Source organism: Rissa tridactyla, chromosome 2, assembly GCF_028500815.1.
Source record: "Rissa tridactyla isolate bRisTri1 chromosome 2, bRisTri1.patW.cur.20221130, whole genome shotgun sequence".
Taxonomy (NCBI): domain Eukaryota; kingdom Metazoa; phylum Chordata; class Aves; order Charadriiformes; family Laridae; genus Rissa; species Rissa tridactyla.
The window spans coordinates 82,816,724-82,888,812 of NC_071467.1; the positions used below are offsets into that span (position 1 = coordinate 82,816,724).

Consider the following 72,089-nt stretch of genomic DNA (forward strand, 5'->3'; position numbering starts at 1 on the left):
GTCTAAACAGACTTCATACACACCCTTTATCACTCTATAGGGATGAGTGCTTTAGATTGAGTTCCCTATTTGAAACCCTACGGTTATTTGGACAGAGAAAATGTCATTTCACCAGATGGTGCATGACAAACTTGGTTCTGATATATTTTGCAGCCCCAGAGCAGAAGATGGGAAAAGTAGCAGAATGGAACTCAGTCCAGCATAAATGGCCTTTGTTTGAAGGTTTATAACTTAACTCAAAGTCTTTGTTGTTTGAAAAAAATAGCAGCATGCGACAGGCTAGCCAAACTCCCATTGTTAAATACAAATGTCTCACAAGGGGCATAGGATTTCCAAAAATTAAATTTTGACATATACTGGTCCAATATTCAAAAGAAAATTACAGAAAAATAGCTCGATCCCCCATATGCCCTCCAAATGTGGGCACTGGGGCCAGAAAACACTCCAGCAGTCACATTGCACAACAGCCCCCTATTTCCTATTTTATAATATTTGCAAAGGCTCTGTGTTTTTTAATATATTTTTGGCCTCTATTTGTAGGGCTGCTGACTGCTAACAACATGAGGAGTCACACCCAACTGTTCTCTTGCTTAGCATCAGAATGTGTATTGCTCAGTGTGGTGCATTTGGGCAACCTTCACAGCACACTCTTAGCACACCTGAAAATACTTCAACTGGCAGAAAGATGTATTCTTGTCCCCTTTCTGTGCTGCTTGTTTATGACATTATTTAGAAATCTAAACTTGGAAGCTTGCTTTTTGCATTTAATTTTTTTATATTTGCTGTATTATTGCAGGATTGTTATCTACTGTAGTAAAGGAGTACTTTTCTTGTTGTTCTGTATTTCTTTAACCTGATTTTGTTCCTGGCTCTATCTGGAACAGAGCTTGGTTTCAGAAATTCCTCAGGAGACTTTGTTGCAGTAACCTTTTCTTGCTCATACAGATAGGCTGCAGGTGTCTGTACTGTCACTTCACCATCACTGACATGCCGGCAGACACATCCAGCCTATTTTGATATTTCTCTGACAGGCAGGAGTAAAATCCTGCAAAATAAAAGCAGCTTTTTTACTTGTCTAAAGCAAATAGATTATCGTTTTAAAAAATAGTGGGGCTTTTTTCCTCAAAAATGTATCATCACTGACACCACCAAAATGAAGAGAGTACAGAAAGCCACTTAATGAATACTGAGGTTACAAACTGTGTCTGATTTTTTATCTTTTTTTCTTTTTTCTTTTTTTTTCTTTTTCCCCGGTAAATGCATATGCAGTACATACAAGCTATGATACTTTTAGCTTGCTGGTAATAATCCATACATGCTTTGCTGGCTGATCCAATTTATTTCTAGGACTTTCTCTTCTCAACTATTCCTAGTATTCATCCCCTGTGAATTTTGTGCTTAAAAAAAATTTTTTTCCATGTAACTTCATGAACACATTTTTCTCCGTAGCTCTCACCTTAGGCATTTGTTAATAGATAAATAGAAAAGCAACTTTTCTATACATCCTTGAATATTTCCCTATACCCCATTTACCTTCTTTTGCAGATAGATCATAGGATAAATTGTGCCTTTGAATTCCTAAATCCGGTATTCTGCAAATTAGCCTCATCATTCATGATCCTTTTCAATACATCTGAGAAAATATTTTTTGTGCTCTGTCTCTCCATGGGATCCTAAAGGACTTAAACCACATTTATCACTACCTCTAAATACAAGCTGGATGTATAAAGTTAGACTTCTCTGAAGTCCTAAGCCTTCATAGGCTTTCAGAAATAGAAAATTGAAGGCAAAACCCCCAGAAAACAGAGCCATCTGTGAAAATATAGTCACATAGACAGTCTAATAAAAATCATACTTTTTAAATAATGTTACACAGACATCGACGCGTTTCATCTTGTTAGCTGGTATATTAGTAGGGAAACAAAAAGACAGAAGCATTCTTGGTGAAAAAGTTTTTCTGTTTGGAGGAAACGGGAATAAAGACTACTACTAAGAGTTAAGGAGGCCTATATTTTGCCCAAAGGCTGATCTTATTCTTGCTGTACTGTGGGAGTCCCCAGAGCAGGCAAAATACCTTAATAGACATTGAAAATCTCTGTGTATGCCAGGTTGCAGATGATCTTCTGTGTCCCCAGACAGGTGCTGCACAGAATCACACCATGATGTCTAAGTGCCTGTGCCTAAGCCTATGGCAATTTTGTGGAATCGGATAAAGCACAATGAGAAAAGCAACTTGAACCTGAGCAGTCATTCAATTATCTACTCCCACAGCACACTGTGATCTTTTCATAGTACTGTGTAAGTCCTGAAAATACAATGGAATTTTTAAGCATATGTTTATTATCCTTGCAGAGGAAAGGTGCAACAAATGAGTGTGGGAGGGAAGGCTTGTATCAAACAAGGTTCCTTTCCTCTAATAAGTAGCCGCAGTCAGGCAAAAGGAGCTAAAATTGCATGAGGGTTCAAAAGGTGAATCAAAACCAACCAAACAACCAAGACAAACAATCCAAACAAAAACAAAACACACACAAAAAACAGGGATTGTGGGGAGAAAGGATTATTAAATCACTGACATGTGGACAGGATTCAGGGAGTCTCAGGCACGAATCACTAGAGACCAGCAAAGTGTAGTGGACAAATATCACTAGATGTTTGCCCTGTTTCTTCTTCTTCCATAAGGTGCTCATTCTTCACAAGAGTCATAAACAGGATAACAGGCTGGATGGACCTCTTTTCTAACCTAAGTTGCTAGAGAATTATGAAAAGAAAGGTATAGGACACAAATGGCTGTTTGGATGGCAAAATGAGATTATTTTTTAATGAATGAAATCAGTGATAAATTAATGAATGGAATTATGGATGTGTAGCCATATTCTCTCACAGACATGTACTGCAAGTCTCCGCCTTGTGTAATTCAGGCTGATTCCTGGTTTATGGATGAAGCTTTGGTGTAAGTGCTGCCATTTAGCTTTGAAACTACAGTCCATACTCTAGATTTTTTCCCCCTTTTTTTTTCCCTTACAGCTTCAAACAGGAGAAATGAAGCACTACATTGCTTTAAGGTATCTTACATACCATAATACAGGCAAATTAAAACACAGTTTTGTTTTTGATGGTAGACATATTTGGCAGCAAAAAGATCAGGTTATTTTCAAAGAGAATCCAGAATGTTTTGTAATTTTATTTTATTTTCCAAATTTGAATACATCAGTATTCATAAGCATTTTTGCCTCCAGTATTTGTAAAACATCTGTTTGCCTTGAGTCCAAGTAATACAAGAAGACAGGATTTGGAAAGACCATCCAGAGCATAACATTTTCCCCAGAATTCTACATTCACGGAAAGACATTGCTTAATAGTTTAGACACATTTTTCTCTTTGAAATATTGTTTTTTTTTTTAAACTGAAGCAATTTGCTGCAAGAGGAAATGTGGATTTAGGATTTCAGAAAACCTTAACTAACCAACTAGCTACTTAAATCACAGAGTAATGTTCCCGAGAATCAGGATGATACTATTCCCATCAGGACTGAGTGCAGTCATCCCCCTTTTAGTGTTGCCTGTGCTACCTGCATACCCATTCACACAGTGCAGTAACAATTTTACAGTTTCCCCAATCACATAGAATGGTATGGGAATCTGAAAAAATATTAACAGTTCAGACTGTCCTTGAGATTTGGTACAACTGTTAACTCTGCACGTAACTGTTGCCTGGGGAGAGTATTTCCAGGAGCACTATCTTAAAAATAGTTCCAATAATTTGTATCATTACAATGGCTCCTAAAAACTGATGGTTAGTTGGACGTTCAGCTAAAATGTTTTCAACGGCAAGAGGAGATCCAAATCTCTCAAGAACCTCATTCAGGAGGCCAGAGTATAGGTAAAGATCCACCAATACATCCTTTATTTGCCCTTGCTATGATGAAGCTAACAGAGGACTTCACAGGGCCAGAACGACACTTTCCAGCTTCAGAAAGAACTGCTTTTAAAAGGTGGTGTTTTTAAAAGGTGATGTGAGTGTTCTTGCCAGGCAGTGAGTAGCTTTCCTCTGCCTACATTTGCACCTCTACCTTCTGCTTATCAGATCTCACAAATGATAAATACAGTCATATAAAAATGATAACAACTGAAAGCTCTGCCCTGAGCTGAGGTATATTGCTTTCCTTTTTTTTATTTCCTTAAAAACAGTCCTCCCTCTTTCATAATCTTGTCAGCAATTTTTAGCTCATAAAAACTAACTCCTGCACAGAAGGCTTAGCGTGTGGGAAGTTAGCTGTGAAGGGAATGAAGGAGAGATACAGGTGACTCACTTATAGAGATACAACAGAAGAAAAGTAGTACCGAAAGATCCAGCAAGCATGGGAGATACTGCTGTAAAAAGAAATGCAAAAGCTTAATCAAATGGGGAAAAAAAACAAAACTGGGTTAGTGAAAAACCCTTCTTCAAATACGTCTTTTTGTGATGAAAACTTCCTAGTGTACCTACTTATTTACATGTATCTCACAACATCTTTGGGGGTGGCTTATGTTGTTGATCAATCATCAATGTACATAAATTTATATTCCCATATTAAATATGGTAAAATGGATCAAATATCTAAAACATTGGGGTAAAATTTTATAGATTTTTAGCAAACTAGAGTCATTGTAACCTCCATCACTTTAAAGGGAAACCAGCAAAAGACTTTTTTTTTTTTCCTTTTTCTCCATTAAGAAAAGAAAAAAAATAAATGCACTAATATGTGCCAAGGACAAATTATTCTTGTCTGATGAGTGGTCTGCTCAGGAGCCCCTGTTTGTATCTGCTCAATCCTCCTGCCATGACTTCCACTTCTCTTGAAACTCTTTGTAGGAACATTTGTTTGTGCAGTCATGCACTGAGTGATACTGGAGAAACAGTAACTGAACCAGCTGCAAAATAACACCTATTTGCAGCAATATTTTTCAACTGTATGAATTCCCTGAGCTGCTCCATCATATCAATAGTCATGCTGACACAGGACAGGGCTGTTTAAGCTAACACTATAGGAGAAACGTGCATGGAACCATTGTTTTAAGACCCTAATTCCTTCCTGTTTATGGTTCTAGAGTGACTTTATGCAGTCAACTGACCTAGTCAGATTGTCCTGTACAATCAATAGCAGGGTCACTACAGACAATTTATGATACTACTAGTGGTGCTGTCTGCAAGATTCTGTTAAGCCTTGTTGGGTTATTTTATTCCTTTTGCATCATATTGTATTTCTCCTATGCTTATTCCTCTCACGTTTCATTGCAATAAGCTTTAAAAAGTTCAGTTTGGATTGTAACCGGTCTGATTCTAAAATGTTCTCTTTTTATCCCTTGAGATATCTGTTCGTTAAAAAAAAAAAAAAAAAAAAAAAAAAAAGTCCTGCCTACCCAGGATTTGCAAAGAAATAAATAGAGATTGTCATTTATAAGGAATTTGTTAATGTAGCAGAAAAAAAATCACTTGGAAACCTAAATTGCATAGAAACCCCTGAATCACAATTGAGCAACACACAGATCTGGGATACCATTTATTACAGGAGGCAAACCCGTAGTCAGATAAAAATTGCAATAAAAGTAAAAATTCATGGAATACAATTTATTTTCAATGATTACAGAAGGCTGTTCTCAACTGTGCAAACAGTAGTTCATAGGTCAGGGATCATCAGGGAGCATTTTAGCCAGCTCAATTGCCTAAACATAGTGCCACTGAAGATATTAATAGCTATTGTCTGCACGCGTATTCTACAAACAGCTCACTCTCCACAAGGATGTGGGTCTTCTCTTGGCTGTATCTGCCAGTCCTCTTAGGATCTTTCAGATAACCTAGAGCACCTAAGATGGCACTAGATGTCTGTGTCTGGGCAAGAGAACTGCTTCGCCCATGTTCATAAAGCATATCAAAGGTATGCTTTCCAGGAGATGATAACATCTAATCACACTGACCGGATTCTCATTCTGCAGGAGCAGCAGCGTACACAGCAGCTGTGTTTACAGCAAATGCAGTCCTCATCATGTCTGCCTTAAATACACTATACATTCTCAGAAACCTCCCATGTTTTAGCTTAGTGGCTATTTTTCTGAGCTTGACTATGGTCTCCTCAGGAAGCTCTACAGCACCAGTTGGAGAAGGAATTTTCAGGAGCAGGACACTACCAGATGGCTGTTCTTTGTCTGTCTGCATCTTCCCTTCCTACACTCACAGAAGTACGTCCCAGTAGTCACCAAAATGTTTAAGGAAATAACCTTTAACCAGTGTGAGCAAAGAAATGTAGAGTGTGGGATAGGGGAGGAAGCAGCAAGTATCTGATGAGACAAATGGGAAAAGACACCTGAAAAGGAAAGGCTTAATGGAGAGTTGGGAGAGCTAGTGGATGCTTAGTAAGGCAAAATCCGAGACCACCAGCTGAATCTAGGGCTGAGAGGCGGCTGGAGGATTGGAGGGAAATTAAATGGCTTGACAGTCCAGTCAGAAGTGCTGAGAGCAAGATTAGCAACTATGCTAATGCTTAGGATAGTAATATGGTCATCCTACCTACCTACCTACTGAGTGTATTAATGAATAAATAATTATTCTATTCTTTAAATTGTGTGCATCCTGCTGGCAGAATCTCTTTCGCAGTATGTCAGTCACCTGAACAAAAGTGACCCAGTGAGGGAAGATCATTCTTCTCCCTCTGTGTTTCCATCATACTTTCTTTCTTACAGGTTCCCATGTAGGTCAGCAGCCTTTTGGAGATTTTCTGGTTTGCAGGAGATGTTACAAAGACCTTTCTGCATTCACAGGGAGTCTTTTTCATTGTGTTATCTCTGATGCCTTGCTTGAATGCCTTGCTCTTCTGAGCCTTTTCCTGTTCTCTACCGTGTTGTTAAGTCAGTGCTGGTTGTGTTTCCCACACATTTAATCTCCTCTTCTAATGGATGTCCTACCTCTTGCTCTGGAAACTTCTCTGGATAAATATTTGTCAGTTTTTCTCAGAAGAAAGTTCTCCCTCCTTCGGATATTTACACCTGACTCTCTGTGCAGCTACCAGGACAGCACAAAGAAGCAATCTTTTCAACAAAGAGAAGATAGTACACATCATAAACCACAACGAAACAAAGCAATTCTTTTCTAATACACTGGTTAAGGATTGAATGAATCCTTAGCTTTCTGTTGTGGCAACTCTAACCTGAAGTAATTTCTTTCCACACCTCCATGTTTGCATATATGGGTCCACTTCTATGTTATTGATCCAATACAGCCTCTTGCAAAAGGCTTGTGTAAACTCTGCACCATTAAGCTTTCTATATCAAGGGATGGTTAACAGCTAATGGCATCGAAAATGAATATTTGCTTCCATAAAGACCTTCTGGTACCTTATTTTTTTGTTTCCTTTAGAGACCATTATATTTTGAAACAGCTGTTCATTCAATATGACACTTTGTGTATGTTTTATTGTTCCTGGTCATTGCAAAGTATGTGTGCATAAAAAGAGTTTATTTTTCTTGTGTTCATTTGCCTCTACTACCTCATAATCATAACCGAGCATAATCATAACAGAAGCAATACCATATATAAACAGCATAGTTAGTAGGTAAAATTTTTAAATGTCCCATATAGTTTCAGTTGCTTCTTAGAGTAAAATGATGAAAAAAAGATTAAGATGCTTTAGTTGGCCATGGAAAAACTATGTGAGTGTTCACATTTACTTTGAACACCTTTGGTGTTCTGCATTTATGATTCTCACACTGCAGGGCCCAACTCACCTTAGGGCTTCATTTCCATGGCAAACAACACTGTCGCGCATGCAAGACCCTTCCACTTGTGCAAACCCTCCTTAGCAGTACTGTGGACATACGTCATGTTAGCTGTGCTTTCTCTGCCTTCCTGAGCAGAGATGTCCATCCATTTCATAACATTCCTCATATACTAAAAAGATTTCTAAAAAGAAAAAAAGATGCTTCACAGGCACAGAATCAGGTCCCAGTATGCTGAGATGTTTGTTAGTTGAAGAGGTTTGTTAGCTCGCTGCTGCTGGATCTGATGGAATCAAGGCAAACTGATGCTTCAAATGTGAGGAGATAAAAAAGAAAAAGTCTGGGGAAGCTTATCAAATATTTTTTCAATCCACAAATCTGTACCAAGATTTTTTACTGGAAGAAAGCCATGGTATCACTGGCAATCTGTAACGACCTGGGTCTCAGAACTGGCCTGCATGTGAAACACAAAAGGAAGGATCTTTAAAAGCCAAAACTCTGGGTTCTGGGACAGCTTTGTTACTAGGAGTTAAGGACAAAAATGGGCTGAAGGGACCCTCCTACCAAATTACTATGTTGCTACTGAATTATTTTCCACAGCCAACATCTCCTTTCAATATCAGGCAAATCCTTGCTGCTGGACAGAGGCCAGCTCTGTGAATGAATTGCTGGCTCTAGTTACAGTTTTCCAAACCTGAAAGTTAGAGTAGAAAAGTGAGGGTGGAGATATGGGCCATTGTGTGTGGACATAGATTGGGTGCTGTTCTATGTGAAGAGAAGCATCACAAGTAACTTTGTGAACCATGTCTCTGGCTGAGTAAGGGTATCCCCAAGTTTTAATTGCATTCTAACACTGAAATGGTAGAAGTGGAGTGGTTAGCAGTTAAAATCCTTCCATCTCCAATCCTTAGAAAATTTTACTTCTGGCATTAATTACACACTCTAGCAGAGGACCAAAGATTTACCTTATACCATGAGTATGAAGCTCGGAGAGTTGTGCAGTTCTTTTTCTGCCTATTTCTGCTAACACTAGTTGGAGTAACCAACCACTAAATCTGCAGCTGCTGGTATAGATCAGCACAAACACATAGTCTCTTCTTAAGAGTGAGTTTTATCCATCCTGAAGATAGAGTTTGAATGTCTCACTAAGTGGAGGAAAAGTCAATTCCCTTTCCAGTTATCCCCACACTCCAGCATTTCCATAAAAATATAATGGCACCGGTAGCTGTACATGTAGTTCAATCTTCCTTAGAAAGAATAATCAAAGACTTCCCAGGGAGTCTGATTTAAGCATTTATTGCATGTCATCCACAGTGCTTTTGTTTTTTGCAATAAAACTTTCATTGGCATTAGTTGCAAACTTGGTAGTTACATAGTTACAACGCTGGAGACTGAAAAGTTCAGAACATTTTCTTTTTACGTGATTTATGCTTGTTGATCATTTCAATTTGCAGAGGCTGTCCATCATGAAAGTGATAAGGAGAGAAAATGCCAGTCATTTTAATAGAGCAAACTGCCTAAAAGAGAAAAGAAAATTAACATCTGTTTTTCTTGTCTGATCACAAGAGATAACCACAGACCATCACATTTCAAATTATCCTACCACATTATTATCACCTGCTTGCATCAAGATTGTTTGGGGACCCCTCTGAGTCCAAGAAGTCAGAGACGGTACTGTAATTTAACTTTTTTTTCATTCAGGAAGTAGCTCATGCTTGCCTTGAGTAAATAGTATCGTCCACTGTTTTTCAGCCTATATAAAATGCAATAAATCATATACTGTTTGTGAAAAAATAAAATAAAATCAAAGATTGTCTACTAAAAGGTTCAATAAACATTTTCATTGCCAGACTGATTGGATTTGTCTCTAAAAGTTTATTTTTATTTGCATACATTTTTTGTGTCTGAAGTTAGGAATGTATACATGGAGAGAAAGGAGGACTGGGGATTTTTGTGGTTTGGGATTTTGTTGTTGTTGTTGTTTGTGTTTTGTTTCTTTTGGGGTAATTTTATCAACCTGTTCATATTGATTTATAGACCATTACAAGATAATAAACTAAGATAAGAAACCCTGGTGTAACATAAATTTGATTTGCATATTTGTTATAATTATGTTGAATTGTGATAATTATAATGAATATTAGGCTAATTTCCCTTCTTGTTCTTTGTTTTCTAATCATATTTCTCTTCTGTGACTGTCATTACCAGTAAAGGCACAGCCAGTTCATCTGTTGAATTAGTATCTTTCCACTTCAGTAAAATTACAAAGCATGATAAATTACACAGGACCAAAATATTTTGAGCTATGATTTACAGCCCGTCATTTAAAATGTACATAGCAATAGGAAATAATCTATGATGATTAAACAGTCATAATCTAGATTTACGTAAGGGACTAGAGGATCATATTCATCCTCAGAGCCTAAATCCTCCTCACTATCCTCCTGAGCCTGGAAACATGGGTTAGAAATCTCACAAAAACAAGACTTCTCTTGAGACAGGGACAAAGGAAGAGTGGGAGAGAGGGAAAAGTTACAGGTAACTCTCCTGTGTGCGGTAAGAGTGGGTAAAGAAAACTTTCCTCACATTTCAGTGCTCCCGCTTACACTCATGATCAGAAAGAGGCACAGCAGAGTGAAAAAACGAGTACCTGTCTTCTGGGTTGAGCTTTCTGGGTATGCTCATGTGTTTCAGTCAAAAAAAAAAGTCTCTTATAGAAGCTCTGGCAATGCATAACTTCCAACATCAAGTATATTGACAAATAATTGATTTTGAGAATGCAGGATTGTACCAGTTGCAGGTGCCCAGGTGCTGGCAGCCGCAGTAGTAGTATGTGACACACCTGTGAGGACCAGCCAGGTCTGCCCTGTGCTGGACATAGCCGATTACAGCCAGCTCCAACCGCCCCACCACAGGGCACAGCTGAACCCATCAAGAAAATCATAGAATCATAGAATCATCTGCCATTTAATAATTCTTCCAAGTAAAGGAGTGGTAACAGTAGACAAGTTGGGCATTTAAATTGCCACTATTGAGCAGCTGAATTAACCCACTGCTTTCATGAAACGAACTGCTTCCATTGCTGTTCAGGTACATTGCAGATTGCTCCATCTCTTACACTCTTTTCAAGTGCTTTCTTTGTAACTGTAAGAGTTTATGATGCTCTGTCTTTTTTATGAGAGAACTTAAGATGAGAATCACAAGAGTGCTTGTGAAGCACAAGCTGGTACACAAGCACCAGCTGTTTCTGAATCCTGCGTCTGTTCCAGAACAGTTCTGCTTTACCTTGACAGCTGAATTTTTGTTTTGCTTTTTTGATGAATTCTGTGTATTCCTGAGAATTAACCTGTTATATATCCTGCTTACTAGCAAAAGAATTTCTTCTGACAGAATAAATGCAAAACATAAAGGATGGATAAACTTTTGTAAATTCCTGTCTGTTAGTGTAACTTTCCCTACTAATTTTAAAATTATATTAGATAGCCATATTAAACATTTCATACACACATACTACAGTTACACATATTCTATCTTCATCTGTCTTCCAGAATATCTAAATATTTGCACTTATACTTTGCATATGTATACTTATATATATGCACATATATATATTTTGACATAACATTAGCTGTTTCCAAGTCCATATAGAAATATCAATAAATCATTTAGAAAAAACAAAATGAAGATGGGATATTTTTTTTTGGTAATGTCTACACCCTCTTTGCCATTTTATGTTTTCATATCCAAAACATAGCCCCATAAAAGCTACTATGAAAAAAATTAAGTCTATCCTAGCCAAAACCAGTACAGCCACAAAATTTTCTTCTTAATGTAGTATACTCAGGTATGTAGAAGACTTTTTAGTTTTAAAAGAAAATGCAAAGCTTGATCATGTTTAACAGGAAGGACATAGTTTGGTGTTTTAAGAATTTCAAAACTTAATTCCAGCAGTTCTAGACGCCTGACTTTGAGGGCTCTGTTTTCATCCGCATATCCCTCTTTACACTGAAAAATCAGACACTTTGCAGAATGCTTAATGTACATATATAAACACCACCTGTCATCAGTGAAAATCATATTGTAAGTAGTATCACAAAAATGCTGACCAAACAGAAGCTCAGCTGCAACTATTAAAAATAAAAATGAGACTTGAGTGCTGGTTTTTGGTGGTGTGGGTTTTTTGGTTTTTTTTTTTTTCCAACAAACCCTACCTTTCAAATCTTTTGGTTGGAAAAAAAAAAGAAAAGAACATTAAGAAATAAAAAACAATATGCATGTGTCATTCTGTCTTCCAAGATCAGCTTTGATGTTCCAAGATCAACTTTGGTAAGGCACATTCCCTGGTTAGAATAATGCTTTTCTTATTCTTTGTTCATATACAATCTCATTTATTTCAGTAAGTTTTCCTTTGTAAAGTAAGAGTCAAAAATAATTACAGTGCGAATGAGGACTGGTTGGTTTCACCTGTTGTGAATTTAATGATGATCCATATCAGCATCTATAGTATAAGCTTTATTAATTGTTTGTAATTTGCAGTTCACTCATTCACACAAACTCTGCAGTGGCATTGTGATTAGTGTCTCCTGTCCATATCAAAACAGAAAAAATGGACTTGACTGTATGGAAAAAAATTTCTTGACAGCGTTTGCCTTGAAAAAGAATCTTGACTATTTGTCAAAAAGACACAGAAATATATTATTTTTTCATTATAAAATAAGTATGCCAACCTAAATTTGAGAAAATAAACATACATTCTCACTCTTCAAAATATTGAGATACTAGGATCTACTTTACGTCCACTTTTCATTAAATCTTTGTTAATGCTTCCTGGATTTTAGAACCTATTTAACAAGGTGGAACTGTATCTGAAGATTCTTAGTAAAATAATAATCCTTATTTTAAGGAAAAATAATTACAGTGTAAATTAAATCAGGGGCTTTATTTCTGTCTATGAAAAACACAAAGCAGGATTCTGTACTGAAATGGTTATATTTCTTATAAAATAGAATGTAGCAGTTTCTTGTGTGTGTCTGTGGTTGGAAATGAGAAACTGTCTGTAGAAAAACATTTTATGGACCTATAAATAATCAGAAGAAGAAAGAAACCAATCACACCTTAGTCATAGCGAGCGTAAAACATTCTTCCCAAAATGAAATTCACATATGTCAGTGTGCATCTAAATTGCATTTCAACAGCTGAGATAGATAGAAAACCTTAAAACAAGCTTTTATTATGGGAATACTGGACACAGTCCAACCCTGTGCTGCATTAACATGCTCAACGTTTAAAGTTATAATTAGTCTACAAACTGAATAAAAAAGATGCATTGCTTGTAAATGTGACAAAATTCCAATCCATGCTCTCACATTTAAAGAGCAGTATCCTTCCTGGGCTGATGAACAGGACAGATGAGGGGATGCCAGCTTGTGGCTCTTGGTCTACTTGCATTTCATGAGCTCTAAAATTGGCTACTTTACCACAGCTATGGCATGGGCCGACAACCACAGGCTGTACTGAGTTGTGAATGCTTTTTCAGTAAGAGGAAAAAAAAGAAATTAATATTATGGGGAAGCCTTGGAATCAGGCTGGTGGAACTATTCCTTGGTAAGCGCTGTAGCCCCTGGGTTTCTACCCCTTGCCTCTAAAAACTTTCCAGAGATATATTTTCCCAGGTCCTTCTCTAGAATATAAATTAAGTTTTTCTTAAATTATTTGTTCGATTTTGCTTGCAGTGAATGGCCAAGTAACCTTTCAGTATGTGAGGCTGTCAGGCTCCAGAACAAAAGAAAACCTCTAGGAAGGGACAATTGGGGAAGTTAAATGTATCCAAGTGGGATTCAGAGAAAACTCAAACCCAAAAATCTACACAGAGCAAAATACAAGTGTTGCTTGACTCTAACCTGATCTAAACCCAGTCTTTTCTTTGGAGATATCAGTTCAGACTCTGCTTCACTGAACTTCTGATGAAACAGCATGGTGTAGGAGGAAGGCTGTTGTCAAGGGTCTGGTTACAGTTCCTCAGTTTTCAGAGTGGATCTCCTGCTCCCCGAACCCTGGCAAAGGTTAAGGCTGATTAAAGTGTAGTATGTCAGATGGTGTCAGCAGAATCAGTATGAGTAGTAGAAATAATAAGTCATAAACATATAGCAAAAATCAGGAAAGCCACAGAGATTTTGGTTTAAAAACCTCTACCACATTAGTGCAACATTGCAAAAATCAAGTCTTGTATGAAACTTGATCAAGTCTGTAGGAGTTAAAACATTCCAACCACCATATTTGAGGTGCTGAACTAAAGAGCTATTTTGACTGCTTACAGAAAAAAATCAGAACTGTTTACTATTCATTGATTAAATTAGAGTTTAGATTAGCCAAATTATAAAAACAAACAAACAAACAACAAACAAAACAAACAAACAAACAAAACACAAAAAAACCCCCACCAAACACAAAACAGCCCAAAATTAAAACAACCAAGAAACATGGCATCTCACAGAGGGCTGATAAATAAAATGTTTTGGAATTCACCTTTAAGAGCAGGCTTTTCTCACAGCTGAAGTGGTTTTTGAACTACCTCTCGTTGTGGCCTAATGCCTTCCTGTGTAGGAACTAAAGAGCAAATAGTGATTAAAGGTGACAGAGATTTTTCAGTTCATTGTTTTGCTCAACAAAAGCTTATCATAGATAACAGGTTCAGTCCCATGCTGACAGTTATGCCCAAGATGGAACAAATGATCATTTCTAAAAATCAATAAAAGTAGAAATGTGGGCATTGACTAGACTACTAGACTAATATCGCAGGCTTGGCTTGCATTTCCTTTGGTATTTCCAGTCGATTTATTATTAGGTAATGACACGGTATTCTCCGCAATTCTCCTGAGCAATTTGACCATATCTCATCAATCAATCTGTCAATGCATTTTAGAAATTCTACATATTTTTCATATGCTTGCCCTTCACAACACAGTTACTAGAACATTCATTATCTTCCAATGGACATCTAAGGGCATCATTAGGGTCACTTCTGAAATCCTTCAAGATATTTGCTTTCAGATAATGAGTATTAAATGCCAGCAGACATTCAACACATAATAAAAATTCTGGGCTCTGGAAAGAATGAAGAGAGGATTATGCATTTTAGGGAATGATTCCTGTGAGCACCATTCATTTTGTTAACTTCTAACGAAAGAACATAGATATAGATGAAACTGTTTTGTGTGGACTTACATAATTTGATTGAAGTCATATTTCAAAATACATTGACTCTGTATGAGTCAAAATAGTAGTTCTCTTTGAAACACAGTAAGAAATTATGTATTTCAGTTTTTCTAAACTACTATTTGCAATTAAAGTTGCAGCCAACTTTTGACTGCATGCTCTATTTGTTTGTGTCTTTTTTTTTTAAGGGGACAGCTGTGTTAGTTTAGGCACAGTGCCAGACAAAGTTAATGGCTTCTTGGCTGCAGCTGATTCACATTCAAACAAGCAAGAACCTCACATCTGCCCATAACCAGTCTGCATAGCTGAGTCAGTACCTCCCAAAAATAAGCTCTATGTAAGACATCCTTTTCATGAATTATGAAATCCGGCTTGCAGCCGTCATGGATGCAGGCACAGTAGAGTAGACATGCTTCTGTCACTGCTCACACAAGTGTGGAAGCTATACTTTCCCTTCAGAATTGGCGTCATAGCAATACTGAGAGACACACAGCAAAAGAATGTTTTCATAAACACGTATTTCAGATGAAAAGGACTCAGAAAGTTAAGGACGTAAGACAACAATAAGCAATTAAGAACATTTTAACCTGAGATTGATCTCACATTATTTTATGAGCCCAGGGAAGCAGTTTGGTTTTTTTTGGTTTTTTTGGGGGTCTTTGGGGTTTTTTGGGGTTTTTTTTGTTTTTTTTTTAATTAACCAACACCAAGAATTCAGATAGGAATTATTGGAATTTAGTGGGAGCTTCCAAGAAGATCCTCAGGTGAAACAAGCAAGTAAGTAAACCTCTGAGATCCAAAGAAGGACCTAGATGAATATAATCCTAATGTGAGTCTTGGTACATCTAAGTGCTTTAGTTCATACCAGAAGTGCAACTTCTATATGAATCTTCCATTTGTTCCCACTTACTGCACTTTGGCTCATGTCACAGAGTTACCTCAGAGTGTGTAACTGGATGAAACTACACTGAAAGATGTGCTGCAGAGTCATGTTTAATAGGCTTACGATGGCAATGAGCATGCAGTCCATAAGAGGAAACTCCAGTTAGTCTAAAGCAAAGCTTCCCAGAATGGGCAAAGTGTGGACACTGGACACTTAGCACCAACTGCTTCATCCCTGGAAGTGTTCAAGGCCGGGCTGGATGAGGCTTTGAGCAGCCTGGTCTAGTGGGAGGTGTCCCTGCCCAGGGCAGGGAGGTTGGAACTAGATGATCTTAAGGTCCCTTCCAACCCGAACCATTCTATGATTCTGTGATTTATTAAATAACTAAAACCTTTCCTATGCTACTGTATGATTTAAAACGGACATAGTTTTTTGTTTTATCCTCTCAGAAATGCCTATTACAACTATCAAGCAATCAACAATAAAGTCAGCACCATTAGTAAAAAGGAGTTTGCAAAATTATTTCTACTCTCTGCTTCTCAGTTACATAGAAGGTGAATGCACCTTGTATATAGAGAGCTGGATGGTTCTATGGTACTTTTTATGAGACAGAATTACTACTGAAGTTCCTTCTATTGCTCTCATGACAGTGAACCTTTGGGTGTTACAATTTTATCTTTGTTGGCTTCTAACATCTGGCTGAATCTACTTTTTTCTATTGCTTCAATTATGTACTTTCTCTTTTCTTTTACTGTCACATTTACCCAATCAAATGATCAAAGTCATTGAGGCCAGCATTGATGTATCAAATATGAGTGACATAATATCAATTCATGTAACTCTTGAGCTAAAAGCTATCCACACCCTGTCTATGGTTACATTTGCAAAGCAATCATTTGTTGGCATTTCCCATCTTAATGTGCTAATCCTGTTGGTAACATGGTTAATACTAAATTTCCAGGGGCAGGAGGTGGGGGTATCTTACTAATGAATGAAATATGTCTTTCATTGCTAAATACAGATTCAGTGCTGAAAAGGCTCTGATAAACACCCACTAGTGTGGGTGTTTGCTACAGGCCACCTGATCAGGAACAGGAAGTTGATGAGGCCTTCCACAGACAGAGAAATGTAGCCTTGTGGTCACAGGCCCTGGTTCTCATGGGGGGCTTCAACCACCTTGATATTTGCTGGAAAGGCAAGACAGCCAGGCACGCACTGTCCAGGAGGTTTCTGCAGAGCATTTATGATAACATTTTGATACAGGTGGTGGAGAACCTGAGGAGAGGTGTCCTGCTGGACTAACAAACAAAGTTGGGGATAAGAAGGTTGGGGGCAGCCTTGGCTGCAGTGACCATGAAACGGTGTAGCTCAGTGTCCCATGTGGAAGAAGAAGGGCAGAAAGACTTCAGGACAGCTAACTTTGGGCTCTTCAAAGACCTGCTTGGAGGAATGCTATGAGTTAGGGCTCTAGAAGGTAGGGGGGTCCAAGAAAGCTCATTAATATTCAAGCACCACTTCCTCCAAGCTCAAGATCAGTCTATCCCTATGAATAAGAAATCAAGCAAAGGAGGCAGGAGACCTTCATGGATGAGCAAGGAGCTTCTGGAAAAACTCAAATGGAAGAAGGAAGTTTACAGAATTTGGAAACAGTGACTGGCCACTTGTGAGGAAAATGGAAACATTGTCAGAGTATGCAGAGATGCAACAAGGAAGACTAAGGCCCACTTGGAATTAAATCTGGAAAGAGATGTCAAGGACCACAAGAAGAGATTCTTCGCGTACATCAGTAGCAAAAGGAAGACTAGGGAAAATGTGTGCCTACTGCTGAATGAGATGGGTGGCCTGGTGACGGAGGATACAGGGAAGCCAGAGTTACTGAATGCCTTCTTTGCTTCAGCCTTTACTGCTAAAGCCAGCCCTCAGGAACCCCATACCCTGGAGGTAGGAGAAGCAGTCTGGAGAAACAAAGACTTTCCCTTGGTCGAGCAGGATTGGGTTAGAGATCAGTTAAGCAAACTTGACACCCACAAATTCATGGGCCCTGATGGGATGCACCCGTGAGTGCTGAGGGAGCTGGCAGATGTTATTGCGAAGCCACTCTCCATCATCTTTGAAAGGTCCTGGAGAACAGGAGAGGTGCCTCAGGACTGGAGGAAAGCAAATGTCACTCCAGTCTTAAAAAAGGGCAAGAAGGAGGACCTGGGAAACTACAGGCCAGTCAGCCTCACCTCCATCCCTTGAAAGGTGACATTCTGGATGTCATCTCTGATTATCAGGAATGGTCAACATGGAGTCACCACAGGGAAATTGTGCTTGAACAATCTGATAACCTTCTGTGATGTCATGACTGGCTGGGTGGATGATGGGAGAGCAGTGGATGTTGTCTACCTCAACTTTAGCAAGGCTTTTGATACTGTCTCCCATAACATTCTCATAGGTAAGCTTAGGAAGTGTGGGTTAGATGGGTGTACAGTGAGATGGACAGAGAACTGGCAGAGCTCAGAGGGTTGTGATCAGTGGCGCAGAGTCCAGTTGGAGGCCTGTAAGTAGTGGTGTTCCCCAGGGGTCAGTACTGGGTCCAGTCTTGTTCAACATATTCATCAGTGACCTGGATGAGGGGACGGAGTGTACCCTCAACAGTTTGCTGATGATAAAAAACTGTGAGGGGTGGCTGACATACCAGAAGGCCATGCTGCCATTCAGTGAGGCCTGGACAGGGCGGAGAGGAATGAAATGAAGTTCAACAAGGGCAAGTGTAAGGTCCTGCACCTGGGGAGGAATAATCCCACACACTGGTACAGGTTAGGGGCTGACCTGCTGGAAACTAGCTCTGCAGAAAGGGACCAGGGAGTCCTTTCTGTGGGTGTGTCCTTGTGGCCAAGGCAGCCAATGGTCTCCTGAGGTGCATTAAAAACTGTGTGGTGAGCAAGCCGAGGGAGGTTTTCCTTGCCCTCTGCTCTGCCCTAGTGAGACCACATCTAGAATACTGTGTCCAGTTCTGGGCTCCTCAGTTCAAGAAAGACAAGGAACTACTGGAGACAGTCCAGCAAAAGGGCTATGAAGATGATCAGGAGACTGCAGCACCTTTCTTATGAGGGAAGGCTGAGAGACCTGGGCCTGCTTAGCCTGGAGCAGAGAAGTGTGAGAGGGGATCTTATCAATGCTTACAAATATCTTAAGGGCGGGTGTCAAGAGGATGAGGCCAGACTGTTTTCAATGGTGCCCAGCGACAGGACAAGAGGCAACGAGCACAAACCGGAACACAGGAGTCCCATCTGAAAATGAGGAAAAACAACTTTACTTTGACAGAGCACCGGAACAGGCTGCCCGGAGAGGTTGTGGAGTCTCCTTCTCTGGAGATATTCAAAACCCACCTGGGCATGATCTTATGCAACCTGCTCTAGGTGAATCTGTTTTAGCAGGGGGGTTGGACTAGATGATCTCTAGAAGTCCCTTCCAACCCCCACCATTCTGTAATTCTGTGATACTGTAATATCTTACAGAAAAGTGAAGGCAAATCAGTTTTCATTTCACCTCGAAGTCCTGTTTTTTAGTTATCATAATCTCCAACACTCAATATTTTAGAGGAGACATGAATTTTATGCAGTGCCTGGGTATATCTCTCATAATTACCACTCTCTTTTTACTGAAGCACTCTTCCCATTGAGGCAGAAGAATGTGATAAAAAGCTCCATGAAACTTTGTTATCTTCAATAATGGCACCATTCTAGCATGCCCTGAGAGCTTTTTTTTCTTGGATGAAAAGTACAAAGACTATAGAATTACACCGAGGATAAATGTATTTTATCATTAACTCAAATACTCTCTTTAACAGGTCTGCTAAACATAATTTGAGCTTAGGGCTTTTTTTTTTTTTTCTGTTTATCTCAGCAGAAAAAAATCATTGGTTGAACTCATACCATCATTGGTATGAATTCATACCACTTATGTGTAACAAATACAAAAGAAACTATTTTGTACAAAGCAAAATGAACTATGACAAGATCAGTTCAAAATATAGATATTAGACATCATGGGAAAGCACATCAGTAAGAGGTTTTACTTAGCAAGCTAATTACCTGTTAAATTTATCTGCAACAATATGATGACAAGAAGGCCAGTGTTCAATTTTAAGAGTCCATACATAATACACTGACCTCATACACCACACAGGAATCTGGGGAAATTGATCTAAAACTTCTGGTGCTTGGTGAATTCATTTTCCCCTCTTAAAGAACATATAGATTCATTTAATGAACAGCATTTCATTGGAGAGAGAAACTCAGTTAGAGGTTACCTGGGAAACACACAATACCTAGTGAGTTCTTTTCCTGAAGTTTTACTATTTACAGCCCTCCACTCTTACTTTTTTTCATGAAAAAACTGCTGCACCAGTTAGTTGCTTCTGATTTCCAGTAATAACAGCCTGCGCGTGGTGGACTCTGACCTACTGAGCCTGATTGAAGTTGAAAGATGATTTAGAAAATAGCTCTCAGATTTGACGGTAAGGAAATACTCTTTCTTGCTTATAATTATACCTTATGGAAAAAGTATATATTTCTAAATTACCTGTAAAATAAAGCCTTATTAGAAGGGCCAGAACAGTCACTCTGTGCGTGCAGACAACCATATTTGATCTCTTCCTGAAGGTGAAGAACATCCACTTTCGCCACTGAGTTTTGTGATTACCCAATCAGTTTTTTTAAACATCACATCAGTCCCCCACTCAATTAATAAATGTAACATTTGATAACCTATAATTTCTATTTTAGAACAGCCTGCCTAAAAGAATTAAAAAGACATAAAACAACAGGATTCCCTAAAAAAAACTGTGTTGGTTTTGTGCTTTGAGAGGTGCAAACATTTCTGAAATTTGCAAAATTTTGTAGAAGCACAGCCTGTGTTTCAAAGACCATTACAATTACTAGCTTATAGAACACTGTGTCTATCACTGAATTTTTAAGGCCAACAACCACCCAGGTACATTTAGGCTTACAGGACATTTTCAAAATACAGACAGTATGTATCTGCGTCTTCAACCAGCCAGCCAGTCATATTTAAAACTGAGTTCTCATGATCATGCGAGTCTTAAGGAATCAGCATACTGGTAAGCACTGAAAACATTGATAGTGACAGTCACCACACATCAGGAAACTAAATAGCTCATTAGAGCAAGGCAGAAGAGGAGTGACATTAGCAGGGAATGACATGACGGGAGAGGATTCCTGTGCTGTGGAGAAGAGCACTAAATAAAATACAACAGATACCAGACACAGAAATGAGAGCGGCTATTTTAAAGTGAGCAAATCAGCAGTAAGGGAGAAACCAGCAGTATCTGCCAAGCTTGGGAGTGATTATTGACAGGGGCAGGGAGAAATGGGATGCCAAAGACTCACTGATGAGTGTACAAGCATCTATCTGCCAAAAGCTGGGAAACTGACAAGTCATTTAAAGAACTAGGAGGAAAAATGTCAGGACTGAAAGCTGTCAGGACTCTAGGAAGCATTTGAAAGGCTATTGACTCTTCATAGATCCTGCCTTTCTAAAAATAATCTCACTGCACAAAAAAATGTGAAAGAGTCTTCTCTTTCCAAAGAACTTAAAATTGTCACTTGTAACACAGACTGAGTATATGTGACTCTCTATGGGAATTATTCACCATATTGTTCCATTTGTATAAGCCATTATTTTGTTCTGTTACAGGATTTTGGCTAATACAGAGCTGTGTCTTTATAATCATTCTCTGGTTCATTTTGTACTTCACGATAAGAAAAATGCTATGAACTTGTACAATTTCCAAGATAAGGTATTTGGAAAAAAAAGCAAACTTATTTTGAGACATGCAGCACAGAGCAATATGGAGTTAGAAGCTGGTGTCAGCAGAGTGATACTGTTTTTTCGCAGATGTTTAGGGAACAGGAGACCTCTACCTTGATCCTGCCATATTTTGTCTTAATATATTCACCAATGGATGCACTTTATGTTCATTTTTATCTTTTTTATTGAGAGGAACCAGGGCGTAGGGTTTTTTTATTATGGTAGGCACTACACTGGCATAACGAGTTACAATTTTCCCCTTGAGAAAAAATTCACTTCAAATATTTATTTTCACATTTCTGTGTAATTTTTCTGTAGCTGAAAAAATAATTATGTATGTATTTTCTAGATTTTTTTAACTTCCTTTGTAAGTAATTTTGATCAAAAATTAAGGAAAAGAATGAAAACCAAATAACATGAGTAACTATTGTCGACATTCAAATATTTACATGAAAAAAACTACTATGGTTCAGGGATTTGTTAAACATTTATAGATACCTTTCAGAAAGAATTATAAGCTCTACCAGTTGTAAGAGCTAAATTTGAAAATGTTTCCCGAGGTAGTACAAGACTAAATAATATTTGCTCACCTCCAGTGATCACTCCACAAGTTCTCCTTTGTGAATGTTTCAACCTCCTCTTTACGTTCAGTGAAAGCCTTCCAGACGTTCTTCTCTCATTTGGTTCCACTGAAAATGTTGAACCATGAAGATGTAAAAAAGGGATGGTAAACTGTGTCCGTCTCTTAAAGAGGTGTAGATTAATAATTCCTCAGTGAAGTAAAGGCAGTTCTTCAGATTTCCATCAGCTGAGAAGTTGTTGCAGTTTTATCAGTTTGAACAGTAAGGAACCGAACCGCTGGCACTGATTAAATAAAAACCTGGTGTGTTCATGTACTCCTAATTTCTAGTTTTTGGAGTAAAATAACCACTTAAAATACTGGGCATCGATGATGAGTAGAATAAAACATAATCGTAGTTATTAAGCCCTGAAAATGTCGCCATTCCTCTGAAAATACAGAGCATTATTATTGGAAAATTAGTTGCTACAATCAATCCTTGTATGATTTTTCAATCTTGAGACTAATTATGACTGTCAAATACTAATAATATTTTACAAGGTATACTGTGGTATTACTTATTCATTTAATGCTATTTATGAAAAATATTATGGAAAATGATGCCTTTATTTTTTTTATCATGTGCATGGATTTCTGTAATAGATCTAAGAGGTCAGAATGCTTATCTTATACTAGATTTCAGATTTTGAAAATCCTCCTCACATATGTTTGAATTTTATATCACGTCTACTTAACTGGGGTACTCATGGAACAAAGTTCATCGTGCTTCAGATACCACTCTCTGACTCCAGTGTAATGAGATGTGCATGACTCTAAAGGACTATGCAGACACGACCCTGAATTTGGTGCAGAGAGATTCTTCTCTCCTTCATATTTACTAACAAAAGAATTTGTGTCCACTTTCCTTCATGATTTCTGTGTGATATACTTCATTTTGTATGTGGGAAAGATCATGGACAGGATCATCCTGAGTGAGCTCTCAAGGCAAGGGAAGGGCAGCCAGCATGGGTTTATGAAAGGGAGGTCCTGCCTGACCAACTTGATCTCTTTCTATGACCATGTGACCCGCTTTCTCGATGAGGGGAAGGCTGTGGATGTTGTCTACCTGGACTTTGGTAAGGCCTTCGACACCGTCCCCCATGGCATTCTCCTGGAGAAACTGGAGAATCATGGCATAGACAAGTGTACCCTCCGCTGGATTAAAAACTGGCTGGATGGCCGTGCCCAGCGAGTTGTGATTAATGGAGCAAAATCTGGTTGGCGGCCGGTCATCAGTGGTGTCCCTCAGGGCTCAGTTTTGGGGCCAGTCTTGTTCAATATCTTTATTGATGATCTAGACAAGGGGATTGAATGCACCCTCAGTAAGTTTGCGGATGACACCAAACTAGGTGGGAGTGTTGATCTGCTTGAGGGTCGGAAGGCTTTACAGAGGGATCTAGACAGGTTGGATCAATGGGCCAAGGCCAATGGGATGAGGTTTAATAAGGCCAAGTGCTGGGTCCTGCATTTCGGTCACAACAACCCCAGGGAACGCTACAGGCTTGGGGCTGAGTGGCTGGAAAGCTGAGCGGCAGAAAAGGACCTGGGAGTGTAGTGGACAGCCGGCTTAACATGAGCCAGCAGTGTGCCCAGGTGGCCAAGAAGGCCAACAGCATCCTGGCTTGTATCAGGAATAGCGTGGCCAGCAGGAGTAGGGAAGTCATCGTGCCTCTGTACTCAGCACTGGTGAGGCCTCACCTCGAGTACTGTGTTCAGTTTTGGGCCCCTCACTACAGGAAAGACATTGAAGTGCTGGAGCGTGTCCAGAGGAGAGCCACCAAGCTGGTGAGGGGTCTGGAGAACAAGTCCTGTGAGGAGAGGCTGAGGGAACTGGCCATGTTTAGCTTGGAGAAGAGGAGGCTGAGGGGAGACCTCATTGCCCTCTATAACTACCTGAAAGGAAACTGTAGAGAGGCAGGGGTTGGCCTCTTCTCCCAAGGGAATAATGACAGGACCAGAGGAAATGGTATGAAGCTGCGGCAAGGGAGATTTAGATCAGATATTAGGAAGAATTACTTTTCTGAAAGAGTGGTCAGGCACTGGAACAGCCTGCCCAGGGAGGTGGTGGAGTCACCATCCCTGGAGGTATTTAAGAAACGTGTAGACATGGCTCTTCAGGGCATGCTCTAGTGCCCAAGATTATTGGTTTGTGGTGGGATGTTGTGGGTGGGGTTGTGGGTGTGGAGTTTAGTAGGTGGGTGCTGCTTTTTTTTTGGTGTTTTTTTTTTTTTTTTTTATGTGGTTGGACTTGATGATCTCAGAGGTCCCTTCCAACCACTAAGATTCTGTGATTCTGTGATTCTGTGATTTATTTATAGTAAAGACAGTGTGACATACCTCAGCAACTATAATAGATTCTATATTAGGTGTTAAGGTAACACAGTGTTCTAGGCAACCTGACATCAACATTCAGAAAAGCTCTCAGAGCTCACATGTACACTCCCTCAGAATTACAGACAATACAGAAAAATTCTTGATGATTGAAATGCTATCCGGTTATCTTTAGAAATCTCCACAATGAGCATTCTTTATAGGTTCATAGTGTTCCCTTCAAATTGGCAGGTGGCATTTGTGTTGAAAAGTTGAAAATACTACTTTACTCTATCATTTCAAATAAAAATGTAAGAAAACTTGGAATGAGTGTGAGTCTGGGAGGAAGGATCACATTCCAGAGGGTTTAGAGCCATTTTGCTTTTAATTTATGTGAGGTTCACACAACATCCTGCAACTGAGAGAAAGGTTTGGTTCAAATGCTTCAAAATTCACAGGTCAAAGTTAGATATTTTCCATAAACACAAAGAAATAGTGTGCTATTAAGAATCATGAATATAATCAATTGTCTGTTTGCTTCACAGAAGATTGACAATGAATGAGTAGTGAAGCTTTTCACAACATGATCTGCACACAGTAATTGTACAGTTAGAGCATCAGATAATATAGTACAGGTCTGTTAATACACCTCCCAAAATACCTAATGCCTAAGAATAATGTTTCACGGGGATGTTAAGAAAAATAGTAGTAAGAAAATAGTAAATAAAGTAGTAAGAAAAGAGTAAATAAAGTAGTAAGAAAAGAATAAATATATGGTCAAGTATTTAAAACTGATCAATACTTGCTGAGAATTCTGTGCACAGGTATAGATCTTGTTTCATTTTCTGATAGATATTGGGCAGGTTCATATTTTAACTTTAGAGAAAAAGATATCTATTTAGGTCATGTTTGTTTAAATACTCACAGGACATGGAGCTTGCAATATCTGAGCATTAAAAACACTGTAAATTGATGCAAATTGTAACCTGCCTAAGACCAGCAAAGTTTCAGACATTAGTTCTTTTATGGTCTTTTTCTTTAGTACTTGTTTTATTATTCGTAAACACTGTTATAAAACAAATTTAATTCAAAAAAAACAGACAATAAACATGATTTTTAGCCAACTGAAACATTGCAGAATGCACCATTTCATCATTCATCCTACTCTCTGTGCTTGGTCATTAAATTGAAGTTCCTCAGAGATACTATCTTTTTTATCTTGCTAGACTGCTTGATATGCATTTCCATAGAGTTAATAGGTGTTTGTTTACCATGTTTGTCTGTGTTTATATGTAGAGGAGCTTATTTTTTTAGCCTGGCTTTTGTTCTGGATGTAAACTGCAGTTAATGCATGCTCTTAATTCATTCCTTAATTAAGCTCTGTCTTTTTAAACTGGATTAGGAGAATGAAAGTGAGTTAAGAGAAAGTTAGGAAAAGGACATAGGAAATGGGACTTTTTAATAGTTTCCAAACTGTTAGGCCTTTACCCAACCCAGTTGGAATCTTTGTTTCTGTTCAGCTATTCTGGCTCTGAATAGGACCAGTGGTCTTTATGATGGAAATACCATGGGAAGAGACTGACACGAGGAAATCCCCACAGTTCTTTTTGATCTGAGGACTCTGTGAAGAACAACACTGCACCACAACTCATAAAAATAAGTTAGATAACTATGGAATGAAGAGGTTAGGAAGACCCTGTTTTAAGACTAGGTATCAAATGGGCTTTTATCACAGAATCAAAGAGTGGTTGAGATAGGACGGGGGTTCTGGAGGTTATCTGGTCCAATCCCCCTTCCACCTAGAGGCGATTGCCCAGGACCATGACCAGATGGCATCTGAATATCTTCAAGGATGGAGACTCCACAACTTCCCCAGGCAACCTGTACCAGTGCTCAGTCACCCTCACAGTAAAAAAAGTGTTTCCTGATGCTCAGAGGGAACCTCCTGTGTTTCTGTTTGTGCCCACTGAAAGTGCCAATCACAAATATGAAACTGAAATCTGTGACTGGGATTTTATGAAGTCCCAATCACAAATATTCAAAAAGGTGCTCTCTTTTATCATGTCCTTTTCCTGAGTGATCTCTGGTCAGCATATAGAGATATACGAGTATATGTGTGTATATACATATGTGTGTGTATGTATATATGTACGCATGTGTGTATATATATGTAAGTATATGTTTATGATGTATGCGTATGCATGCTCAAATGTGTGTCTATAAATATATGTATATGTGTGTTATACCAAGGTCCACAGCACTGTGAGGTTCACGTAAAGGGGCAAACTGAATACCAAGATACTGGAATTAGGATTTGAAGGAGAATATTTTTATATAAATGCCTGGTGACCCAGACACAGGTTTCATGGCAATCCATTTCCAAGAATGCCAAGTCAGTCCAAATGTTTTTGATGATATTAGAGTCAGGTAGAAAAATTTAAGTCTAAAATTTTTTCAGGTGGATGGTAAGTAGATGAAGACTAAAATTCTGTATTCTTGTTAGCAACAATAAAGGACCTGGACATTTTCACAAAAAAAGGCCAGAAAAACTCATTGTTAAAATGCATCACTATTATTGCATTATATCATTTCTTTAAGCTATTTTAATGATAGTTTAATGAAAGTTTAATCACAGTATAAATATGTCATCATAACCAACTAAAAAAAAAAGTCTGTAAAAATTAGTGTGAAATATGCTAAGTGCTGTGCATTATTTTAAAGTTTACTTCAAGAAATAATCTATAAAATGTTTATGAATTCCATGAAAATATATAAAAGTGTACCTTGTGATGTAAATGACCATAAATTGAGACTGGCTGTTGAAAATATATGTATTTTAGCTTTATAACCCATATTTCCAAGAAGAAATAAAAAAAAAAAAAAAATCCATAACAAACATAATTTAGTTGCACTTTGTGAATAAACTTGTCACTATTTATTGCTCTAGTGGGATCCATATTCGTTAAAATGCAAACAAGAACCCATAACTGTAATCTATGCAAATGAGTAATAATATAGTATTCAAAAAAAAATTGAGAACTCACTGGTTTTCCTTCAAATATTTTTGCATTGCTGCTGCTGTAAGTAGCTATATTTAATGCTCAGAAACAAAACTGTTTTTCTTTTATGCTGTTAATAAGTTTGGTTTATGTCTTATTGTCTATACAATAAACACCCAATAAATTTCTGTGAAAAGTAGTCTCAGTAGGCACATTAAATGTGAGGCTATAACAGATCATTAACCTTATCTAATTTTGCCAACTATTTAATTCAGTCATTTTCTAAATTATTTTCTATGTGTGTTAATGTCAACGACATGAAAAGTGAAATTGAATCCAATTTTTATTTCACCTGAAGTAAATAAAAGTTCTTTCAATTTGCTGAAAACATCTACAGAACTTGGTTGGCAAGAGGTCTGACTGCTATATGAAAAACCTCATTTGGTTCACCATAACAAGGAATAAAGACACTGAAAAATACTGAGGTGTATTCAGCCTGTGAAGAATATACTAAATTTTACTTTTCTAATCTACCATTGATCCAACTCCATGACATTTTATAAGCATCAGATCACTGCATTAGGCTGTTTCACAATAATTGTAATTATGCAAATCATTTAAATGGACAAAAATAACATAAAAAGCAGATGGAAATATCAGAAATGAAAACCAACATTGGTATTTCTAAGCTTCTGAGCAGAATCTCAGGCATCTTTATTGGGCTTGAATTTCTCTGTGAAGTTCTGCAGTTCAAAGGTGCTTAGATTTCCCTTCTAAAGATTTGTCTGAAAGCATCAAACTCTTTGTCTTCTTCAATATCTATTTCTTTAATGAATCTTAACTCTTTAACTTGACAAAGCTTTCTATAGTGTAGAGAAGCTGAAACAACTGTGGGGTTTTTTTGTATCATTGCTTTAAATGTCACATTGAAAGTCAGCCATTTTAGAGTTTCTTACTGTACAGCAAAGCCTTGGGTACAACTGAGTCAAGGCCACTAAGTAGACATGAAATCCAAACTTACACTGAGCATGGTGACACGAACAGAAACAAAGATAACAGAAACGGAAGGTTTAACAAAAACGAATATTAAATAAAAACAAAATGAAAATGTAAAGGCTCGGTCTTGTTCCCAGTTGACAGTATAAATGGTACCATCTGTAAACATGTTTGTTTTTGTTTAAGATTGGTTAAATTGTTGGTTTCATAAGAAGTTTAATAATGTAATTTTTTCTGCAATCATTCCTTATCTAATAGCTATATAGGTGAAAACTGAAGATCTAGTCTTGTAAGATGTTTACATTTTCTGACTACTGTCTGAGTAATCCCAGGTGGTTTTATTTTTCAGTGCACCCTGAGCTGCAACGTGTTTTGCAGAGCCAGTGGGTAGCACTGTTGTTCAGATGGGGTTCTAGGCCCTGAAAATGTAGTCAACAAGGAACTCAGAAGGTGTTGGCTTTGTAAATGAGGATGTAGCATTTGCATTTAACCTAACTCAGCAATAACATAACTAGACTAAACCATATTGAAAACTGCAACAAGCACAAGGAAATGTGAAGAGAAGGGTTCATTGTTCATGGCAGACATGATACTGCTTCTGTTTGGATGGAAGAGAGTGGTTCTACATCTAGAAGCAGGGAGACTGGCTGGTGAGGGCAGGAGAGCATTGTGGTAAACAAAATATGGAAGGTCTTGACCTACCATCAAAGAACTGCAAGAGGACCAAAGAACCTGAAAATTGTGTTTGTTGATTATGAAATAATACATTAAGTAATTGGTCAATAATATGTCACTGTACTTTAAAGTGTCAGTCACTACAATGCTGGGATAGCTGTGCCCACTTCTCAAGAGCTGGTCCAAGAACAGACTAAAAATATCCTCAGCTGACGTGCAACAATGCTCAGGCAACAAGTGTGATCTGTGATCCACTTACCTCATCAGTCATGAAAGTCTGAAATTCATCATAGATCCATTTAGTTTGTGAAAAGTTACTCTCTTGAAAATCTGTGGCCATTTATTTGGGTTTCAATCTCTTTTTCTGCTGAACAGTATTATTTCTGAAGCAAGCTGGGCTATAGTCCTATAGCTGGGAACACACTTTACAGCAGAAGCACGAGGACTCCAGGTAGGATCATATTGAAACTGCTTTAGATTTGATGGCAATTTTCCAAACTTGAAATATTCAAAATCTCTATACTATATTGCACCAGTTACTTCCTAGTTTAGCCAATGTACTTTTATTCACAAGCCTGGCAAGTTCCACTTCTAATCTAGCCAGATGTTTTGCACCTACTGTTCCAAATGAAGAGCTCTTCCAAAGGTTGATTGTTCTACAGATGGTGAATTTCTGACAGCTATGTTAATTTTTTTTTCATGTATTTCTGTTTGTTCTCATGTCAGTACTGGGCTTTAATGTAAATAGTTAATGTTTTTCCTTTGTAAATCCACATTTGACAAATGCCAAAATCAAAAGATACATAAATACAAGATCCCCTTTTTATGTCAATTCCAGAAGACATACTTATGCAGACACTAAAATAACATTATAAAATTTTACTGAGAGGAAAATTATTAACTTTTAACTTTTCAAGTTAAAATTTGAGATGTGGATAAGGTCTTTTCACATAGAGAAAATAGAATCAATGTTAACTGAAAAAGAAAAAAAAAAAAGGCGGCATCTATCTTAGTGTCTTAGCGCCAGGTTGCCCTATCCAGCCAGGCTTTACTTCACAGCCTGTTTTAAAAACTCACATTTCTGTAAAAATCTCAAAAGACTAAAAAATTCAATGCACACTGTTAGGAGAAGGAACAAGATAGCTCACTGATGTGTCATACACAGGAGATAACATCAACATTTTCCCACTTATTCTCCATAGATGCACAATTTGACGTATGCTCAATGCAACAGAAAGCACTCATTTACTGTGCTGTTTTTGAAAAGATGTATAAGCTTTCTAGTTCTGTATATATCCCATATATGAGCGCTTTATCTTTCAGATTTTCCACCTCTTCCTTTTGTGACTGTCTGTTGTGGTTTCTCCTGTTACAATATCTGTGTGTTTTTGTGATCTTGTGTTCTTTGTGGTAGAATGCATGCTGTTCAGCAACTTCTAAGGCAAGCCACTTTCAATTCTCTGTGGCAGAGACTGTATGGCCTCTTCCATCCAAAGCCACATCTGACTCAGCACAGACACCAGGAAATCACTGGAGCAGTTGATACCCATCGTTCTTTCCTGTTATTCTAATTTGTCTGGGGAAAGGTGGTGAATTTTACTTGTCCTCTGAGAAGTTTAGGAGATGAACCGTGGAGCAAGAAGTGAGAGTCAGAGTCTCATTTAACTAATGAATAAAAATTTTTGAAACGACTCAAGTATATTGGTATATTGCTGTGATTTAGCCCTGGCCAACAGCTCAACCCCACACAGCCACTTGCTCACTCCCCCCACAGTAGGATAAGGGAGAAAATCAGAAGGGTCAAAGGGAGAAAACTTGTGGATTGAGATAAAGACAGTTTAATAGGGAACGCAAAAGCTGTGCACACAAGCAAAGCATGCCAAGGAGTTAATTCACTACTTCCCATCAGCAAGAAGGTGTTCAGCCATTTCCGGGAAAGCAGGGCTCCATCATGTGTAAAGGTTACTTTGGAAGAACAAAGTCATAACTACGAATGCCCTCCCTTCATCCTTCCTCCCCCACCATTTATTGCTGAGCATGACATCATATGGTGTGGGATGTCCCTTTGGTCAGTTGGGGTCAGCTGTCCCAGCTGTGTCCCCTCCCAACTCCATGTGCACTACCAGCCTACCTGCTGGTGGGGCAGCATGAGAAGCAGAAAAGGCCTTGAAGCTGTGTGAGCACTGCTCAGCAGCGGCTAAAACATCCCTATGTTATCAACACTGTTATGCAGCACAAATCTAAAATGTAGCACCATACAAGCCACTATGAAGAAAATTAACTCCATCTATCACAGCTAAAACCAGTACATATGGTTATACTGTTCCTTTCCCTTCCTTTCAGCATCACTCTCTTTTCTGCAGTGGATTACAAGAAATTGAATATTTTAAGTGCAGTTCCTACAATATCAGCGTGCAAGGCAAAAGCCTACACTCCTACTCATAGTCTTGATAAAAGTTTGATAAAGTATAAAAAAAGCAAAGCTCAGTGGACTATGTCTGTATTTTGAATTTATCCTGACAGAATTTGGGAATTCCTAATGAAAATACCAGAAGTTTTATGAAAGGTAGCATGAATGATGAGCTCTCCATTAGTTTCCTGGAAGGAAATTAAATATTTACCCCTTTAGAATACTACTATTATTTGGTCAAGCAGTAGAAAAACATGTTACTTAGCAAAAGCAAGACAAAGAGCAAACAGTCAAAAAATTATTTACAAATGATCATTCAGTCTAAACAATTCATGAAATAATTACAGATAATAAATGTCACCAAAGTGATCAAGATTCATTCCTCTGCAGATAACTCATGTCAGTACAGAGATTGTTTTCCTTCAACTTTTGAAGAAGACAAAACAAAAATGAAACTGGATATTCCCATATTTTCAAGGAGAAAAACGTGCAAGAAGAAACAGCAAAATGCTTTCACTTTTCATCACATCATGCCTAAATGCAGTCAGAAGTTTTTTGGGGCGATGCAGCATGAGGCTACTAGAATAAATGTGAATGCCCTCATCAAGTTCTTTGCTATTACAACTGGACTGCTTCTGGTATTTAATCAAGGCTGAATATGTCTGTTTTGAAGACCTATAGCTTATCTCTGTGAGCTCTTATCTGTGAGAATCCTCACCTGTATCTCACATTTGTGTACTCCAGAAATAAAGAACAGTTAAACTGTTCATCTATATAGATATACACTGTCATTTCCTACTCCCAAAACTAATTAAACAACTAATTAAACATATTTTCCTTGAAACAATGTGAAATTATGAGCAGAAGTAATCAGAAACTGCAGCATGCTCTATATGAAATGTTCCTCTGCAGTGGCAGTATGTATCCATGCACTCCGTAGGAGTCTCTATGGCTCATAATGAGATCATGCAGCAGCTCTACAATCAACTGGACATGTGAAGTCTTTCTCTTCTGTTTATTTTCAGAAAAAATCCAAACACCCTAACTTTGATACCTTTTTTCCTCAAGAATTTCATCAATTTCTAAAGTTAGTGGAAGGGGCTCAGAGGCGGAGTAAATTGTAGACACCAGGCTACGTCAGCGCAAACATAGGTGCAGGGTCTATATCTGAGATCAAGTAACACAAACTGCCTCCAAACCTTACTCTTTACTGTATAGCGTACAGCCCAGACATCAAATGCTTTCCAGCATTAACATCAACCTAATATGTATCCCTTTCCCTACATAGCAAATTGCCCATGAATCTGCTGGACCGTCCCCTTAAAGTACAAAAGATATCATACAAAGAGATTTATCCAAATTGTTGTTAAATAAAATGCTTAAGAGAAAAACAATCAGTACAGCCTCCTCAAACAGGAGTGAAACTGGCAAGAAAAGCATCTTCCTTCACTGTCTAAACACTGTGCTCAGGGAGGAGGAAACACTACTGCAGTGAAAGTGCTTTCTGTCACTGTTTTAACTTACTGCCACTGAAAACTACCACGGCCACAATTATTTCCTGAACTGACTCGAATACCTGAAAATTGTCATCAAAGGATGTTTCCGCTCTTGTTCAAGATTTGAATCTTGAACTGCAAGCAGTGTTAAAATAAACACTGTGTATTTTTTGCCCGTTGACTTTAGGGAAATTGAGTTTGAGTACCAGATTAATGTTCTTGGACATTCTTCTATATGGATGATTTAAGGCACAGTGAAAAGCAGGGGTTTCTTGAGGTTTTTGAAAGACACTGAGGCTGGTCAGGACAAATAGTTACAAAGCTACGGTTTTTTTCATTATACTTCCTATGGAAACAAAGCTGAAAAAAACCCTGTTAATTCTTTACTCACTTATTTCTTTTGTGTACCAAAATCACAGTCTTGTCAGATCTTAGAACCTGATCCTGAACCTTGTGATTCCAGTATTCTTCTTGAAGACCAACATTCTGGATGCTTCAAATTAGTAGGCTCCTGTCCTGGTTTAAGATAGACCAAAACCAATTTTCTTTTCAGTAATTCTACTTTTCAGTTAAGTGTCTTTTAAATAATGGCATTCCTGAATCCGGATCCAGAATCCAGTTCCCATCTGTCACTGAGTCCAGTCTGGGTCTTTCCCAGTGCTTGCCAGTGACGTGACTGTCATCCTTAGAACTCGATACTGGTTTTGTATCTATATTGTATATATTTAATTATTTTCTTATTCATATTATTATCTTTTCATTTTATTATTGATATTTCATTAAAGTAGCTTTAGTTTCTTTTCAACCCATAAGTCTCTGTCCCTTATTCTCTCTCCCTCTCTTCTAGGAAGGGAGAAAGAGGTTTCCAGAGAGCAGGTGTTGTTCATTTATTGGCCAGCCCAGCCTAAACCATGACAGCTCCCCTTTAATTTTCTCTTTCACTATGGCCACATAAGACAAAAAAAAGATAAAACTTTAGGAAACCAAATCTGTTTTGCTATTTTTCATTATATAATACAAATACTATCCTGCTTTCATGCCAAAGCTAGTTACTGACACTGTGTTTCTAGAGAAGCTCTCCAAACATTCAGAGACTTTATATATGGTGGGGGTACATCTTCTAACAGAAGGAGATGGTCCATTTCCAAAGACCTCTGCATGTTAAGAGAGTAAAAATGAGACCTGCGACTGTGAGAGATCAAGGGTTGGTGATTGTCTGGATTCTGAATGCATACAGAAGGGCACTCTCGCATTCAGTTTTTCTCACCTTGCTTGCAATGCTGGAATCCAGTTCCATATTCTGCAACTGTCTGACTGAAACATTTACCTGATGCTTGCATACAGTGTTAAAATAAACACTATGTATTTTTATGTTCTTGCTTCATTATGGGATTTAAAAAAAAAAAAGGTGAAAAAAAAAGTGAAGCTAGAAGGAAAAATTCAAATGCAAAATATATTTACAAGTAATTATCCCTGCTTTATTACTGATTTTACTTTTAAGGGTAAAATTTTTTCTGATAATATCTGGGAAACAAATAGACATGACAGTAAAATACAGACTAATACATTAATTCCACAGAGCAGGGCATGCTTTTTTCCATTTCTTTCTTTTATGGAAATGTGGGGGTTTTTTGTTTTCCTATACATTTTTTCACTAAAAGTATACTTCCCTATCTCCCTGAAGTATCCAGAAGGGATAATAAAATACATCATCTGAAACAAACCTGCCAGCTCAAGTTGAAAATATATATTTTATCAGTTTCTGTAACTCATTTGGTTGTTTAAAAAAAAAAAAAGAAAGATATTTTCTACATCTCTCCGGTACATCTTGGCAAACTACTCTCAATAAATTTAGTATTCAATCCACTGGTGTTTACAAAGAATAAATGAACAAATCTATATATATACACAATCTTGATATTATGTTTAACAATTTATCTTACAGAAAAAGAGGGCAAACAAAGACAGCCCCATTTTGCCAATTAGCTTCTCACAGACATTCTCACCATGGCTATATCTTGCCTGATTGTTCGGGAGTAATAAATTATTTCTTATACTTCCCTGATTAATTTATTTCTGAATTCACAATCTGTTTCCAAGATGGTAGTAATAATATTTTATTCAGTGTTATTTCAGCACTTGTGAGTTTTAGTAAACTTTTCTTCATATGCAGGTACACAAGGACTTATATTTGTGTAATACTCATAGGGATACAATACCTTTTCCTTCTGTGCAGATACTTGGGGAATAAAAAGGTCTATTTGTTTGTGAAAACAAACAGTGATAAGACATGTTTTGTCTAGAGCTTTCCCAGTTTTATATTTGAATATCAAATTATTATGGTGTCTCGCCAAACTGCAAGCTAGCAGCGAGTTGTTAATCTATTCAGTAGTGTGTCATGTATTGGCGAGTGGTATTAACTGTCTCCTAGAGAATCTGTGATTGTGTTTCCCCATTTCTTTACAGGTGTGGATATTCTGAATAATGACAGGGACCAATTTAAAATCAATTTACAAATTAAATTTAAAATATTCTCATATTCAGGACATAGAGCTGCCAATAAGGGGTGAGGGCTTCAGCCTCATTCATTCACAAAGGGAGTCTGCATTTTTGGCAGAGCCCATGTCATACTTTTCATAGAAAGATTGATAAGTTCTTGTCAGTAAAAATTAGACATTTCTTCAAGTGCTATAAAACCTTACATTATAAACCAGAAGACTTAGCCTATTATTCCTGAGAAATCTTTATTTACTTGGTATTCTTAAGAAGTAACCTGGTTTAAGTGGACAGAGTGAATAGTTCTGTAGAAGAGTTAGATGATTTTTTCCTTGCTGCGCCTGTTGTTGTTCTCAATGAGCTGGATTCCAAACCTTGGAAAATGTAAACTTTCCCATACAAGGAGGATGATTAAAACAAGGAAACTTTCCAGTGCTCTGAAGGGTGCAGTATAATAATACTGTGAATTTTAGTGAAAGTTAAAGTCACACTGTTCTTTGCGAGCTGTTTTAGCAAAATTCAAACTATTTTGAAAAAGTTAAAGAGAAAAAGATATCTGCCTGTTGTGGAGGTTGGTCTTCGGAAAACCATTTTCTTGGCTATTTTATTGTGGTTGCCATTATTGTTATTACCGCAGGAAATTCATTAGTGAAAAAAGATAGTTCTTGCTTTCACAAAGGGAATTTTATCTTGTTCAATTATTTGGAGAGCTTGTTGAACTTTTGGGGCTTTAATGATCCAAGAATCTAATTTTAGGACAGAGGTTGAAACCAGAAAATTAGAGCTCAATGAACTGTTTCAAACAAATGTGAGCTGATCTGAATAAGCCACAATTAATTCAGCTGAACCAAACTGTGATATCATGAATGCAAGTGTTCTGTCTTGTACTCCTACAGTATTCATGCCATATTCTAGCTAAGAGACAGTCAATCCCATCTCTCAGCTACACGATCACACAATAGACCACAACTCACAGTTCAGCATATTAAAGTAATATGAAATGAGTGCAAGTTCAAGCTGATATTCTGGATTGTGATTTGTGGCTGCTCAAGGTAGAAGTTTTGCCTCTTTGGCTAACACGGACAGCAGTGCATTGCAGAGGGTGGGAAGGTGGGGAAACGTAGCGCGTAGAAAGCCCTCGCAAGAATTGCCCGAGGTTGTGATTGAAAACCTTTAATGAAAGAACACGTTGACGTTTGCATTATCGTATCACAAGTGCACCCAAGAAAGTTTTATTGTCCTAAAGGCAGCCTGTTCATTTAGGAAGGAAAACAGCCCAGGAAAGTCAACAGAGTCAGTGTGGAATAATTGCTAAATTGGCCAAGAATACAAAAGTACAGCATTGTTCACACATTAAGGAAAGTCATAAAATCAAGAGGCTTCTGAGGTAGAATACAGCCGCAGCTGCCACATGAAGAATGCAACATCTGCGATTCCCTGTACAAGGTTGTTTGCAAAACTACATGAGGGATGGAACGGAACATGATTGTTCCGTGGCTTTCCCTGGTGACAAATAGCAGATATGGGAACGAGATGGTACTACAGAACGGATAAGCTGCCTACTTTCTTACTACATAACAGATAAGCAGCCTACTCATTACCCGAGCCAACATTTCATCAAATTTTGATGAAATGCTGTCCTTTGTGCAAACTTTGCTCATTACAATGCACCAAAACACACCTCCACCCCGGAGGCTACCTACCCTCAAGGTGCGACCGCTCCTCCTGAGTATACCAACCATAATAAGAGTATTTATGACTAAAGTCACTCAAACTCCACTGTGAAGATAAAAAAATAGTATAAAAATAGCCAGAGAGAGAGGGGATAGAAGGGAAGACACCATCGCGAACAAGTCGAGGAGAACTCCATCAGTGACTTCCGGGACCAGTCGACAGGCTGAGCCTTTCTTCCCCCCGGTAGGGACGCCTTTGGGTAAGACTTAGATTATACCAAGTGTTTCCTTGGGGAATTTAGAAATTTCTCTAGGGAACCTCTATCCTACATTTATAGCCAGGTTGTATTGTTTATAACTTTGTCGCGCTTTTTATATACTTAACAATATCTTTATTTGCACGTGCTTTGCAGACAGTGTATTTATCACCGGCAATCCTAAGAACCTATATATCTGTTGTTTAAATATACTGCACTGTTTAAGTAGCTAGTCATTTTGGTTTCTCATTGAACGTGACCAAAAACTCGAGAGTGGCCATGCTAGTTCATGAGCATGACTAGACTGAAGGTGCAGTCCCCTATTAGTGTATCCAAATCATAATAGTTTAATACATATTAAACATGATTGGACTGATAGTGGTGAATTGGGCATCGCTCAGAATTTAAACCTAGCTGCACCTAGCCTCCCACCTTGGTGAGGAGTGTTAGAATGCAAGCAGGTTTATCTTCTGCCAAAAGCGCTTGGCCCCTTTTCACGCAACAGTCAGGAACAGTGTTGGTACCTTTGCTGAGAAAGCAGCAGGTCTCTGTATGCAGTTCAGTCTACATTTGGAGCAGAAATTTGAAGATAACATAATCAAGATGTTTTCTAACATTTACTTACTTGTAAAATGTACTGTAGTCCCATTTACAAAAACTAGAAACCATAAATTAATATCTAAATATAATTATGTTAGTTATTAAGTAAATTTAAAGCAAACTAAGTGTCAAGAATTAAAGGTATTTCACAGATGAATCTCTCCCTCTTTCTTGTTCCCCTCCATGCATTGGTTATACAACAAGAAACTAACAAAGCCTACTTAAATTTCCACTAGTGATTTAAAACGTGTTCCTAATAACAGAAACTTAAAAAAAAAAAGCTAAATGTTTGCATTTTAACAGCTGTTCCTTCAGCTACAATCTGACATTTTGAAGAGTGCAATGAGAGCAATACTTGCAGATAGTCAGAAAATAGCACAGAAGATGTCTGTAGTGTAGTGGCAAGAAGGTTCAAATTAGATGTTTAGGAGATTTCCTTGTAAAATATGCTGATGTAAAATTCAATTTAAAAATTGAACTGTAAATATGCTCATATTCAGTATGTAGAGCTGCCAATAAGGGGAGAGGGCTTCAGCCTGATTCATTCTCAAAGGGAGTCTGTGTTGATAGTGGAATGATACTGGAGCCTATGTCACACTGCTACATGCAGCTGCATCTTCTGCGACTTCAATAGGTCTGGCTTTGGGCTTATGGTATTACGGCATACTGTCTATTGAATCCTTCCTATATGGGGATCTGAATACCCATGCACCAAGGAGGAACTGTCAGTAAAGTAAATGGTGGAAGTGTTCTTAGCACACTTAAATTGTGATAGGAATGTGATTCCTAATAAAGAAGAATGTAAACGTATCTCCATTAACCATGATCCCTTCCCTGTAAAGAATTGAATTCAGCCTTGAAAAGTTCAATAGAGCAAGTGCTAATCATTAAAATCAGAGCCACATGCATGAATTCTATCCTGTTTGCCAAACATGTTAAATTATGAAATAAAGACTGCTAATTCCATGCTTCTGGAAACACATTTACTGAGATGAATTCATGCATCTCCCATGATTTGATTATCAGTTATTATAAATTTTAACTGAAAACAATGCATTAAAATTTGGATAATTTTTAAAAAAGAAAATAGTCCTGTACATTAATACTTCCATTGAATGCAGCTTCATAAAGCACGTGCCCATAAATACAGAGAAATGTTCGTATATAAAGCATAGTTGGCCTCTTGACAGGCTGTAAGTATAGATTTAATGTTACTGCATTCTTAGGTTTATTTATCATTCCAAACGGTGTCAACATAGCCTGCAAACGAAGAATAGGCTTTGGCCTTTGCAAAAGGTTTTTCTGTGTCTGTTAAAGCTCTAAGACATGCAGTTCATCACCAGCTACTGGGAAAAATGTTGTTATGCTTTGCTCACACATTCTTGCCTGAGGAGCAGAGAAGCCTCTCAGACTGGTGTCAACAGAATGGCTTTCAAGTTAATTGAAGAGTATAGTCAATCTGCTTGGGATTTCTATCACTTAGAGCAAAGGGAAGAATTGTATTTAAACAAGCCTTTGTAGTGTTTATGCATGATGTGTTCCAAGTGCCATGTCAGGCCCTAGATGAAAAGTAAACAGAAAGGTAAACAAAAAGGCATTGCTTAGAAACACTGCAAAAAAAGTTCTTACAAAAAGCATTACCTGCAGTACCTTGACAATGCATCGCTGGGATAAAGCCCTTCAGAGTTCCAGTTCAGCAAATTTGGAAGTGCTCAGTTGACCTTGATGAAACTATTGTCATCCACAGACTTCTCCCTAGGTTGCTATATAAACAGACCCCAGTCAAGTCACTCATATGATTCAAAACTCTTACTGATCTCCATCAGTCTGAAGAAGTCATTGATCTTTAGCTTTTTTCGGGAATCTGGGACTGCTGATATATTATTTCTGAGGTTTTTTTTCATGTGCAGCAGACATTTTGAATGACAATGAGCAAGTCATCTGATCTGTGTAATTGTTGAGGTAGAGTGTACCTCTGCCTAAAATTGTCTTATAAGTAAATACCCTTTCACGTCTTTTTGAAGATCACATGTTGCACTCAGACATCCAAGAGTGTTTTGGTAAAATCTACCTAGAATGCAAAGCCTCTTAACCATTTTCTGGGGATGTATCTGTCCTCTTTTACCCTTCTTCTCTCCTATTTTACATAATCAAAACGATGAGTATGATGCTAAATATTGTAATTTGAAATATTAATTTTACAGCCTTCCAATTTTAAGGCTACTCTATTTTTCTTATACTAATGCATGATGTGAAAAAGTTAATTTTACTAGATCACAACTTAATTTTCTGAACTGCAATCAAAACTGCTTCTCTAGCTGTAGATATATTTACCATTTAATTCCTGTGTGATTCTTTAATAAGCAGGAATTTGGCTTTTATGAACTTTTATGACCCTTTTATGGGTATACACAGCCAGAGTTCACTTCAGTGACTTAGCCCGCTAAATAAAATTCTGTAAACTGACATCTTAAACCATCTTTGTGACAAAAATCAATGTATCTACTGTTCTACACATTTTTTTAATCTGAGGCATATATGCAAATAACTTAGCAGAATAATTTTCTTTTATTGTTATCAGCAAAAATATTTATTTCTCCCATAAAGTTTTAAATACTCACTGCATAATTGACTTGCCTTTTTTCTCCCATTCTGGTCCAGTGAATGCAGTATATCTGAATCCTAAGTGAAAAAAAAAGTTCATTTAAATAATCTACAGAGAAGCATGCTACCTTTTAGGTCTATTTAAACCGCTGGAAATAGCGTACAGCATTTCTGGACACTATTATGTGACATTTTTAAGATTTTGCATTTGCCAACACACATAAGAATGTGAGAAAAAATGTGTCTAAACTACAAACATAACTATGATGATTGCAGGTACAAATATAGTATCACAAATAAAATTATGAATATGGGTCGCACAAATATGAAAACAGGAATATGTATGTAAAATTGTAAATTAAAAAACTGACTCATACATGTGTCCCTGAATAGTTTTAAAATCTTGACATTGACATGGAAAGCATAGATGGCTAAAAAGGATTTACTATCTCTTCCCAAAACATGGTAGGTGACATCAACTGTCCACATTTTATTTGAGCTTCTGACAGTTGCAATACAAAGTCTGGATCACCGCTGTTATCTTTCCAAGGAAAAAAAGATTGCCTTCTGGCTGGTTTATACGCTATACTCAAGGCAATAAGCAATGGGCTATAACACGGATTGATAGAGAACATTTTATTGCACTTACCAATTGTCCTACAGTGCAGAAAGCTTTACACAACACAGAAGGATTTATATAACAATGAGTTTTGAAATACTGCTTTTATGTATCTGTAGGTACTCATATTTTTAATAAAATAAAATTATTATTAAAAAAAAGTGAACCTAAGAATAGAGGTGATATTTCTTATTTTGTGTGGTTATTCACAGCACCTAAGGCGATTGTAAGTGCACTTTCTTGCTTTTATCAAATTGAGAAGTGATATTGTCACAGTAAAACATACATCGTCCCCTTACCAGCATTTTTACACAGGCCTTGTTAACAAGTCGGTTTTACAGATTTTGCTAGCAATGCAGTCTCCTTAGAATGCCTTCAGAGCCAATGAGGAAGAAATTTAGAGCAACAAAGCCTTACAGACTGTTGTAAAACTTCCTCCATGTGCATGAACAAAGCTAAACAGAAGGAGAGAAGAAAACCTGTAACAGTTTACATGTGTATGATTGTAAGCTCATAAAATAAAAAGAAGCACACATCCTGTACTGACCTAGATGACAAACAATGCTAATGTCATTAGGACTGCATAGTGAATACGATGCATGGAATTCAAATGAATTTTACTGGATTTGTAAATAGCTCTTCATGGTACCTCTTTTCAAAATCTTATTTACCAGCTCCAAACAAAGGATACTTTTGCCAGACAAACAGGGATTATACTCACAGATGTGTAACATTACATGTACAAAAGACTTTATAGATTGCAGTCCATACATATTGGTCGCAGTTAGCTGAACTCTAGCATGTTGGTCTTTAATCAACAAAGCTTAGGTACTTGCAGTGCCTGAATAAATGAAGCTTAAATGCAATTATAATGTTGAGGTTATTAAAAAAAGGTTATGTGGGCATCACCATTCTTTACACCTTCCTGGCAGCTCAAGTCGCCAATAGAAAATAACATGACAAGCAAGGCTACTGTCAAACCAGCTAGGAAAACCGACACATCAATTCTTAGACACTGGATTCCATGGACAATGATGGATAATGATGAATGTGAATCAAAAGGAAACCAAGCTCCATTCATTCCAGTGCTCATGGACCTAGTTGTTTTGGAAATAATTTTCTTCTAAATATTTGAATTATGTCTTCAGCACAGGTCGCCCTGAGGTTGCAGAGGAAGATACGGTTTGAGCTTAAGTCAAGTTAAGATGTTTATAAGTATTGTATACAGGATTTGGAACCCAGGGCCTACTATGAGAAAGAGAAAATCACAGGAACTCCCTTGGTAAAGACTGAGCAATAGTCTCAGCCTTGAGAACCTTGAGAGACACTATAGACAGAGGTGAAGTTCACACAGAAACAATGAGCTCAGCTACTTCGGGCACGGTGAAGTATCACAGACAGGTTGCAGGATTGCATATAAAAATAAGTAAGATTGTCACTCTGCACCAGTATTATTCAGACAGTGGTAAATTTGAAAAATGGCCTTTTTGGAAATAAAGGCTACTGTTAGCATTTTAAAAATGCTAAAAAATTATAAAAATTCCTTCACAGCTCTTGCAAGTTTCCAAGCTTCATCAAAACCATCTATAGATAGTTCCACAAGGTGATGCCAATTCACCTTTTCTCGTGTTAAGATAAATGTAGCTGTCTAAACTGTCTTTAAAAACAGTGCAGTTTGTCTATTGAAATGCACGAAGCTAAACCTTAAATAACTAAAACCAATCAGCAACTTTATCAATTTGCTGCTGAATTTCATGTGTTTCCCTACTAATTCTTCTACCAAAAAAAAAAATAAAAATCTTTATGGCTTTAATTCAATTTCCTTCCTTGAAAAGGAAAGATTTTTCCTAATTTATGAAAACCCAGCATCAATATGCTGTTTATATTCTACCTTCACTGTTACAAACTTCTTAAATTGCCCTACTATCTTTACAGCATTTCTGATACCTTCTGTAGAATTCCAGTGTTTGAGTGCAGGAGAAAGGATTTTTTAAAGAACTGCCTGATATATGATAACTTTGTATACACTTCAGTCTTTGTCAGTATGTTTTGTGTTTTCTGTATCCTTCAGAATAAAAGTTATTGTATAAAGAGAAAAAATTCCTCATCCTAAATAAGCAGTTCAATAGTCCTTTGGTTATGGTGAAAAGGACACTTCAGAGGGATGTATTATTTCTCAAATATCCCTTGTGACTCCTGAAGCATGTATTATAAAAGATGGGAGTAAAATTCCATATATGGGGTTCTTTAAAATTTTTGATGCAATTCAATGTTAGATGAAATCATTTATAATCTAGGTAATATGATCTCTGTCCAAATGCATGGGGCTAATTCAAGACAGCTTCAATAAATTGTCTTTGCATCACACCTCCCAGTGTTTGGCTCTAGGGCAAGAGTTGGGAGACTAGCGGATAAAAGTATCATTGATTGTCCTGCATTTAGGTATGATAACTACATCCATCATGTGTTATAATGGTGACAGTTCCAATATGGTTCGATCAAACCTATTAATATTACATTGTGTCAAGGAACATTCTGCAAGAGCTACTATACTCTTAGGAGTTTTTTTCTGAAAAAAACCCATGGTAATATTAATTTCAGAAGAAGTGTCCATGTAGTTGCTCGCACTTTCTCTAAGAATCATTTAGTTCAATAAAACATATTTGGAATGTTGTAAATTAAGACTTTTTAATTTTTGGCATGTGCTTGCATTAAATACATTTCACTCACATAAAGGATCCACTGATTTTGCAGTCATTATCCAAACGCTACTTGTCCTTTGTCTAGCTGTATCTGTAAAGTAACTTGAAAGTTCCTCTGAACAAAGTGAGTGAAACTGGGTAATATTTGTCATTTTTTAATCGGAAAATTCTTTGCATTAAGAGATATTTTCCCTGTAGTCTCATCACTGACTGAAAAGAAAACATTAGAATAAGCAATATTAGGAACTGAGCAACAAAATCTTAAAGCAGTACTTAGATGCTTGTGGTGCTAGGAACACAGGACAACAAAAGCTTTGAAGGACACAAGTATACATTCACACCAGTGTCACAAGGTACAGTCCTTCTTAAAAATACATCTACTTACTTTGTGAAGATAAAAATAGTGTCTTCAGAAAACACACATTAGTGACTGTGGCACACGCATTGCAGAGAATTGTGCATTCTGGAGAATCGTACACACTGACTGCTGTGAGAGGAAGCCATTTGGTAGCATATCAGTACTAGCCAGGTCAAGGAGAAAAAAGCTGTTGCTTTTCATTAGGCAATGAAGCATCAGTATCTCTGCAGCGTACCTGGTACACAAGCATACTCATGAAATATGGCTGAATTAGGAGTATTTCAATGCTTATTGTGAACTTATAAAATATTTCTACAAGGCAGCCCCAGCCGGAGTTTGGAAATTTCAAAAAAGGAGAGAAAGACTTTATAAAATTTTAATGGTATGGTTGGTTGTTTTGGGGAGGAAGGAAGGAGAGTCAAGAAATAAGATCTAGTAAAATGCAGAACAGCAGCTAACATGCTCCTCTGAGATCTGGGAGATGCATGTATAGGCATCCGTAATTGTGTATTTACCAGGGTGTCAGAACTGATTCTGTCTTCAGGCTCCTCCTCCTGCGTGTTGCCTTCCTAGCTGCAACTCAAAGCTCTGTGACTTCTCACCACCTCGTCCAGCACCAAGAAGGTGTGAAAATCTACAGTAGCAGGTATGTGTACAGGTATGGGATTTTTTTGTTTTGTTTTGTATTTCTCTGCCTTACAGACTGTCCAGACATGACATGGAGTTGGGAGAGGGGAGACTACTGAGGAAGAGATCTGTTATCACCAAGTTAGAATCCAGGTCTGGGAGTTTGCTTAAGCCACGCTCATCTCACATTAACTGCCTCAGTCACCAGATTACTGGTTACTCTTAGCTGAGTCTATTGGCAGTTCTTGGGTGTGCTTCTCTTTTTTTACTTCTAGTAAGTAGTATTCTGAGTCAAATATTCATGACTAGCTTTTATTGCGGTAGAAAAATGTGGCATACAAACCCTGAAGGAAAGGAATGGGTGAAATGGCTAGAAAGATCTCTACAAGATTTGCCTGGCTGTGTCTCTTTAAAAAAGGCCCTGTTTATGGACTTGTTCCAGAGATAAGTCTGAAACTTATTTTTCTGTTGCACTGTCTACTTTAGAAAATGCTCCCATGGTGACTGAGTCTCTTAAAAGCTTTTGATTTGGTTTTGGGTTTCTTGCATATTTTATTTAGCACCAGCTTCATGCCTTCTTTCATTTATTTGCTTAGCTTTGGTATTGTTTACTTGCTGTTTTCATTCGTTGAATCTTTCCCGCTGTTCTTTTATGCCCACATGTTCTCGTGCTGTGCTGCTCCTGCTGCCGCTGAGCCAGAAACCAAAGGAGAGCATAAGCAGCTATCATCGATGATTCTGTTACCAAATAAAAATTAGTAAATATAGTTTAATCCCTTTTTAATTGTGGTTGTTTTCCATGATCGTTCAAAGAATAAAGCTCCTTGCCCACTGCCACAAGCCAACATCCAGCACTTCTTTCTCAATATCAAAGAGGTCCATCAGCATTTTTAGAAAAGCAGTTTGAATCTAGAGTTTTGACTTGTTGTGCCTCTTTCAGAGGGCAAGGCTCTGGGACAGCCTGCAGTTGGCCTGGTTTGGCCTGCAGAAGATCTAAGCTAAGTGTAGGTTTTCCTCAAATAAAGTGGATGACAGTCAGGTCTAACTAGGTTAGATACAAGACAGAGCACAAACGCAGGATGACTGAGAAAAAAATATTTTGCCTGCAGCTCAGGAGTGGAAGACTGCTACTGCCACTGAATATAAGGACAGCTAACTTGTACAGGAACAGGAACTGCTGCCTTTTGTTGTTGTTCTTCCTCCTAAATGTTCAGAACATCATAACCTACATTGTCTGCTGAACATTATTTGTCTTGTCAGATGAATTCTGTTGTGTTGCCTCACGTGCTATCTGTAGTCTTCAGGGAACACTCACAACTAGCAAAGGATGGTAAACTTATGAACCAATGGGATGAAGCTGAATTAAGAGGAAGTACAAAATATAATCAGACCCTGAACAGACATTAGTTATAATTTTTTATTTTGATGCTAGAAAACTCTGGATCTATCATGCAGTTAGATTAACATCATTGTCATTTTTTCCATTGAAGACTAAAATGAAAATACTGAAAGGTGTTTTTAAAAAAACCATAAAGCTTTGTAAATCTTCACCAAATCATAGAATCATAGAATGGTTCATGTTGGAAAATCACCTAGTTCCAGCGCCCCTGGCATGGGCAGGGACACTTTCCACTAGATAAGGTTGCTTAAAGCCCCATCTAACCTGGCTTTGAACACTTCCAGGGACGGGACATCTGCAGCTTCCCTGGGAAACCTGTTCCAGTGACTCACTGCCCTCACAGTAAAGAATTTCTTACTTAAATCTAATCTAAATCTCCCCTCTTTCAGGTTAAAACCATTACTCCTCTTCCTATCGTTACACTCCCCGATAAGGAGTCCCTCCCCATCCCTCCTGTAGGCCCCCCTTAGGTACTGGAAGGCTGCTATAAGGTCATTCCAGAGCATTCTCTTCTCCAGGCTGAACAACACCAACTCTCTCAGTCTGTCTTCATAGGGGAGGTGCTCTAGCCCTCTGATAATCTCTGTGGCCCTCCTCTGGACCTGCTTGAGTAGGTTTTTCTTATGCCCCAGAGCTGAACACAGTGCTCCACAATGGAGCAGAGGGGAAGAATCACCTCCTTCGACCTGCTAGCCACTCCTGGTGACCATCTTCAGGTCTTCAATAAATGAACAATCGAAACGTCTCATATTTTTCCCATATTCTGTCTTGAAAGTAATTTTTGTCATTACATTATTATTTATAGTATTCCAATATTGCCTTCTAGTTTTTCTGCCTTTTTTTCACAAACTGAAAAATGAAAAAATCATTAAGGGCAGAGTCACTTTATTAAAGTTCATGAAAAAAACTCCAATCATCAGCACATATCAAATGAATATGTTCTTCTTTAGAATACCTTTAATGGATAGAGGAACAGATTTTAAGGCAAATCCCCCAGAACTAAACACAATAATATATAGAATATAACCATGTATTATTTATATCTCTTTCTAATTTTATCTTATACACAGCACACTCTCCTGGACAGGCAGTAAAAATTAATTTCATTTTAAGATATGAAACACTAGATTTTCTTAATATTTTTTTGAAGTTTCGTATCTCCACCTTTTTGCAATGTTTCACCTCTTTGGAATGACCTTCCTTCATTATGAAGACAAGAATTTTATCTTCACTATATCCCTTATAAAATTGTGGGGTTGTTTTTTTTTTTCCCTCCTCATAAAAAGTGCTTGTGATACTGTATATTAAGGACAGCGTGTAAAATAAGTTTTTACAACATCATGTGAAGAAGAGCTATGTCAATCTTTAATACTAGTTTCTACATAAATAAACTTCTGTTGAGCGACTTCTTGTAGCAAACAACCTATAAAGTATGGGCAACAGAAACTGACAGGTTCATGTCATGATATTAAATTAAAATGCAAGTAAATGGCAGAGTACAGAGTCAATAAATTTACATTAAAAATATAAACAAAAGAAAACAAAAACAAAACAACCCTAACATAATGCAAAACATTTCAGTAGAGCAAAAAGTCTGCTTTCAATTTTCAGGCAGGCAATGGTTGATGTAATTGTAATACATTCATTGATGCACATGTAAATGATAAGCCTGAGATTCATGTCAGAAGGGTAGTTCTTGTAATAGATTCACAGAATATATTTTCTTTTAAGAACTAAAAAGCAACAAAACAAATAAAAAGAAAGTTCTTGTGAGACAAGGAATATGTGTACTCCTGAATTCATTCTGTACTAAAAGTTGTAACTTTGTAGAAATTCCAAAGTGACTCTAAAACAATAAGGATTCAAACCGATATCCTAAAGCTCTCTGAAAATTGAGACCTTCAATTTTTCATTGCACTGGATTGCATTGCGTTGTGCCTTGAAGGTAAAAGGATTATTTGCCTGGGGATTCTTGAAGACATCAAAATATTAAAAGTATCACATTTTCTGCCCGCGATAAGATTTGTTATAATTGGTACAAAGTCAAAATCATCATTAACTTTAGCTATACACAAGGGTGCCACCCATATCCCACTGAAATACTTTCTGTTTAACTAATACATTAACTTTCCTTGAAATCAATTGATATCAAGATATCCTTGTTTGTTCATGAACATCCTAATCTGTAATCATTCCTTTACCTGTTTGAAATGTTGCTATGTAAGTAAAGATGATGATTAATCCTCAAGAGTGTAATTAAATTCTATATGAAATTATAATGTCCTATGTGCAACATCACAAACACACAAAAATCTCATTTCAGTGATTTTTCACTTAGCTTTGAAAAGTGTTAATGGGATAAAATATGCATTAGAATATAAGGTCAACAGAGTAAATCATCATTGAAGTACACGGCAAATTTATTTTTTTTTTAAGTGAAGCGGAATCAATGAGGTTTATTTTGATGAGCAAATCCTGAAAGTTTTGACTAAAAAACCACTATATATTATAAATGTAACAATTAAGGCATGAATGAATAAATAAATAATGAGAACAAGAAAGCTGCATAAAAAAATGGTATTCCTATACAGAAAACAACCAGCACTCTAGATATCCAGGAAAAAAATACTCTCTTCGTATAAATTGTGCAACTCTAATGCAAATTTCGTCAGGCTGCTCTGTACTCAAAATGACTACAGAATATCCAACACTGTTTCCCAATGTAGATAGGATATCTGCAATGCAGATCAGAGGAAGGAAATTCTGCCTACATTTACTATATATATGCCAATGCATGTTTGTGTATTACTTACATGCCTACTTGCACAGAGACCATGTTCCACATAAATACTGTATTTTTTATTTTATCTATACTTATAAAAATAAAAATGGTGATTACTTTGGTACATGCCCACCACTATAAAATCTCTGCTAATAATTTCTGTTCCTAGGGATTAAAAGAAGGGGAGGAGAAACGCCATGTATCCTTGCATAAAGCCTGATATTTGAGGGGAGACATAGTCTTTCACAGCTTCGCCTCTTCACTCGCTATTTTGGTGATAGCTAAATCTCTCTCTCTCTCCCTGTTTATCTAGCCATTTATCTATCTGCTGTACCTCTTATATATGCAGTGGTAGTATATTCAAAATTATTGCTCACTTGCCTTACCATCAGGCTTCAAAGCTAAGGTGCCAGTTACTTAAGTTCCTTGAATATTTCTATGTAAAATGAATGGCATCAAGTAGTAGATAAGGTTTCAGGGCGAATCAAGGTCTAAGTGTGGTTTTGATTCACTTCCAATAGTTTTCATTAAAACAAAGGTCTGAAAAAAATGCACATTTCACAAGCTTATCTTTTTCCCTCCAGACTTTCTGTTCTCTTACAGGAAATTAAGAAAGGAATGGTTCTTCCTGAAACATTAGAACCGTTCAAACAAAAGGAAAAGCAACTTTTAGTCTGGATTGCACCTAAAGTAAAAGCTGCAATTTAGGGTCAGCAATCTTTCAAGGTTGCTGTGTCAGGTTGTGTTTTTTCATGCTCAAATTGGAGACTGAATGCAGTGGCAGCCTGAAGACACTGCCTCTCAGAGGAAAAGGAGTCCAAGTTTCTTAATTGCTGTATTTTGTCTCTGGGTGAGACACCAGCTCCCCGTATTTTGCTGAGTTTGGACCTCAGTGGAAAGCACAAAAAGCAACTATTTCTCATAGATGCCACTCTCCAGATATGCTTCAGTGAGGGACTTCCTGCTTGTCCTTTAAAAATCTGCCTCAGACAAATCTCTCTGTGCTGTCTTTGGCACCTACAATTCCTGCCAGCAGCCGCTGCTATGTCAACTGCTTGAAATCTTTCTCACCCTTATATTCGAAGATACTTAAACAATGAACTTTGTATGATTACCTCTCTCCTGTCAGTGCCATTTTCTGATCCAATGATGCTATTATTACAACATGGCTAGTAAAGGGAGGTTGTTGAATGAAAAGCAGAGATCATTAAATTAAGTGTTTTATGGGGTAGTGTTCTATATTTCCTAATCATTCATTTCTCCAGTAGTACCATTCCCTGTTATATCCTTATATCATCTCTTTTCTCCCTTGCACAAAGTTCCCTCCTATTTCTCCTCACATTTAACGGAAAATTGCTGGATTTAGTTCAGAGCTGCAGGTACATTGATTAGGTAGCTGTTCTTAGCAATGACAATGGACAGAGGAAAGACAGAGCTCAAAAGAGTTTCAACTTTAGGGAATCACTGAAGGATAAGAGATTAGGCCTGTTCTTTTTCTGGAAGAATCACAGACCAGAGTTGCAACTGCTTTTCCACCACTAATGTCTCTACACTGAGTCACTAACTTTTACTGAATTAATAGTAACAGAATACCCTTGAGAGCTCTACTCTCAGATAAATTTAACTGAAATGACCAACGCGTTCTAAAGTTATTAGGAGACATCTGCAAACATACAGATGGAGAGATAGTATGGCTGCATCCATCTAATTTATCTAAGAAAGCAGGCTGAAAACGCTGCATTAAAAGAGTTTGATAACACAGACGGTTTACAAACCTTTGCTCCAAACCCCATTCATGGGGTTGTCTGGTGAAAAACTTACTGAAAATAGTGGAGCAGAGCAACAATGATATTTAAAATTTATAAACCCATACTGATCTACAAACTCACATCCCCATTTGAGAAGTGTGCCTTGGCCCCTTATTTCTGATAGCATTAAAACTCTCCAGAAAGGGATAAAAGGATCCAAATATTTTCTCAATCGTTTATGAGAAGTCTTTTTTTACTTTTCTAGCTAGGTTCACTTACACTGCATGCTTTATTTTTTCTCCCTTAGGGGAAAAGTCAACTTAAATGAAAAGATGGCGTTATTTACAAGAGCTATGGAGTAATGACAAAGCTCAAAAGCGTTTCAACTTTAGGGAATCACTGAAGAATAAGAGACCACAAAGTGAAACTCTGAGGTGGATAGATCTGTATAAGAGGTGATGGTGGTACTGTGTGTTGTGCTTAGATCTTGGCGGGGTGAAATTAGCAAAGTTATGCAGTAATTTACATATAGTATCCCACTTTGAAAAAAGTGATTTGTGGTGTGAGCTGATACGGAAGTGAAGCACTGGACTTGATTGACAAATTCATGCAGCTTTTCCCCTGTCTAGGGTTCACTGTTGGGAACGTAATCATGGCAGGTCTTTGAGGGCCTCCTGAGTAAAACAGGTCTGGTGAATACCCGTGAGTTGGTTTGCTTGTTTTAACAGAAGAGAATGAAATCAGTTTTATTATGTTCTGTAGGATCAGATTCCTTGTAACCCGCAAGTGTTCAAAAGATCAGGAGTACTAGTAAACATGTTTACAAGTTGGATGCAAAACATGTTTTAAATGCAGTTATATTCAGAATGTTTCTTATTCTCAATATGTATTATTCAGTATTCACTGCTTATTATTGTTCTAGATGCAAATCCGCAAAAAGTAATATAGGTTGTATCCTCCCAACAGATTCTTAAAGGAATGGTGGAAACTTCCAGCTTCACAGTGAGGTGTTCTGTTAAAAATAACAACAACAGAACGTGAGTTTGCATTTTATCATTGTTTTAAGGCAACGGCTAGGCTTAGATCTCTGGGAAAAGTAGTAAAGTAGGTGCGAACTGTCATATAACAGGGAATTAAGTCCAAAAGTCTGTTTGATGTAACCCAGCCAAAGCAGTAAGATCGTATTCCCTGTTTGTGACTGGGATGCTGGATGAAGGCTAGCTGTTACCAAAGCTGTCTTCAGACAAAAAAAACCTTTGAAGTCAGAGTGCTGTATGAGGGGAAGTAGAGGACATGGTGGAAAACCTTTTTGCAGTTTTTTGTAGAATTGGTTGGTGAGATCAGCAGTTGAAAATTCTGGTTGGACATGGGTATGGGCCACATCTATACTAGATATTCAGCAATTCCAGGTATAATTCCCAAGTAAATCAATTGTTTCTATGTTTTTAAGTTATCAAAATGGTCCATGGCATGATTGCGGTCCATTCCTATTAGCATCCTTGCAAGAAATTCCTGAGTGTGGTTGGGGTGTTAGCACAGGCTGTAAGTCATTAGCAATAGACAATGTTTGCAGCCATCCTGTTTAAAGGAAAAGAGAATTTAATAATATAGATATGGGTCATTCTGTGCCAGACGGTCTCATATTGTGCAAATATATGGAGTAGCACGTGGAAATTACCAAAAACCTACGGAAAAGTGGAATGTAGCAACTCAGTTGGTTATTAGAGCTGTGGATACGTTCGATCGGATGGATGTTCCTTTATTTGGTTTCATCATGTTGTCATCTCTTCATTCAAAATAGTTCAAATCTGACTCCTTTGGGTGATACTGTAAATCTGCTTCATCTAACAATTTAAAAAGAGGCGAGAAATTAGAAAAAGTATATTTAGAAGGTTTTTAAGGTTTAAAGGTGTATTGATACTGATTCCAGAAACAAGTTTTCAATATAACAGCAATATTAATATGCACCAATGATGCACAAATGATATATACCAGTATTTTTCTAGATTCTGATAGATCTTATGACAACTGTTCCTTTTAATAAAGAAAAAATATCTTTCTAGAACAGAAAGTCACACAGCTTAGGTATCATATTAAAAATAGAACATAAATGATATACCGGCCTTCCTATAGCAGAGCAAATTTTGTATGCAATGAGGTTAAAGGAATTTAATAGCATGTTACTGAAAGCAAATAAAAGAAATTGAAGGGAATTAAGGGTTTTGAGTTGGTAACTATACCTAAGTTGGTCTTTCTTTATCTTTAAAGAGAAAACAGAGTTGCTTTGGCTTTCAAATGAAGCGCACTATATTTGTTAACTGTGACTGAAAGAAATAAAAAGAAGTTACAAAAAGAAAGGTGTACTTGTATTTGAGTAAGTGACAGGCCAGTTTAACAAATTTTAAATGGAGGATCTGATGTTCAAGGAACCTAAAAATGCTAATCTTTAGATTTACTCGGTAGGTTCTTACCCTAAGGAAAAATAACTTACCTATTCATACAGAATGTGTGTATGTCTGCCAAATTTATCTGGCTGTATTTTGAACCCAGTACCTAATCTCAGTAGCGGGAAGCAAAAGGGTAAAAGTCTTCAAAAGATTATCCCTCTACAAGCTGAATGAAAACTGACACCAGGGTAAAAGAAAGGTATCTTTGTAATGCATCTGTGTGGGACCACCTAAATTGTGAGTTCCTCTGTAATCTTCATTCATTTGACTGCCAGTACCTAGGCAACGAGGATATATTTACCAGCCCAGGCAGCTATAAAGTAGCTTTACATCAACAACGTCAAGGACTGGTTGCTTACTTGACCAGCCAAGCAGGGAAACAGCTGGGGTATGGCATTGAAATTGCTGGACATATGGAAGGGATCAGTGTTTACTGTGGCATGTTTAGGGGCCACAGGAAGGTATGCATCACACAGAGGGTGGGAAATAAAGGCCAGTCTAATGACAATGACATTGTGCAGTGAGATAACTTTAGGAAACAAAGCTTCATTAGATCTGCTATTTCGGGAGCGATTTGTGTTTGACATTGTTATCAACACAGCTCAATTATAAAACCGAAGTATAAGTGTGTAAAATCAGTTGGTTTGTTAAATGTTATTATAGCCATGTGGGTACGGAAATACAGACTGAGAACACCATCCCCCCCTTCCCAGGGATTTGGGTGAGTTGCTATTATTACTGTTACACTGAGTGCTTGTAAGTACAAATAATACTGGGAGAAGTACATTGAAATTGCTTTATCCGATACAAGGAGTTTATAGAAAGTATATATAAACCAAAAAAAAAAAGACTGTCTGGTTTAGTGTTGTCACTATAAATAGCTGAAAGCCCTCTTTCATACCCAGGATGGAGAGTAAATCATGTTAAAAATGGTCCATTTATGACTTCTTACAAAATAGTGGATTTTTGTTTGTAGATATAGCACATGCATGTTATATAAGATTCCAAGTTGCTTCTTAAATGCTTGTGTGTTTATCACAACATTTGGATATGAAATTTTAAACAAGGGATTTCAACTACTCAACAAGGGATTTTCAACTGATATTTAGCAGTGCTTCCACTCTGCTTGTTGAAATCAATGGGACTCTGTTTACAGTCTCTGTATATAAAGTCTCTGTCTCTAAGAAAGCAATTTTATACTAATAATCATTAGTTTTAATCCCGTCTTTGACTAATGGATTCTGTCCAGACATCAGGAACCTACACCACACAGGACCTTTCAGAATCAGAGCCTAGTATTTCTGCCAGTGTAATGTACTACTACTCTTATGATAAATGACATAAATACAAAATATTAATGGACATGTATATATACTGGTGAAGTCAATGAGAGATTTCCCATTGAACAATATGTTGAGCACTGGATACCATGATATTGCCTGGCGAATGCATTGATTGAAATCCTAAAATTAAATTCAAATTCTAAAATTAAATTTAATCCTAAAACAAAATTAAAATCCCAGAAACTGATTAGTCATACTGCATATAAAGAAAATATTACAGGGGTCTCAAAGCAGCCATACAAAATTGCATAGATTTATTTTTCAGCTGGTACCACAAGACTTTGATTCATCTTCTATTTTGTGTGAATTAATTTTTACCTTTGTCTAGCTAAAAGTTTTATTTTTATTAAAAAGAGAACAAAAGTTCTTTTTCTACAAGACTATTTTATGAGATTTAAGCTCTGAATGTTTTCAATAAAGATTGTGTTTTTTAGATGCTTTTACCAATTGCACAAAGATAGAAAACAAATGAATTCGTTTATAACAGAAGTAACTGTTGAATGATTAATATAATTTTTCCTCCAGAGTTATGCCATGCTAAGAACACTGACTGCAAGCCATTTAATTAGCTTTAAGTTGAAATGAAACACAACTTTGTGCCTATTAAATATTCATGCATACCACTTATTTGTATTTGTTTATTTAATTACTTTATAAAGGCATCCATTAATGCGGCAAATAAGAACCTCATATTCAATTTGAAAATTTATTTTACTGAGGATGCATCTCGTACATGGGGAAGTTTGTAATCTAGTGGAATAGATTAAGTTGGTTTTCCACTGCCAGACTGGAATGAGAGTAGGATGCAAGAGGAAAGGAAGAAGGGGAAGAAAAGTGTCACAAAATAGTTTGCCTTAAATCCATCTCCAGAAAGCCAGCACTGTGACATAGAGACATGATATCCTGCAGCAGGAAAATAATTTTTCATCTTCTTTACTGACCTCTTGTTTTAGTGCAACAAAGAGTTTGTGACGATTTGACTCCTGCTTTTGTCTTATCCAAAAAGTAACGATACATATAAACACGGAGTTTTGCAATGTGCTCCAAATAATATAATTTCAGCTCACTCAGCCAATCAGGCTAAGGAGCTTCTATAGAAAAGGTGGGTTTTAGATATATGTGAGCTGGATGGTCAGTGTTTTACAATGATTAGGAATTCAACTGTCAATTAGCGCAGTAAATTGCTAGTCAAGTTACTTCATGAACACTCTAATCTAAGAGCAAACTTGATTGATTAGAACTTACTAATGTTCTAGCTGAACTTCCCTCCTTCCCCAAATTAATTTGAATTAGGTGAAACCTTACTCTTCACAGCCCAGCATTTTGCCAAGAGGACAAAAAAATAGTTACCATCCAGTTTCGCAGCATGTTATATCAGCTTTTCAGTGGTAAAAACAATTATAATTGCTACATAGCAGGCGAGAGTGTTGCTCACAATTTCTAGAAAAGTAATTTTCAGGATCTGAAGACAGAAATGCTAACCAGCCTCTAAAATACAGACTATCACTTAGTTTACAGAGGAAACTGGAATCTAGGGAAACTGGTTTGTCCAAGACAATTGGGAAGTGGCCAGGAATGTATGTAACCTACTAAATAATCAGCAAAAACCTCCCAGAGAATGTCACATCCCATAGACTCTAGCCACTCTCCTGACAATATAAAATTCCCACCAGGAAAATCAGTAAGTGGTAACATATACACCAAAGTTGCAGCAAACCTGTTGAAGATGATGAAACTTTTTTTAAAGAGAACAGCTGGAAAATTAACTGGAACTTGAAAATTTTACTGGAATCTGACCTTAAAAAAGATGATAAGATTTAGAATATGCCTGGTGGCTGAGGACCATTATTTTACTTTTAATTAACGTTAGCCTGTTACTGCAGTCATTACTTAAGCTTTCCATTAGAGTTTTAACTCCGTTTTGTGTCAGCATTTATTAATAGCACAGAAAGACCAAGGGAGAAAATAAAATTCTCTCGTTTAACAATAATTTTTTATTAACCTTGAGGTAGCTATCTTTCCAAAAACACTTCTGTACAAACGAAAGCAAATCATATAGAGATTTAGTTAACTACTTCAAGCAGCATATATAAAAACCCTTGTGACACAAGTATAAACTTTAATGACTATTATCGTTATTGCAGACACCCAAGGGTTCTGTGTTTGTAATTTGGTCTCACACTGATTACACATTGGGGATTCCTTCTATGCATCTCTGTAAGCAAGGCAAGAGAGAACTTTGTAGTTTTGATCAAAAATACAAACAGAAGAACAGGCCAATTTTTAATGCCATATTGAAATTTCCCTGTGGTGCACACAAAAAACCCCTATGTACAGTATATATGATAGGATCTGTAATCAGCAACTAATATACAAAGAGAGATGCTCCACAATTTCCAAAGCTTCACACTGCCAGCATGCTTTTCACCGTCAATTAACAGCAAGAAATGATACATCAAAAAGTGTTAAGGGGAAACAGACTTTGATGAAGTGCAAGCTGTTTTTAAAAGAGTTTGATAGTATTCAAAAAAGCCTCTTTATTTTCCTGTTTTCGATACGATTATTTTTTAACACCTTTCTGGTGTGCAACTGTGTCGTACCACCTTCAAAAAGCTAAATAAATCTATTGCAATGGTATGTACCACAATTCAAAGCTAAAAATGTTTACATCGGGAAAAAAAAAGAATAAAATTAGTTACTGCATTTCCCAAACACCAGAAGTTTGCCTTGAGAAGGAAACTTAACTCTTTCCTAAATGTTACCTAGAGCTAGAAAAATCTTAACTCTTCTCCCTAAATCTCAGGAAGAGGGCACTTAATGGTCAACATTTTAAAATCAGTGGTCAGCCCAGAGAAGTTTCTCACTGTGACTATTCACCATGAATGTCTTCCAGATTCTAAAATTTTCATTCTTGTCTTCTTGAATTTCTTCAGTTCTTTCTCCAACAAACAGTGCTATATCTACATATGGAAATAGCAACTGATGTAAAAATTGGAAATATAAGTAAAATTAGTTTTCTTCTCAATCCTTATACCACCATAATCACTACTTACTCTAATAGTCACCTGTATAAAATCAGGATAATCTAATTTAAGACAGCTAATCATGCAGATCCTATGGGTAGAAAACATCACAATTCTCTTCAAAACACAGACCTGCTCAATCTACTCACTGATCTGCACCTTTGAAACTATAGGCTCCTCCTGACTTCACTGTCTAGTAAAAAAAAGGTGACCTTTTATGTATGTCCAGGAAGGCTGGACATACATATTATACCTTTATTACAAAGGTAATAAAATAAAGGAAAAGAAGGAAAATAAATGCAAGCAAAAAGAAAGGAAAGGAAGGGAAATAAAGGCAAGTAAAAAGGCCAGGCAAGGGACTCAAATGACATATGCAGTTCCACCATATAGTGTGGTGGAAGCACTTATTCATGTGACAACTACATTTTCTGTTACATGCTGAGAGGGAATTACAGGACTTCAGGAAGAGAGGAGTGGGGTGTGATCTACCAGAATAGTTTGTTCAGCTTGCAACCCCATCTGGAGGATCGTGAGGCAAGAGACATCAGGGATAACAGGATGCAACATCTAATTGCATTCCTTTAGAAAGCAGTATCCAGTCTTCAGGCCACACATAGGGCATCTTACCATATAAAATACACAGTAATAATACAAAAAGAGAATGTAAATTTTAAAGAAAAGCTTTAAATACCCATTCAAATTGTTGTGGATCTTTTAATTCAATTCTGAAAATGAGGTATCTGTGGCCCTATCATGATGTTTATGGTAATATCCCACTTAGCAAAAGGGGCCTGAAGCTTGCAGCCCACATTTCACAACATGCTGATTCTGAGTGTATCGTTGTTAGACCGACTACGGCATTTTAGAGTATTTTATAGAAATAGGAAACTGTAATTTGCCAATAGTCATGTGTTCTGTACATCTTCATTCTTCACTGTTTATAGAGAATTTTTTACTCCTTCCCAAGAATGAATGGACTAAAACATATTGTAAAGTTTGCCAATTTATCAGCCACATATATATTCCTGTTTCAGCTTTAATCACAGAAGCAAAAATGATGCTGGGGCTAGTCGATTCATTTTCTGGTTTTTTTATGGAAATAATTCCAAATAACATAATCAAGAACTTAAGAAAGCAATAAACTAGTACAGCTGCTTTTTCCCTTGGGTTTTAAAGACACATGCATAATGATGTACATCAGTGGTAATAGGATAACATTCAATCACCTTTTTATGGGTGCAAATTAAAAATTTGTGAAAGAATGTAATAATGAAATATTTTTTCTGCTTTTCTTGTTGAATAAATAATTGTTTCACAAATGCATTGTGTAAACTTGATTTTTTCAAAAACATTAGAAAGCTACATGCTTTGTTTCTTTTATGTTTTATGATATGTTTCGATTACAAAGAAATAAGAATAGAAAAGAAATCATAAATATGAGTTTTAAAAATAGGAAAGAATATTCTTCAAAGAAAATTCTCAGAATGGTTTTTTTTTTCCACAGGTGTTTCAGAGGGAAGATGAGAAAAAAGAAAATTGAAACTATCTGAACTGTTAAGGATAAACAGAGGGAACAGACTACGTGCCTACTGACAAAAACTATTCTAAGAAGTGCTGGCACTTCTCCCTGAACAGAAAGAAAACTTCTAGTTTCTTATTTTGGTTTGTCAGTGAAGCAGCTAGTGGCAACGGAAGAAGAAAATCAAACCAAAACCACAAGAGAATAAATCTATTTGAATTTAGATACCTAAAGTCTGACTAAGGAGCCTCTGTGGGCCAGCCTTGTTGCCAAAACATGAAACTTGCTGCATGTTAAGAGAATGCAAATGTATTCCTGCATATATGGTAGGTACAGTAGATAACCGGGCATAATACGTAGAGTTCAGTTCTGAATGACTTAGTAGCTTTCTAGCCGAGACTTACTTGTATTGCAGCACAGGGTTATGCATAGACTCAACCAAGAGCCAAGAAGGGATCACCATGCTAAGCTAAAAGTGAATATGGGAAGAGAGGATCTGTTTCACTTCTTCACCTAACCACCCGGATTTACATAAAAAAGAAACTGGGTGACATGGCTAGTGTAAACGTTATTTCTCAGTCTGTATACTAGTCATAGTTGGGGGTGTATCTCAAGACTGCTTCTAACATTAGAAAAGTTAACAAATTCTGTAGTTCACAAAAAAACCCTTGGGATTTTCATTCAGTCTGCTGCTCAATTTACAGAAGGATTGCGAGTCATGGTAAGTATAATTTTCCCTTTTCCCTATGCAGCAGGATAAGAAACTAAGTTATAGAAATACTATATAAGTAGTTTTGAAATCTCACAACATGAAAATATTTTTCTGATTTTGCAGCCAGTGAATTTGTGGGATCTGTTTTCTAATTTTTAAATCCTGGGGAAAGTTGTTCCATACTTTAATCCTGATGTATTTCAATTGAAAATTTTCCTGCATGCACGAGTTGAGGATATCACATCTTTCATTTGTACCTCACGGGAAGCAAAATTAACAAGGTTTCCCCCCATGAACACAACCACCAAACACAGGACTTTTAACAGCTTTTTTTCCTTAGCTAATGCTTCCCAATCTGTTTTCTCCTGGGAGTTGCTGGGAACACCCTCTGCACCAATTCTTTAATATCTTGTTTTCTCCCTCCATTGCACATCAAGAAGCCTAGTCATAATGGAGAAATCGGGTGTACACACATGACCCAGGACAGAAATCCATATTTCTCTGTGTCTCCAATTTGCTTTTGTAGTCTTCTCCCTCCCAGAAGTTAGTAGAAGTTGGCAGAAGTTAGCTCTTTGACTCCTCTCGCTGCTTCTTCCCTTCTGCCTGCTACTATGGAGCATGGTAGCCTGACAAAGAGCTTCCCCATAGTATCCATCTGTGATAAATGCTTCCCAGAACACTTTTAAGTGCAACTTACACCTTTCAAAGTACCTTCCTAAGAAGTAAGGTGCTGCGATTCCCCTATATACACTTTTCTGTATATAACTGGTCTTTCAAGAGATACAGACACCAACATGCCAGAAGGTCCATTTAGTTTATACCTTATAAGTGATCGGATTTTAAAGTCTTGTGTTGTCAGTGCAATAGTTAGAAACTCAACAGAAGTGCCTTTGTTTACAAAAGCCTGAGCTACAGTTGCTTTGAAACAACTTCATTCTTCAGATCCAGGAATACACCTGGAGTATTGTCAAATATAATGATTTTATATCGCATTTCTAATGAGTCTTAGGTGCCTGCTACACAGCAACATCGTTAAAGGCTAGATATGTGAGAATTTTCTGTTTTTCAAAATGGTTTTCATGTTCTGTTAATACTGATAAGATTTAAGATAACCGGATAATTGCCATTTTAAATATCTTCATGTGGATCTGCTAAGAACAAAGATGCCATGACTTCCTAGGTGTTTTAAAGGGATCATGACCATGCCCACAGGCAAAACAATTGTGCAATGAGATGGATAGAAAAACACCTCTGAACGGAGCAAAAGAGCCACATTGTCATGGTTTGGGCTGGGTTGGCCAATAACAAGACAACAGAAGTACTCCCACACTTCTCACTCTGAGAGGAAGAAGAGAGAAAAAGAGATTTGTGAGCTTCAAAAAAATCTAAACTAATGAAATACTAACAATTAAAAAAATGGAACAATGAAATAGATACAATATATACAAACACACACAAAACCATACCAAGGTCCCAGGGAGATGTCACTGGCAGGCACCGGGAAAGCTCCAGACTGGATTCAGTGACGGGTGGGAACTGGAACACGCTGACTGGGATCAAAAGGCAGATGAGCTGACGGGGTCCTTTTCAGACATCAGTCATTGAAGAGGAGCCCTTAGGAAAGAATCCCTTGAGAGGAGCCAAGCTGATACCTTTGGTCCCTCAGCTTTTATACTGAGCGTGGCAGATGGGATGGAACACCCTATTGGCCAGTTTGGGTCACCTGACCTGTCCACAGGAGTAACGCTTCCACAGGGTAAACACCCCCGTCAGCTGGCCCTGGCTGTCACAGCATCAAGTACAAGCAAGAGCCTCTTTCACTGAACAGAAAGTTGGCTCTGCTCCACCCCAAACCAGGACACACATGCAAACTAAGGAGATGTGAGAAAACAAGGGCAGGATGGAGTGCAGAGTATGCAGTGAATTATATGGCAGAGAAATGGTAAAACCTAAGGTAAAATCTCTTCCCAGTCTTCTTGTTTCAGGGTACCCTTGTGGTTTCTAAGCCTGTTTCCATCTACCAAAGTAGATGTTCTCTGTTCTTTTCACTGAGCCCTATAAATAAACACAAAGAGAACATGAGACAACACAAAATGTGCCTCTTATGATTAAGTGTTGTGGTTTAACCCCAGCCGGCAGTTATGACCACACAGCCACTTGCACAGCTCTCCCCCTTCCCCCCAGAAGGGCAGGGAGGAGAGGCAGAAAAGGAGAGGAAAGGGAAAGAAAGAAATCTTGTGGGTTGAGATAAAGGAGGTAATTATAAAACAATAACAGAAAATAACAATATCAATAACAATGACACAAGTCACTCTCAGCACCCAGTGAATTGGTACCTTCCTGACCAGTGAGCGTGGATTGATCCACCCACCCTTCCCCCACACCCCACCAATCCCCATTTATGTACTGAGAATGATGTCTATGGTATGGAATATTCCACTGTCCCTTCCACTGTTCTGTCTGTGGTCCTTCTCAGCTTCTATGGGAAGCTGAAAAGAGTCCTTGAAAAGTATAAAAATTGCTTAGCAACCACTGAAACAATATGAATTATTGACATTCCTTTCACAGCAAGCACTAGAAAGAAAATTAACTCTTTCCCAGCTGAAACCAAGACAGTAAGTCAGGTATAGTTGTATAGGTGAATATTACCTGATAGACAAATGGCATCTTTGTGACAGCTTGAACTGTGTCAGCATGAAAATTAATTACACTAATAATTTCCAGAAACAAAGAAACTCCCCAGAATACATAGCCTGTGTAATAGGAAGTGCTTCCTCACTCTCCTTTAGCCTTATGTTCAGATACCTCGGCAACAACCAAATGGATTTTTAGCAAACATTTTAAGCACTTCACCTCTGGATTGAGCACAAGGCTGAGAAATTTCCTTCTAGGAGTTAATGGCTTGGAAAGTTATAACCAGCAGAAATTAAGTACTTAAAATGTAAAGAACATCCTAACCACGACTATTAAGCTTGTACCTTTGTCACCTCAAGCTGTGAGTTCAGATCTCAAAAGATACGTGGCATCAGGCTGACTCAGTGCTCAGATGAGAGCCCTTTAGGGAACACTCAAATAGAAATTCAGCAGATAGCAGCATTCCCACTGAGCTGGTAATGAAGTTGTCCCCATGCCAGGCATTTGAGGGTATCCGAGACAAGACATAGAATTATTGTCTTATCTGACTAGTAATATAGTTAGTCTGACAATAGAGGTGTGAACCCTAGTGTCCTCCTCTGAGGTCAATTTACATAGTTTCTTTCTATCATCCTTCTGCCTCATTTGGGTATGCAGTTCTCTACTTGCTCTGGAAGTGTCACAGTTTATCAACAGTAATTGTATGCCATCAGGAGCTAGACATTCAGTGGTCTTCACTATCATGTTGTATCTATGCAGTGGGAGACTACTAACCACAGAAGTATTGCTCAGTCCCTGTCTGTGTCCCTGGACAAGCTACAACGAATAGAGTTTTTAGCCTGGTATGTATGAGGCTGGGCTTTTAAACAAGGCACTTTATCCTCTCTAATTGTTCGATCTCTTTGACTGAAACAAAAAGGCATTTCTATCTCCTTTTACAACTCATTTGTTCAATGAGGAGTTAAATTTAAGTACCAATACATAAGTGGTAGTTCTGAACTTCAAGTCAACCTGTCTAATATCCTTCACCCTATTAAGATGACACAAAAATATTTTCCAGTCCCAAACGAATGTTTTGGTATAATATCTGTACACATCTCTGAGAGTACGAGAATTATTATATATGTTGCATATGTAGAATACCTGGTCAAGTTTGAAAAAGACTTGGGGATCTATTTGCATGGAATTTATTTTGCAAATGAGAATTTGTCATTCTAACAAATAAAAAGAGTGAAAGAAGTTCACAGAGCCTGATTTCCCTAATACACCATTTCATCTGATGTTAGTAGGAACTGCTAGTGATTCCTCTCTGAAAATTCAAGCTTTGAACATTTAATCCTGTTGTTCTACTATACCAAAGCAGGCATTAGTAAATTCAGTGTAAGTTCAGGTGGGAGCCTGTGTGATCTTCCTACACGCTTTGTTGTTTTTTCCAGCACTAGGCTTTTTCTCATTTTTCTGTACCCGTTTCGTGTGTCCCCTGGGTGACACGAGTTCAGAATAACATCTCACAGAAGGAAATTTAATGGCCCTTGTCATGTAGTTTGTTCTACAGACACAGGTACTCTCTTAACATGAACTAATGCTCATCCTCCTACTAAAACTATTGTCTAGCATGACCCTTAAACAAATATCTGCAGACATTCTTTTACTCTGGTTTCCTGAGGAAATGAAGCTTATACATTTGCGTGATTTATTCATCCATAGATCTATCACCCTATCCCTGCTGCCTGTTTAATTTATTGGCCAGATTCAACCAAATTTGGCAAGAAGAAAAACCAATTCAAATATAAACAGAATTCTGAGATTATAACCATTAGTCAGTGAATTATAACCATTAGTCAGTAAGCAGAGCTGCAGTTCCTGCAGAGAGAGATTAAGTCATTGTTTTCCTCTTCTGCTAGAGGGAAAAATGAATGCAATTCATGGACCCCACAAGGATGTGCATAGCCCATCTTCATCTTCTATGGGTCCAGCAGTTGGAGAGAGATTGGGTTCACCAGGTCAATAGCAATATATTTTTGATGGAAAGCTACATGGACTTAATTTGAACCTATCCTTTCTCCAGCATTTTCACGGTTATTCCAAGTTCAATTATGGGTCACCAGGCTAATCAAAAGTGATTTTTTGCCATTTAGAATTCTGAAAGGTGTTATTTTGTATACATTTTGCTAATGAAAAATCTGTGGAATTAGGATCTATTGGTTTACATCTTTATTAGTATTTCACATATCATCTATATAATATCATATATATCATATCCATATAGTACATAAAACATGGGTGCGAGTAGACAGAGCTCAGGTTATAGTGTGTGCCAGGAATAGGATGTTCTCAAAGGTCAGGTTTAGGTGTAGCTATCCCATTTAAAAGAAAAAAGTAAGAACTGTAGGCGTTTGGATGCAAACTTCGACAGAATCATACAATCATTTATGTTGGAAAAGACCTTTAAGATCACTGAGTCCAACTGTTAACCTAGCACTGCTAAATCTACCACTAAACGATGTGCCTAAGTACCACATCTACTCTTTTAAAGACCTCCAGGGATGGTGACTCAACCACTTCCCTGGGCAGCCTGTTCCAATGCTTGATAACCCTTTCGGTGAAGAAATTTTTCCTAATATGCAATATAAACCTCTCCCAGCGCAACTTGATGTGCCACCTGGTGTCACAGTCATAGAAGACTCCTTGGCATACTTTTATAAACAGAGAAACAGCCTTAGGAACTAGAAGATGTTTCCTAAAGTATTTAACATATAATGAAACACGCATTTAAACACTTTTTTTTTTTTTTTAAAGTACCTTTAGTCTCTGGACACAGTAATAACAACAGAGTCAAATGAGTAGCAATATTTTACATATTTTCCAACTGGAAACATACTAATTGATTTAACATTTTGTCATACTACTATAATGTTACAAGCACTGGTCAATAATGAATTATTATCTTGCAAGTATACCGAAAAATCAGTTCTTTTCCATGGTATATGAAGTCATTCATATACCATTACAGTAAATAAAAAAAAAAATGAGTAGTGTTAAGGATATTTAGATTGTATTAGTTTTGGAATATCTTGATTTAGCAACAAATTGTATTATTCTAATAATTTTAACAGTGTTCACTGAAATAGGTATGCCTGTAAACATATCAATTTTATTCGTAGATAACATATTTGTTTAAAGTGTATATTCATAACTTCTTTTTGCTCTATGTCAAATATAAAAAATAAAGTTCAGTTCCAGAATGGAATTAATTCTGAAAATACAGATGAAAAAATTGATTCTTTTTCATAATAATTTTAAAGAAATATATTATTAATTGAGTAGAAGGAAAAATGCAGGTGCAGTATCTTTCACCAATATTCATGCTTGTCAGCTTCCTACTTTGTTGTTTTGAAATATTTATACTTGCATGCAATAGGGACCAAATCATCAGGGGTGAAATATAGCATAGTTTTATTGAAAATAAATCTGTATTGTCTCTGAGGCTGAGACAATTTGGGTACCTACACAAGAAAAGTATTTAAATTTTACAGAGAAACTCCCATTCCACACAATAAACCTAAGTACCTTTCCATGTAGAAGCAGGGCCAGAGGAGGTTCTTTCCCTTTGGATTATATAGCGATTCACTGAAATTCTCCTATGGTCCCCTTTAAAGTTTTGCTCTATAACCCAAAGAGTTGAGAAATAAATGCCTGTAAATAAGAGGCTGGATCTGAACTAATGTCCTTGATTGAAAGCATAAGTTTGGAGATATGTGCAATAGCACTTTAGCCTCCAAATTCTACAAGCTAGGGACTCAGAATTGTAGGGAATCAGCTCTAAAAAGCCCTACAGTTATTCCTGCCTCCTGACACAGCGGGTCCTATTCTTCTGTGCTCTGGCTCTGCCTATATTTTTCTCACCATCTTCACTACGTTTTTATTCCTAAAAAGAGCCTCCTGTCAAAACTGCATAACGGTAATACTAACTGGGACCGAGGTAGCCTTTGTCCTACGTACACGGAAACTGCACAGGGAAGCATACAGCAAAACTTTAGTGCCCCACAGAGGTTAGACCTCCTGTGGATACTGACAGGGTAGCCATTAGTAACCCATGGTGACTCCTCCTCTTATATAAAGGATGGAGAATATGCAGAATGACTTTTGATAGAACTCATTACATGTGGCACTTAAGCAAGGATAGGATGTGAGGAATCTAAACAACCAAAACCAGGACCAGCACCCACAACTGGGATTCACAGTCACACTTCTCTTACCAGGGAAGCTCCTATGGCAATAATGGTATGTATTCACACATTATTCATGGCAGGTTGAAACCCACCTCTAAATAACTGAAGCCACAATCAATCAATCCATACACAAAATACAAAACAAACAAAACCAAAATCACCAGAGAGGTGGTTTTGAATGTTACGAATTACCTTCAGAAAGGCAATTATCACAAATTATTAGGTAAGCTCAACCAAACCACCCTGATGCACAGCCTGCATGTCAGAGCTGTATGACTTATTTTTGTGTGTTCTGAAGAAAAAAGTTGTATAGGATTCAAACTGCAGAGCTGTTGTTACCAGGTTTTTAACTCACCAAGTGGTCTCAGCATTTCTATTCCATCTTTTAAAACCTAAACCGGAATTTGATCAAATGCCAAATTGATTTTAACATTACTTTTGTGAATTATGAATGCATTGCTCAATTTGGAATCCTCTGCTTATATTTATCTTCAGTTCTGTCTCTGCACTCAAATTCTGTGCTGCTGTTCGAGAATTGTTGGACATTATAAATAAAAGGACCACACACTTGTCTTTGCCATGTGTACTGACAAAGGCACTGATTTCTGGCTTTAGACTGAAATTCTCACTAAAACAAAATGAATCTAGACCTATTTTTACCTCTTGATGTTAGCTATTTTGTAACTATAGCAGGATTTTCTTGGTTTTTTATTTAACTCCTCTGATGTTGCTAAATGATGGAGGCTGCAGAACAGCATTTTATTACATATGTTCAAAAAATAAGGTTGTGGAAGGAAGGGAGGAAGGGAGGGAGGGAGGGAGGGAGGGAGGGAGGGAGGGAGGAAGGAAGGAAGGAAGGAAGGAAGGAAGGAAGGAAGGAAGGAAGGAAGGAAGGGAGGGAGGGAGGGAGGGAGGGAGGGAGGGAGGAAAAGGAAAATTTTCTTCCCAACTTCTTGGTACCCAGATTTCCTCCCAATGAAGTTAGTGACATTAGTGTAGAACAAGGAAAATTATGACAATGTAGAGTCCTTGTGAAAATATTAATCAAAGAAAATATAGTTCCAGGACCATCTCAAATAGTACAAGGAAACTTTTAGACAAAGATATCCCAAATTATCCAAAAAATAAGAAATTTCATTTGCACAGGACCAGTTTGGACCGTTAGGGTAATGGTTTATTACTGCCGTGCTTGCAGAGTTCTTTTTCATATTGATAGAGAAGTTTGTGATAATAAGAATTTACTCTTGAAATCTCAGTATTTTCTGAGCATCTTCCTGAAAGACAGCATGCCAAACAAAGCCAGCCATCTGTAAACACCATAGTCTTAATTTGTAAAGTGCAGTCTCTATACATCAATAAAATTAACAGTGTTGTTCGAAGAAGATTAAACAGAAACCTTAGTCTGGACCCCAATTGTTTGGTTTTTTTCCTGCTGATACTTGAATCAAATGAGTGAAATTCAAGGTATACTGAGGAGAATCAATAAGGCAATTAGAAAGCTTTTGGAAATAGCTATATCGGTACCAAAAGGACAACAATTACTCTCAGTAAAAATTTATTTGAGGATGCTAAAAATTTTGAAAAAATTTGTCAACATCAAACCCATATTGTCTTAGGTAAATGGGATTTGCACACATCCTGGAGCAAGAATGAATGATGGATGATGGATGATGAATGAATCTGTTAGATTAAAGCAAGTACACTAGCTGTCTCCAAAGTAATTCTGAGATGTCCGAGTCAGACACACATTTCCATTAATTATGTAGATAAATACATAGACAATAACAGTAATATCAATTGACCCTGGAACTAAATATGTTACTGTACTCCAGTTCTATTTTCCTTCAGAAGTGATAGACCTCACAAAAAATTTAAACAGTTTTTGAAATTTACTTATGACTTGTTAAATAAACACATTTACATGTAACTTGGAGGTTGATGTGTTGCTGGAAAAAAAAAATCTAGCTCAAAATATCATGTGATTTTTCCCTTCCCATTACAGCACAAGTTTTGAAAGAGGAATTACTTTTTCATTTAATTCCTAGTAATTCCACAGTAGTCACTGGCACAAGAAATATTAAAAGTTATACTGTTAGCTTAGATCATCAAGCAGGATTAGAAACCTATGGAAAATGCTCATAGAACTACTAAAAATGATAAAAATTAAGGCATATAAGTACTTGTAATTCTAATCAGCCTGCAGTATGAATTCCAGAAAACTGGAATTAGATGGATATTTCCTGAATATCAGAATATTCCATAACTGTCAGGATATGATAAGAATATCATACTCTATAAAACAATTCAGTACTCTCCATGTCAAAATAAGATGTTAGATGGATGAACTGAATTAGATTGAATCATTGTGACTAGCTCTTTTAAAATACGTGAAAGTGGTGTCTCCCACTGTGAAAATGTTTAAATATGAGCTATCACAGGTGGTCTTTAATTGTTTTTCTCAGTTTCTCCATGTCCAGGTTGTAACACTCAAAGTCAGTTTCACAAGGATAGTAAATACTGTAGGGCAAACTGACTTGAAATTGGAACTACATCAAATCATTCTTCTGAAAAATCAAGACAAGATTTTGAAGCTAAGCGCTCAATTTAGATAACATTTGCAGAGGCTGACATCCTTTGTGCCTTGCTGTCTTCTCTGCAAAATAGCGATAATTCAGCCACCCAGTCTGATAATCATCACCAATAATGTTTCTGATTTACTCTAGTATTTGAGTTATAATAAAATTGCTAAGGAAGAGATTAATTATGTCATATTTCAGTGATGATAAACAAACACTTAGGACTGCACAGTGAATAAGGAAGATGAAAAAAATGTTGAATTAATTCACTGAACGAAGCAATGTGGCATAAGCATACCTATGCATGGAGTGTGAATTAAAACGGTACAGCCAGACACCATCATAATCTTAAACTGGACTGCTAAGGAAGATCATGGAATATTGTGGTGGGTTAACCTGTGGCTGCCAGGTATTCACTAAGCGAAGCTCCTACTTGCACTCCTGAGCAGCACAGGGGGAGAAAAAAAAAGATGAAAAAAGCTTGCAAATTGAGAGAAAGACAGGTAGATCACTCACCAGTTACCATCTGAGCAAAACAGACTTGACTTGGGGAAGAGTATGCTAATTTATTACAAATTAAAAACAGAGAGGGATCATGAGAAACAAAATCAAGACTAAAAATGCCTTCCTCTCACTCCCTTTTTCTTCCCTGGCTCAACATCACTTCTGACTCTTCTACCTCCTCCTCTCCCTGAGCAGAACAGGGGAGGAGGGAATGGGGGTTATGGTCAGTTCATAACATTTCATCTCTGCCAGTCCTTCCTCCTCACACTTTCCCTCCACTCCAGCGTGGGTCCCTCCCATGGGATACAGTCCTTCATGAACTGCTCCAGTGTGGGTCCTTCTCAAGGGCTGCAGCTCTTCAAGAACGGGGCACAGTCCTTCAGGAACAGACTGCTCCAGAGTGATGGCTTCTGCCAGAAAATCTGCTCCTGTGTGGGTTTCTCTCCATGGGCTGCAGTTCCTGCTAGGAGCCTGCTCCAGCATGGGCTCCCCACTGTCTGCAGCATCCTTCAGGGCATATTCACCTAGTGTAGTGTGGGATCTTCCATGGGCTGCAGTGTGGATTTCTACTCCACCATTAACTTCCAGGGGCTGCAGGGAGACAGCCTGCATCACCATGATCTTCACAGGCTGCAGAGGAGTCTCAGCTCTGGCACATGGAGCACCTCCTCCCCTTCCTTTTTCACTGACCTTGGTGTCTGCAGGGTTGTTTATCTCACATTTTTCTTACTCCTCTCTCAAGTGCTGCACAAGGGTTTTTTACTCTTTCTTAAATATATTATTATTGAGGTTCCACCAGCTTTGCTGATGGGCTCGGCTTTGGCCAGCAGCCGGTCCATTTTGGAGCCATTTGGAACTGACTTTGTCTGACATAGGGGCAGCTCTCTCTTCTCACAGAAGCCACTGCTGCAACCCTCTTGCTACCAAAACCTTGCCACATAAAACCAGTACAAATATCCATCATTCAGGTTTTTAAAGAACATTTTATGAAGACCATGTATCATCCATCATCCTCAATTATGATACAGACAGATAGCAAAAGATCCTTGGCAATGTCCTGTCTCAAGAAAGGAAACAGACAGACTTCTAGAAATAGAAACATAAGCTCATTTTCTCATGAGCAACCCACATAGAGTAGGAGGAGAGACATTTGTTGCGTTGCATCTGCAAAGTCCCTCAAGTCTGATGAGACCTCTGAGAACAGCAATAAAGAGAAGTATTTATTCAGGCTGTTGGTTCTGCCTTCCTGTCTTCTTGGAGGCCAAAGTGATTAAATACTTAGTCTTTTAGTCTAAATAGTTCTTCCCCATACCTGGTTCTACTGAGTTTCCTGGAGTTGTGGAAGTCTCTGTAGGTTACACTATAACGTCTTTGTCTATTTACTGTTTCAAAATTAAGGGGCAAAATATGCATCAGTTCTTGTCACTAAGGTTTGCTGCGTACTGCTTAAATTATATTGACAGGAAGATGACAGCAAGTAGGAATGGGCCTGTGATTTTTGGTCTATTACAATGGGTGGCTTAGAGTGACAGCTGTTGGGGCAGTTATACAGGAGACTGCTTGCACAGCTTTCATTGTAACGAATTGTAATGGTATCATACACATCTACTTTTTTTGGAAGATGTCGAAGGAGCACTATGAAAAATAAGTCAGAAATAGAAACAATGTGTGATCATGTGGAAAGTTAAAACAACAGTGGGTTATTACTGAGATGGCTTAATTCCAGCAAGAGTACACACTTTCAAGCTATTCTTAACACTATATGATGCTATTTGACACATTTAAATATAGATGTACATTATATTCTACATTAAGAAAGCAATACAGATTAAGATAATGCAGAATATAGTACACTAAAACAACTGTTCAGTGTATTATATTAGTGTCATAAAGTCAGTTACAAGCCAATGAAATTCTAAGGCATTTTCTAGCACCTGAAGATCCGTCTTATCAGAGAATCAGGGCTCAGGTTCTGCATCATTGAAGCAAATTGAAAAATGCCTATTGACTTTGACAGGATATATGAATATGAATATTTCAAAGCACTGGTTTAAGGTTCCAGAAGT

The 72,089-nt window shown here is 37.5% G+C and overlaps 1 long non-coding RNA gene across 1 annotated transcript; it reads right to left on the bottom strand.

Annotated features, from left to right (window-relative positions):
- Nucleotides 1-9,099: 9,099 nt before the first annotated feature.
- On the bottom strand, nt 9,100-40,871 carry LOC128905526 (uncharacterized). Its single transcript, XR_008464896.1, has 3 exons — nt 40,816-40,871; nt 22,254-22,352; nt 9,100-9,265 (listed from the first exon to the last, which is right to left on the bottom strand). It is a non-coding gene; the product is annotated as an uncharacterized LOC128905526 (long non-coding RNA).
- Between the last annotated feature and the right edge of the window lie 31,218 nt (nt 40,872-72,089).